A 72,089-nucleotide genomic window follows, 5' to 3' on the forward strand; every position below is an offset into this window, starting at 1 on the left:
TGTAAGTTCGATAAGGTCTTATAGGTCCTCATAGAACTGTTCAACTTCAATTTCTTCAGCATTATTGGTTGGGACATAGACTTGGGTTACTGTGATATTGAATAATTTGCTTTGGAAATGAACAGAGATCATTCTGTCATTTTTGAGAGTGCACCTAAGTACTGCATTTCAGACTCTTGTGCACTATCAGGGTTACTCTATTTCTTCCAAGGGATTCTTGCCCACAGTCGTAGATATAACGGTCATCTGAGTTAAATTTGCCCATTTCCATTCACTGATTCCTAAAATGTTGATTTTCATACTTGCCATCTCCTGTTTGACCATTTCCAATTTACCTTGATTCATGGACCTAATATTCCAGGTTTCTATGCAACATTATTCTTTACAATATTGAATTTTACTTCCATCACCAGTCACATATATAACTGGGCATTGTTTTCACTGTGGCTCAGCCTCTTCATTCTTTCTGGTACTGTTTCTCCACTTTTCTCCAGTAGCATATTGGGCACCAACCTGGGAGTTCACCTTTCAGTGGCATATGTTTTTGCCTTTTCATGCTGTTCACGGGGTTCTCAAGCCAAGAATACTGAAGTGGTTTGCCATTCCCTTCTCCAGTGGACTACGTTGTGTTAGAACTCTCCCCCATGATCCGTCCGTCTTAGGTGGCCCTGCACGGCCTGGCTCATAGCTTCGTTGAGTTGGACAAGGCTGTAATCCAAGTGATCATTTTGGTTAGTTTTTCTGTGATTGTGGTTTCCATTCTGTCTGTCCTCTGAGGAAGCCTCTTGATGGCAGGGACGGCTGTGGGGGAATCTGGGTCTTGCTCTGATGGGCAGGGCCATACTCAGTAAATCTTTAATCCAATTTTCTAGTGGTGGGTGGGGCTGTGTTCTCTGCCTATATTTTGGCCTCAGGTAGGCGTAATGGCAGTCCTTCAAAAGGACTTGTGCCAGGACTGTTGTATTCAGTGCCCCGACCCCAAGGCTGGCCACTGTTGAGCCAGGCCTCTGCTGGAGACTCCTGGACCCTCACAGACACGTCTGGCTCAGTCTCTTGTCTTTTCACTGCTCCTTTTTCCTGCGTTCTGTTGAACACAAGGTTTTGTTTGTTCCCTCTAAGAGTCTGTTTACCCAATAGTGTGGAAGTTCTGTAATCACATCCCACTGGTCTTTAAAGTCAAATTCCCTGGGGGTGCTCAGTCCCTTTGTGGGATCCCCAGGTTGGGAAATCTGTTGTGGGCCCTAGAACTTGTGCAGCAGTGTGAGAACTTCTCAGTACAATTGCTCTCCAGTTTGTGGGTTGTCTGTTCAGTGACTCTATGGTGGGGTTTACACGCTGCAGCTCCCAGTTTGGCTGCAGCCAGAATCCCTGCTCCTGTGGCATGCCACTGTTGACCCATGCCTCTGCAGGAGACACTCAGGTGCTCAAAGGCAGCTCTGCCTCTGTCTCTTGTGGAGTCCCTCATTTCTGGTGCACACATGGGTTTTGTCGGAGCCCTCTGAGTGTCTCTGGCAGGGATAGGGTTTTATTCTAAACATGATTTTGCCCCTCCAACCATCTTGTTGGGGCTTCTCCTTTTCCCTTGGATGTGGGGAATCTTTTTCTGGTGGGATCCACCATTCTCCTGTGGATGGTTGTTTAGTGGTTAGTTGCAGTTTTTTTGGAATTCTCACAGGAGAAGATGAGTGCGTGCCCTTCTACTCTGCCATCTTGGAAAGCCATGAATAAGTGTTTTCTAAGGGCAATTGAATTTACCCAGTGTATAGAAGTTGGGATTAAATTCAACAGACTGGTAAATTCTTTTGATCCCAGCCTTAGGGAGTAAATGTCTCAAGATCGGAGAGAAGAGTAGGGCTTAGGTAGCACAGAGGAGTCGGTGTGCTGCCCCAGCACTTTTTTCTGGAGGCATTTACCCAGTTAAGGATATGGATAAAGGAATGAAGTTAATTTGAGCTCATCTTATGTATATTATCTGTAGCAAAATGTCACACACATGGCAGGCACCTGCATGGTGCTTCCATGGCTTTTAGTAGGAGCCTTAGGTGAATGTAGTTAATGGGGAGGTTTGGTATTAATGAAAACAACTTTTAGATTCATTTAAATATTTTCTGCTGTAATTTATTTATAATACCACATCTCTAGATTAGCAGCTAGAGATTGGTATTAACTTACTAGTATTTTTTGTAGGGTAACAGAGAAGGGCAACAAGAGCAGCTATGTTTACATTTTCCTTTTTGTAAAAATACTTCAATGATGAAATGATCAGATCTCAGTAAGTTCTCTTCCTATACTTGGTTACCAACAAAAATTAATTCTTCATATGTGAAATATGAGCAATGATGTAGCCTCATAGGGTCTTGAGGGAATTAAACAAGACAGTATCTAATATTAGCATAGTTCCTGGCTCAAAGTTGCAGATTAATTAATGATTCATTATGGTTGCAATATATATGTCTTGTTAAGAATAAACAATAGCAAAAGCAATAGTGAGTACTCACATTCCTGTGATGCTTTATTGAGTTCTTTAGATAATGAAGGAAACATGCCTAGGATTCTCTATATGATCAACATTCTTAGGATTTTCAAATATGTGGGTAATTGAAATGTTTGTATTTGAACCAAACAAAGAATAGAACAAACAAATATTGTGTATTTTAATAAATTGATTCCATACCAAAAAAGTTGAAGACTAGATAATGAATTCAAATAGCCTATTCATATGATCATCTTGATAAATGCAGAAAGAGAAGTTGATAAAATTCAATGTCCATTTATGAAAACAAAGTGGATATAGGGGGAACATGTGTATGTGTGCTCAGTTGCTCAATCTTGTCCAACTCTGCAACCCCATGGACTATAGCTTGCCAGGCTCCTCTGTCCATGGAATTTTTTCAGGCAAGAATACTAGAGTGGCTTGCCGTTTCCTCCTCCAAGGGACCTTTCTGACCCAGGGATCAAACCTGTATCTCCTGCATTGGCAAGTGGATTATTTACCACTGTGCCACCTGGGAAGTCCACGGCAGTGGGGGGAGTATACCTCACTATAATAAAGGCCACATTTGATAAACTCACACCTAACATATTCAACCATGAAAAGCTGAAAACTTTTCCTCTAAGATAAGGAACAAGGCAAGTATACCTATCCTTGCTATTTTCATTCAACATATTATTTGGAGTCCTAGCCACAGAAATCAGACAAGAAAAAGTGATAACAGACAGCCAAATAGGGAAAGAAGTAACACTGTTGTCATTTATAGATGACATTATACTATACATATAAAACCTTAAAGACTCCACAAAAGAACTATTAGAACTAATAAATGAGTTCAGTAAGTTGTAGGATATAAAATCAATAAATAGAAATCTGTTGCATTTATATACATGAACATAGTGGGATATTACTCACAACGAAAAAGAAGGAAATCTTGTCATTTGTGACAGTGGGTAGACCAAGAGGGTATTATGCTAAGTGAACTAAGTCAGAAAGTCAAATACAGTATAATTTCACTTATAGGTAGAATCTAAAAAACAAAGTAATGAACAAATAAAACAGAAAGAGACTCAAGTACAGAAAACAAGCTAGTGGTCACCAGACGGGTGAGAGTTGGTGGGTCTGGCAAATTGGTGAACGGGATTCAGAGGTACTCCAGTTACAAATAAGTCATAGGAATGTAATGTGCAGCATAGGAAATGTAAACAATAATATTGTAACAAACTTGCATGGTTACTGGACTTATTATAGCAATCAATTCTTAATCTACATAAAAATTAAACCACTGTGTTGTACACTTGAAACTAACAATATTGTATGTCAACTATAACACAATAAATTATTTTAAGAAAAAGAATTCAAAATGACTTTAAAGTGGAATTACATCTTTTTTTTTACACTTTGGAATTAAAAAAAATTATTGAAATATAGTTGATTTGCAATGTTATGTTAGTTTCAGGTATATAGCAAAGTGATTGTTTTATATAAATATATGTGTCTTCTTTTTTTTACATTCTCTTCCATCATAAGTTATTAGAAGATATTGAGTATAGTTCCCTGTTCTATACAGTGGATGCTTGTTGGTTATCTTAGTTATCTATTTTATTTTTAGTAGTCTGTATGTTTTAGTTTCAAATTCTTAGTTTATCCCTTCTCCCATCTTTGGTAACCATAAGTTTGTTTTCTGTGTCTGTGGATCAATTTCTGTTTTGCAAATAAGTTTATTTGTATCATTTTTATTAGATTCCACTTGTAGTCAATATCATATGTTTGTCTTTGCCTGGCTTCACGTAGTATGATGATCTCTAAGGTCCATCCATGTTGCTGAAAATGGCATTATTTCATTCTTTTCTATGGCTGAGTAGTATTATATGTATGTACCATGTCTTCTTTATCCATCTGTTGATGGACATTTAGGTTGTTTCCATATCTTGGCTTTGTAAATAATGCTGCTGTGGACATTGAGGTGCATGTATCTTTATCGGTTATGTTTTCCTCCAGATAAATGCCTAGGAGTGGGATTGTAGGATCATAAGGTAGCCCTATTTTTAACTTTTTTAAGGAAACTTCATACAGTGTTCTATAGTGGCAACATCGATTTACATTCCTCCCAACAGTGTACAGGAGTTCCCTTAAAGTCACTGGTCATTAGCTGAACCTGAAGTTCTTTAAAACATTTTCTATTTATCTTTAGAACTTGTAATATATAAATGATAATATATAAACTAGACATTTGAAAGAAAAACTTAAGTACACTTAGTCTTTACTATGAACACGTACACGGAAGATCATTGCTGTGTAGTTTCTGAAGCTAGGAAATTTTTGTATTTGCATTTGCTATAGTGAGAAGGGCTCAGGTCAGCATCACAAGGCCTGTGTTGTCATGATCATTCTACATCTAATACTCTTACCAAACCTGGTTCATTTGTCCCAAGCACAGCAAGGCAAATGTGGAGGTTTATAGCAGATTAAGGAGTCATTCACAAGGCAGCTAAGCTAGGAGACCAAAAAACATCTTACATCTACCTCTCCGAAGGCCAGGGACTCAGGATGCTTATGGGATAAAGCTGAGATGTGGGGAGCAAGACTGACAAAAGGTAACTGGAGACAAGAAAAAAGGTGGGTAAGGGGACTTCTGTGTAGACCCACAACTGAGCTCTGGCTCCTTCAAGGTATGCTTGTTTGGTGTGCTCTGAGGGTGGGGTTTTGGCCCTCTGAGGTCAGAAGTTCACCAAGTGAACAATTGCACATGGACAGATGGAGGGCTCATGGGCTTACCCAGTCTTAAACAGCTGGAGCTCCAGCAGGATGCTGCCAGCTCCAAGTTCCTAAAAAACAAGTTGGGCAAACGGCGTGGCACTTGGATAGTATGCTTGGAGAGCAAGCTTTTTATAAAAACAACCAAAGTTGAGTGAGTGAAGGCAGGTTATAGGTGTAATGGATTTAACTGATGATTAACCTGGGCTTCAATACCAGGTAAGTTTCTTACTCTGAGACTCAATATTCTTATGTTTAAAATGAAATCTGGTTCCTTTGTACTTTGCAGAATTAAATAAGTTCATAGATGTGGAATGCTCTGAAAAAGGTGTCAAGTGTGGTAAAAAGGGATTTACAAGAGTGTTGCTATGCTCTTGTTCAGCTCTTGCTATGCTAACTACTGTTGCAATGAAACCTAACTAGGCAGTGTTATGGTTACCTAATTTTCAGGCACTGACTTCCCCAAACCTAACATACGTGACGTGAAACACAGTGCATGTTGAGACCCTTTTGCTTTGCACCTCACTGAGAAGAGCATGGTTTGGTCCACACACTAATTACTATCTTCCTCTTTACATATCAAAATTTGGCCCAGCCTGTGAAGCCTGAGTGTTCCAACTGAAATTACCTCATTTTTCTCTGTTCTTTGCACACAGGTATTAGTGCAACTTAAGGACTAAATTGTTTATCCTTTGCTTTGTATCCAAGCAAACTTTGTATCCTTAAGGGTTGTGTGTATTCAATGTATGGTTTTACACCCAACAGAGTCTAGCAGAGTGCTTGGCCCCAAATAGGCAGTGATGAGCAGGTATTTCTTTAATGGTGAGGATATGTTACAGGATTTGAAATCTCATCCAGCATACAACTTTTTCTAGGAGAGAGAGAAGCAGGGGAATGTTGGGGCAATTAGAAGATAGGAGATGAGCAAAAGGTAAATTGAAAAAAAATGGGTTTAACCAGTTTAAACAAGGACAGGGAACAATATTTTGTAATACCTATAAGGGAAAATAATCTGAAAAAATATATGTATGTGTAATTGAATCACTTTGCCGCACATCCAAAACAGAGCATTGTAAATGAGGTATATATGTCAAATTTAAAAAAAAAGAGAGAGAGAAAAAGCAAAACTAAGTTTGAACATGATGAACATGAGAGAACTGAAATGAAAGATTAATTCAAACCTGCAGGTCAAATTCAAAGATCTGTAACAGGAGATTTTTTTAAAACCAGGAAGGAACATATACTTTTATTAAACTACGATTTAAGTCTGTCGTACAGCAATCAAGTATCAAAGATGCAGTAAAATATGTGAAAAGAATGAAGAGAAGGGAACTATTATTTCACGTGCATATTATGTGTCAGCGTCTGGAAAAATGCTTTATATATATAAACTCCAGTTTAAGAGAAAAGATGTGGTTTTCTGTTAAGCTATGGACAATGCAAGGGTGAAAGCAACTCTAGGGATGATACTTGGATTAAGGAAGATGGTGCATTTCTGGGATTTAAGTTTTCTGGTGTTTTTCCTCCCTCAATATTAGGAGTTACAATGCAGGACAAAATATCTGCCATTGCTTATTAAAAGAAAGCCTGAGAGTGCTGAAAAGAATAGCTAGTGACAGATACCAGGAAATATTTTCTATATTATTGTAAGATTTGCAAGGCATGTACATGATCTCTGCAATTCATAAGCAAACAGAGAAATCATGCTGGGTTCTTTGACTTCTATCAGGCTCGTCAAAGAAAGCAGAACAAAATGAATTGCAAAGACATATTTTTGAGGAGAGATGTTTGAACAATATATGAGATAACAAAATGAAAGGGAAGTTGATAGCCATGATTTTTTTTTTCCCCCTAGGAGGGGGAAGTCAAATAAATAGTCTTTTGTTTTTTTCTAAGAGAAATGTGAATTCTAATGAATCTTAAACTACATATCACCTTTGGGGAGCTATTAGTTTTTGTATGGAGTGGTTGATAGAATGACATTTTCCTATTGAATCTAGATAAGAATAGGCCAACACTGTAATTGTTTTCAGAAGTTTGAAGTCACCAAAAACATATTTCAGTAGAGAATGTAAAAGAAAAATTATGTTTAAACCGTGGGAAAAAATACAGAAGTGACATTTTGAAAGGGAATGGGTGTCATTTAAACTTATTTCAATGATAGAGGAAAATTCTACTGGCTTTGATTCTCATAGCAGATTCTCTTTTCTCCCCTAGTCTGTGTTATCATGGGTTGGATAGTATGCAGGTAAATTCTTGCTGTTTTCATCCTTGAATTCCAATCAGTCTCAGGATTTGTTTTCACATGTACTATCAATCAATAGAGTAAAAGGCACACATGAATATATAACTTGAGCTTTCTTCTCCTCCTGGAGATTTAAGAAGTGAACTAGCTTAAAAAAATGCATAAGCCAGTCCAAACTTGATCGATATCTCTTTTATTTCCTTAAGTCAATTTTGTCAACTGCCAAACAAAAAAAAAAATTACAAATTTATTAACACTTGAATGCATAATTTACTCTCAGACGTGGAATGATCCAAAACAAACAAGCCAGTTTGTGTTCATTTAACTAAAGTTATATGAATTTTTGAATATACTACCTCATAAATCTAATACATTGCTGAACTTAAGAAAAAATAGCGTTGACATTTAAGGGGCCCACCATTAATTATCTCTCACTGCAGACATCATGACCTCCCTTTATTCTATAGGATTGTTTTCCTCCCTATTGCGCTGTAAATATTTCATATATTTTTTTCCCCTATTAGGTTTGTGGTGCTCCTCACTGGGTATGGTCTCAGTAAATTTTCTAGGATATTCTGCCATGTCTATAAAGATGCTTGCTGTGACTTATTTTCTAACATAAATCTGTCGTTGGTTTTAGTATATTCAACTCTGCTAATGAGGAGCCAGAGCTTTAGGCAGGTTGATTTCTGGACATGGTCGTCTCAGCTCGCAGTGATGCCCTTGTTTTGGGGGATTGGCTAGAAACCACGTTCTTGGCCTCTGCTCGTTCCTTTGCTGCAGGCTCATCTAGCAGGAAGGATGTCATTTTCTGTGACTTCTGCCTTCATGATGCCTTGCCTGACTCTCCAGTCTAAACTGGGACCTCTAAACTCTCTTCTTCACCTTATATGTTCTCCTCAGCATTTAATAATTTGGAGTTTTACATTTGTGTGACTACTGATGTATGTGTCACAAACTCTCCTATAATCCACGAGGGAAGGAATTGTGTTTCCAGTACCTACTACAGAAACAGATGCAGAGAGGGTGCTCAGTAAATATTCTTGAAAGTATGAGTTAAGGTGAGATTCAAACCCAAGTCTGCACTACTGTAGAGTCATGGATTTACCCATTAAGGAGTGGTGGCAGGGTTTTCATGGCCAATCCTTGCATGTGGAGTGTTGAGGGCTGGTGGCTACCCTGTAGGCTGTATCCTGAGTTGTCGTATTGAGACTAGATTGGAAGCTCATTGAGCGCATGCCCCATAGTTTACTTTTATTGTAAGTAAAGCATACAGTTGGTTGGTCTTCAGTAAATACTGAATGTCAAGAGCTGATCTTAAAGTGTACTCTATCACAGAGCATTCTCTCATTAACGGCGTATTCCTACCACTGTTCCTTGGCATTCTCTGTTCTTCTGTTTAAATAACTGATGATCATATTCATGATTGTGTCACCAGGCTGTGCATGGTGTTAATGTTTCCTTCTTTCTCCTTTATTTTAAGACATTTGGAGTGATCAAGCTTTCAAATCCTTGAAAAGGTGAATTTCACTGTCTATGGCAAGCTGCATATTTTTATAATGTACCACACAACTTTGAAAGCAACACAGAAACTCAGAGTACTCAGATTGAGAAATGAACACTTTCTATGTTTAAAAGTGAATGAGTTTTACATATTTTTGGAGTTACATACATTTTTCTTCCCATTTATAAGAACTGGGCACAAAGCAGGAGATTTAATACTATCCTGCTTTGGGTCTCTGTTGATTTTTCTTCCCACCCCCACTCCATCCCATCCACTCCATTCCTTTTGTTCTTCATAGTTTCGTGCTAACTTTGGAGCTGCAGACATGTCATAGATCACAGGATTTTATATATGACCTAAGAGCAAGAATGCTAAAATAATTTCTTTCTCAGGCCTTAAAGATAGATGGCAGGTCAAGACACTTGAGTTCATAGCCAAACATACTGAGGCATAGAGCAACATGGCAGTAATTTGAGTTGCAAGTGCCAAAAGTGCTTGTTCAGCACTAACAAGAAATAGGAGAACAGGATCAGTATAATCTCATATTCTTATTAAATTAAAAAAAAAAGCAGAGTAATGCCAAGGTTATGACATGAACTGACAAGACCAAAAAAATAAATAAATAAATAAAAGAAACTCAGAAAACAAAACACACACAACTCAGAGATTTTCAGATGCTTCATCTTCTATTTGCAGGCATGTGAAAGAATAAAAATAAGCCCCATGGCATGAGTTATAGATGAAGTATCTGCCTTTAGCTTGGAATTTCCTGGCATTTTTCAGCTTGTGACACAGACTTGATGTGATTAAACAAGGGCTTTTCTCCAAATGTAAAGTTTTTTTTTGTTGTTGTTTCAAAGCTGAATCTAATATGCTCTAACATTTTTAAATGGGAGCAGATGCCTCTGTTCTGTGAGCTGGCTACCAGACTCTCAGAAATAAGTGGCAAGTGGAGGCCTGTTCTGGTAGAGGTTAAGGAAACAGTCCTCCATATTTGTCTTTTAGAACTACACATTACCCCTGCGCTCCCAAGCAACAGGGCCCATGTCCCTCCACAGGATGAGGCTGGGCAGGGAGTGGCTTCCCTTGGATTGGATTTTGTTTGGACTCCCTTGGAGAAGTCTCTGAAGAAGCACAGTCTTGGGGCCAAGCTCACCAGTGAGCGACAGCATCGCTGTCCCCAAGAGATGATAAGAAAGAGGGTCAGGGGGCACCTCTAGTAGGGGAGTACAAGATTGTCGAAATTACTATTGTCATTTTCTTTCTCAGCATATTAAAAAGCAAGGACATTACTTTACCAACAAAGATTGATCTAGCCAAAGCTATGGTTTTTCCAGTAGTCATGTATGGGTGTGAGAGTTGGACTATAAAGAAAGCTGAGCATCGAAGAATTGATGCTTTTGAACTGTGGTGTTGGAGAAGACTCTTGAGAGTCTCTTGGACTGAAAGGAGATCCAACCAGTCTATCCTAAAGAAAATCAGTCCTGAATATTCATTGGAAGGACTGATGCTGAAACTCCCAATACTTTGGCCACCTCATGCGAAGAACTGATTCATTGGAAAAGACTCTGATGCTGGGAAAGATTGAAGGTGGGAGGAGAAAGAGACAACGGAGGATGAGATGGTTGGAGGGTATCACCGATGCGATGGACATGAGGTTGAGTAGGCTCGGGGAGTTGGTGATGGACAGGGAAGCCTGGCGTGCTGTAGTCCATGAGATCGCAAGGAGTTGGACACGACTGAGCAACTGAACTGAACTGAAAGCTGAAGGGGTGCTAGAGAAATGGGGAGAGGTAGGCTGAGTGAAGTGGTGACCAGTCTGGCAATCTCCTGGGGCAGGGGCAGCTAGGATTCTCTGCATCCTTGGTATTTTGTGGGATGGGTCATGTAGGGATGGGAAATAGGGCCAGGCCCTGGTAAGTTCAGCCCCACCCCTGAGGTAGTGGCTGTCATCATCACTGAGGAGCACAGACTGGACTAGGAAACTCCGTCCTGAGCAGTCCACAACAAATTATGCGGGGATGCAGAACAGGACCAGAGACAAACCTTAGGCGAGTCCTTCCTTCTGCAGGGGGAGTGAAGGGAGGTAAGGAATACTCCTTGCTTTCTTTTCAACTGCTGTGATCTTGAACATATGAAGTGAACATAAATACGTGCTTGAAACCATCTGGAAAAGGTCCCCTGCCCCTAAACTGTTCCAATGTCAAATGTTACCACTTAGTGATATATTTGCATTAATAATGCTTTCATAATATTAATAATAATTAAGTATTATACTTGAGTTCTCTTGGTTTTGGTTTTTGTGAATCTGTTGTGTTTTTGATCTGTGGTTTCCCTGATTTTTTAGTATGTTAACCCATTACTATATCTACTTGCTTTTGACTGGGAGTTATACAGACTCAAATACCATTCTTCTTTTTACCATCTTGATCTCTTTCTCCAATAATAATCAAGCAATAATTCAATAAATCTGGTGAGGGTTGGAGGGAAGGAATCTATATCTCAGGTTAGCTATAGATTGTTGTTTAATAAAATTTTCTCTACCTGTAGATCAGCTCTACGAAGGAAAGCAAGCTATTGATTAATGGAAGGATTGCAGATTTATTGAGTGGTCTATGACTAGGATCTTGAAGAATTCTTGTCCCACTGATGTGACCATGCACACATCACCAAGCTTCTTGGGGCTCAGATTTGTTGTCTGTGTAAAAGAAGTGTGGACATGGTGGCCAACTTGGATGATTTCTAAGGTTCTTTATGGGTCTGGGTCTGATACTCTATGGGGAAATGATTCTGAGGAGGCAGGGGGCTTGAGAAGCACAGGATCTGGGGGCTGGCAAGGAGATTCAAAGTGGTGCAGTGTTTCAGATAAGTGGATCACATTTCTCTAAAAGATCTGACTGGAATCTATACTTCTTTGTTTTTGAGCCACATTCTTTTGGGCTTATTCTTTACAAAGAAACACCATCCACAGTCCTGGATGGTGTGTGTGTGAGACAGAATAGTTTAAGTGTCATGCAGAAATGTGCTAAAATTGATTTAAGGCCATGCTTGAGTATATGACCTGTAAAAACATTTGAAACCCCTAAAATATGAAACCTGAAAGTCCACAGAAGCAGCTCAATCTAACAACACCTTCACAGACAATATTTATCTTGGTAAAATGTTGATAACATTAAGGAATTAGTCATGAAAATATCATTGCACTTTCCCTTAGAAGCTTTAAAAAATGATGGACCTAGAAGAGTTACAGACTCTGACCCACAGGGGTTGAGTGGGAAGGTAGAGAAATTTTCCAGAAGAGCAGAGTCACTTAGCAGTAGGCTATCAAAGGTGACATACAGCAGAATTAGTCGCTGCCTTTTAATGCTCCTAAAATGTTTTCCTGGGGCCTGTTACAGCCGTTACCAAATATCTCACCTGTACTACATTCAGCTGTGAACATGACTGTCTGTCCTCTCCTCTGATGACTCCTCAAGGAAGGGAACCTGGTCATTTATTTCTCTCCCCTGTAGAACTGCTGTTCCAAAGACTAAAACTCAGACCACTGAAGCCACTCATGCCTGTTAGTCTCTGAACTAGCTTGCCCAACTACCTGAAATTTTCACTCAGAAGTATAATTATCATCTCAGACTTGATGCTGTAAACAGAGCTCTTGCTTTCTACCTCAACTCCTTCCAAATTGGCTGTGTCTCCATTTCAGTAGTTGGCACAACTCTCCACCTCGTCATTCAACCCAAACTCCCAAAACTATCCTTGATTCTTTTTGCCATTTACAGCCTGACCTCTGATTCTTCAGCACCATCAGCAAAACTTATCCTGAAACCACCCGCTCTTCTTCCCATCTTATGACCACTTTAATTCAAGCCAAATTGAAGACTACTATGATAGCATGCTTCAGTTTCTATGCTCAGCCCAAACCATTCTCCACGTAGCAGCCAGAGTGATCTTTTGAAAAGTTAGACCTGAGTAGGTCACTTTGGTGTGCCCTGGATTCCTGCTGCATTTAGAGTAAAATACGAAATTTATTCCAGAGGTGTGCTCTGGCATGTCTTGCTGTGTGCCCTGGCATGTCTTAGTTCTTTGACTTCCTCTTGAACTAGTCTACCTATCACTCACTGTCCTTTAGTCACACAGGCCATCTCTGGTTGTGAACACAGGACTCCATCATTCACTTGTTTTCTTTAGCAGCAGATTCTTTGTTTCATGAACCTCAGGGGGCTGGCTCCTTCATATCAGTCTGCTGTCAGCCCAAATGTCTATTTTTTAGTGAGTTCTTAACTGACCATCCTGCCTAAATTAGCATCCACCCCTGATACCTCTTATCTCTATTACATCATCCTGTTTTGTTTTACTTGGAGCATTTATCACTAGTAAACATTATTATTTGTTCATTTTTTATGTGCTTACTAATTATTTTTAGCTGTGTCCCTCACGTGGAAGGCCTGTATGAGCAGGAAGCTTGCCTGTTTTGTTCTTCATTGAAGTCAGGCCTAGAACAGCACCTAGGTCATAGTTGTTCAGTTGCCAAGTTGTGTCCAACTCTTTGTGACTCCAAAGACTGTAGACCGCCAGGCTTCCCTGTCCTTCACGATCTCCCAGGATTTGCTCAAATTCATGTGCATTGAGTCAATGATGCTGTCTACTGGAGTGGGGTGCCATGCCCTCCTCCAGGGGAACTTCCTGACCCAGGGATCAAATCAGCATCTCTTATGTTTCCTGCATTGGCAGGCAGATTCTTTATCACTAGAGTCATCTATGAAGACCTTAGGGCATAGTAGTGCTCCATAAATAAATGATGACTGAATAAATGAATCCATCCATTCCAGCTCCATTTCTGAGCTCTGCCTTTAGTGAGAAGTATATGATGACCCTTTTGGTATGGAAATCAGTGAGGATGGTGAGAGAAGACAAGAAAGGCATAAAATGTGGCCTTGTTTCCCTTACCTGTCTTACCCCTCCTCAAGACACCAGAGTGTGTGGGAGGTGAGCTACGTGATGTTTCTGGGAGGTCTGAGCAGCCCCTTCTCATCCCACTTTTGTTAGTATCACAGTTTGATCAATGAAATCAGAAGTGACACGTTAGGAGTAGAAAAGGAAACAGGAAGTTTAAAGTTCATGTTCTGAGCTTCTCAGGAGTTATTTTACTGGGCTCACCATTCTTATTGGTTTAGATGAAACTGAGGGTGTCTTGGAAGGCTGATCTTGTTCCTGGGCCTCTGGATAAAGGGAAATGGCTTTGGTGCATTTAGATGAGTTTCTCTGATCTACACACACACGCACATGCATACATGCACGTGCACATGAGCGTGCACACACACACGCACACACACACACACACACAATATGAGGCTTTGATCTTCAGAGGGCACTTATATCTATGTAATTTGGGACATACCAGGACTCTCTCTCTCATATCTAAAAGCTTAAAAGCTTGAAATATATTTGGGAAGGTGACATATGCACAAGGAATATGAGATACTTATTTAAGGAAAAGACTTAAATACTACAAATTGTTACAATATATGTGAACAGTGATGACTCAAAAAGCAAAGAGAAATAACTATGAGTAAAAATTATTAGGTCTTCATCCACATTTTCCCAAGCTATGTAAAACCATAGGGGATTTAGTGAGGCTCCAGAAAATAGTTTTCTCAATACACTGGAATTAAATATTCACCAGTTTTTTTTGTTTTTTTTTTTTGCAACTTGTTGCAAGATCTGGAGTTGAATCACATTCAATTAGTAACAGTTAACATAACCAATATGTCAATTAAATTTTAAAATAATGAACTAATGGATAGAATGTTTTTACATTCTTAAATATTAAGATTTTTAGAAGAGAAAATGAGTATTTGTCTTTCTGCAGACATATTTATCTCTTCACTTTTTAGAACTTATTTTCCAAATAGAGATCATATAATTCCTTTATTATTTTTCACATACTTTGCCCTTCTTTACCTTTTAGCAACTCAGAAAGAAAGAGAAATCAATATACATTTATTTTCTTTTAAGTTCAGTGGCTCTAATGAAAATCTTGGAAAGAGAAAAATTTGAAACCAATTGTTTCATGGTAATTGTGGGTTTATCTGGTAACTTTCAGGGCTCTCCAGGTGGCTCAGTGGTAAAGAATCCATCTGCCAATGCAGGAGGCACATGAGACACAGTTTTGATCCCTGGGTCACAAAGATCTCCTAGAGGAGGAAATGTCAGCCCGCTCTGGTATTCTTGCCAGGAAAATTCCATGGAGAGAGGAGCCTGATGAGCTACAGTCCGTGGGGTTGCAAAGAGTCAGACCAGGCAGGCACACTGGTAACTCTGTGCTCTTGGTAACACCCAAGATCACTCCGCACACAATGTACACAACTGTGGGTACATAATTGTGGATGAGATCCTGACTTGCCCTGGTTTATCAAACAAACTTTTGCAATGTGGTATGCGCTGCTCTCCACAGCTCTTCTGTAAGCTGACTGGCCCTCCTTAAGAGCTTCCTTTCCAAGTTGCACAGGCTCTTTCAAATCATTACAGAACATTGTTAGTCTTGTATGGACTTTGCCTTCATGCTCTTCAGGACTCTATTGCTCTAGTATGATCTAATTTTTAAAAGGAAAATCCCTGTGACTTGAGAAAATACAAAGTAAATGCAGGACAAAGTAACTTGGTTAATATAAGCTCTTCTCTGAAAAAGATAATGAAAACCTGCTATTTGATTATTTAGGCGAATTTGACATATTTCAGCCTTCATTCATTTGCACTTCTTCAATAGGTAATTTTTTATCAAAGACTACTAGGTCAAGAATTTCTAGGGTCATCCCTGCATAAGACATTTGTGGGTTGAGTAGCTTTTATAACTGACTTCTTTATCAGAAAGACTTCATAGGCAGCTGCATATTTTATTGCCTTTCCCCATTCTAGTTAACAAGGAAGAATAATCCATTGAGAAATGCATAAATACATATTCAGCTTATACTGTGGCAATTTAAAAAGTGTTTCTGGAAATGCCATGAGCATTTTATGGATTGTGAACTCTTTCAATTTTCAAATTTATAACATAACCGTAAAAGTTTTGAAGACCTTTAGGGGGGAAAAAAAAGCTCACTTCTTCCTTAAAACTTATGTCTGAAACTGATTAGTCTCATGAAATGCTCCTTTATGTAGGAGAAAACTTTAGAAAACCTAGGACTTACCATTGAGTCAAGACCATTTATATCTTAAGTCATGTTTGTTTATACCTGGCGTAGTCACCCTGGCTTAGACATCTCTTTTATGATCCCTGGTTTTAAGTGGTTAGTGTACAGAGCTGCATGTATAGGAGAGCATTCAGCATTTATGTTTGTCCTGGCATGTCACTTCAGTGAATTCTCCCAGGGAAAGTGGGGAGAAGTACCTGAGGCTTTTACTGGATGTGTAACTAACCTGTTCCCAGAGCAGACAGGGCACCTTTTAAGGCAACTGCTGAGATGTATCCTGTCAACTCTTACTACAGCTCAGTACTGTTTGTTAGTTTCCAGTATTATTCATTTGATATAATTAATTTTATTTATATATAATGCAATGACATTCCTATTTTTACTGCTTCCTGGAGCTATTCCAAGCAAAAGCTTAATTTGCATAACAAGTACACTGTTTCATCTTTATGTGACTTTCTTTCCCTTTGTGAGGTCCTTCATATGCATAGTGTGCTTGCAGATTAAAAAAGTCTTGGCACAGCAAAACCATTGCTATTTATTTACTTTAAACAGAAGGTCAAGAAAAATATTGATTAACTACAGTGGGACTGTCTTCCTCTTTTAGCATGACTACTAGTACTACTAATATGACTATTAATGCTAATAGAGAGTTCCAGAAAAAACATCTACTTCTGTTTTACTGACTACTCCAAAGCCTTTGACTGTGTGGATCACAACAAACTGTGGGAAATTCTTAAAGAGATGGGAATACCAGACCACCTTATCTACCTCCTGAGAAATCTGTATGCAGGTAAAGAAGCAACAGTTAGAACTGGACATGGAACAACAGACTGGTTCCAAATCAGGAAAGGAGTATGTCAAGGCTGTATATTGTCACCCTCCTTATTTAACTTATATGCAGAGTACATCATGTAAAATGCCAGGCTGGATGAAGCACAACCTGGAATCAAGATTGCTGGGAGAAATATCAATAACCTCAGATATGCAGATGACACCACCCTTATGGCAGAAAGCATAGAAGAGCTAAAGAGCCTCTTGATGAAAGTGAAAGAGGAGAGTGAAAAAGTTGGCTTAAAATTCAACATTCAGAAAATGAAGATCATGGCATCTGGTCCCATCATTTCATGGGAAATAGATGGGGAAACAATGGAAACACTGACAGACTTTATTTTTGGGGGCTGCAAAATCACTGTAGATGGTGACTGCAGCCATGAAATTAAAAGATGTTTGGTCCTTGGAAGAAAAGTTATGACCAACCTAGATAGCATATTACAACTTTACCAGCAAAGGTCTGTCTAGTCAAAGCTATGTTTTTTTCTAGTAGTCATGTATGGATGGGAGAGTTGGAACATAAAGAAAGCTGAGCTCCAAAGAATTGATTCTTTTGAACTGTGGTGTTGGAGAAGACTCTCAAGAGTTCCTTGGACTGCAAGGAGATCAAACCAGTCAGTCCTAAAGGAAATTAGTCCTGACTATTCATTGGAAGAACTGATGCTGATGCTGAAACTCCAATACTTTGGCACCTGGTATGAAGAACTGATTCACTGGAAAAGACCCTGATGCTGGGAAAGACTGAAGGCAGGAGGAGAAGGGGATGACAGGATGAGATGGTTGGATAGCATGACTGACGTGATGGACAGGAGTTTGAGTAGGCTCCGGGAGTTGGTGATGGACAGGAAAGCCTGACGTGTTGCAGGTCATGGGGTCTCAAAGATTCAGACACGACTGAGTAACAACTGAACTGAGTCTGACTACAAATGGATGTGTGTAAGTTTTTCCTTTCTTCTTCTATCCTGTAGTAGTAAAAATAGTGTAGACTTCAGAATATAGAAAGAAGTCCTTGGTATTTTAAATCTTTACTTGCTCATCTTAAATTGACTTTGCTTGCTAGTTTTAAATTGGTATATGTAATTGTTAAAGTGCAGGATCATTATATAACTCCAATCCATGAAAAACATGAGTTCACATCAGAAACAACTGAAAGGTAAAGAGAAGGAACTGTATGATAGAGCACAGCTGATGCGACCAGTCTTAATATTTCTATATTTCAAAATCCTAAGAGATCTTTGGTTCAAGGGTTCCTGCATGGTGGCAGGCTTATGTTTGAGGGAGGTGACACTCTTTGTATTATTTCTATAATGAAAAGTGTTTTAGTTCCCAAATTTCCCTATCCTTTGTGAGTGAAAAGAAATGGGACTTCTATTTTACACATTTATTCATTCCCATTGTGTTTCTAATGTTTTTGTTAACTGTTAGACAATGTAGACAGTCTATAAGGTACACGTAATTTCTATTTCTGAGGTGCAGAAACTGGGGTTCAAAGAAGATAAGCAAATGTTCATGGCCACAGTTATTAAGAAAAAACTGGAATTTACATGTAGGTCTCTGATTATAAAATCCAGATTCTTTCTTTTTACAACTGAAAGGTAAAGTGAACCCAGGGCCTTTTGCCTTCTTTCATTGTTCTTCATGCTTTGAATATTTAATCGTCCTTTAACATTTTTCTGAATGTACCCCCAAGTTTTCTAAGTCCCATTAAGGGTGAGACCCAGGTCTGCCAGAACCTTCTAATAAAGGAAAAATTCTTCTCTGAAAGAAGGTCCTACCTGGGGCAGAGAACGCTGTATAACATAGTTCTCCAAACATTTTCAGTGAAGCAGAGTTAATATAAGTGTCAAGGTCAGGCTTAAAGTGGAGCAGCAAGGGAATGAATGCCCCCATTGGCCATCTGAGGCCCAAGGAAAGTGGGCAGTTTGGCTTTAGCCATTGTGTTTTAACTGTATATGGAGTCAGAGGGTCTGGCCTGAGGAAACGCAAGGAAACTGAGACTTAACTGGATTTAAACTGAATTTATCTGATGAGTTTGGGGAAATCCATGTGCCCAGTTTGATTTGCCTGTGGGTTTGTTTAGCTTCAGGGGTAGGTGAAGGTGTTAGTGCTAGAGCCTTTGCTGGTGGAAATTTCGCTGAACTTACCTGTTGTACAGGCTGCACAGACTGAGGGGCTGTGGCAAAACTGAAGAAGCTGGAAGGTCTCCATGAGCTCATGAGAGGGAGGGGTAACAGGGTTTGCAGTGACTCCGTGTGGCATGGTGTGCGGGTAGAATGGTCTCCCATGTCTGTGGGGAGTGTAGCATGCTCTGGCATATGCAGCTGGCAGTGCCAGGAGCATCAGGGCCTCTTTTCAGGAGCATTGAAGGTGCTGTCAGCAATGGTGGAGGCCTGGCATGTTGGTGACAGATAGAGGAGCATTAGGCAGGAATGCCCTGGGGCCTATGGTCCATTTGAGTGGCATATCTGAGATGGCTTCTCAGACCCCCAGAAACATTTGGAGGAGACATTGCAGGGACATCATCACCCTGTGTGTGGAGGTGGGTCAGGTTTGGCTTATTACTTTTATCTCCTAACCTGACCACAGCTGCACCCATGATACAGTAAGCCAGAGGAACAGTTGGGTCATATAATGGAGAGTGTTAAGAATTCTAGGAAACCAGAGGGTAATGGGTCTCCACAGTGCAAGGGCAGGACCCGCTGTTTTCTGACCAGGGTTTGCTGCTGGTGATACAGCACAGTGGCGTGCCACATGGCTTCTAGGACCCTACCCTGAACGCCTTAGTCAGCTCCAGGTTCCTTCAGGAGGGACAGAGTTTGCATTGTTTCTTTTGTATTTTTAAGACACTCAAACCAAAGTCTTTTCTGTTTTCTGTCTTGTGCTTTATGTAACCAGAAGTTACTACTGTGTCAGAATACATTCATGAAGAGAGTACCTTTAAGTCTACAGTTTGCTGTTGATTGATTTTGTGCATGTGTGCCTCAATTCAAAATTCCTCCTGTGCAGTTTCTGTGTAGAAGAGTTTGTGTGTGTGTGTGTGTGTTTTAATCATCTGTTTTGTACCTTAAATGCTGAATACAGTGTAGCTTCAATCATCTCATCAGAAATTCTGTTGATTGTTGGGGAAGAGTTAGTCCAGCTTATATCTTGTTGACCTACGATCAGGACATCAACGACCTCTGCAAAAGGTCCAGGATAATTACAGATTCAATAGAAAACCTAAAATAAAGAAGAGGGAAAGTTGGAACAGGGCAGAATGTGTATATGTGGAGACCCAAGTTGTATATCTCCCTTCTCAGTTCCAGATGGAGACTAGAATCCTCAGTCACATTTTTTAACATGCATCCCTCCAAAATGGAGTAAAAAAAATGATGTATAGTTAGAGTATCTAAGACCAGAGCTTTAGAAATATGAGTGAGAAACCTGTGGTTAGACAATGGCAAATGACTCTAGGATGAAAATATGACTGTTTATTTCAGTTATACTTCATGTAGGAAGAAAACAAAACAAAACTGTCTCTCTTATTTTCTTAAGGCAAAATATTTAACCCAGCACTTTCCAAAATGTGTTCTGAGAAGTATCAGTCTGGCCAGATGCCAACCAGAAACTGGTTTTTCAGAATTTCATGGCTTCATAAGTTTGGGAGGTACTGTTACAAAAAGCAAATCACATTTAAACACTCCTAGAATTTGCAACGGAGAAGGCAATGGCACCCCACTCCAGTACTCTTGCCTGGAAACTCCCATGGACAGAGGAGCCTGGTGGGCTGCAGTCCATGGGGTCACTGAGAGTTGGACATGACTGAGTGACTTCACTTTGACTTTTCACTTTCATGCATTGGAGAAGGAAATGGCAACCCACTCCAGTGTTCTTGCCTGGAGAATCCCAGGCATGGGGGAGCCTGGTGGGCTGCCATCTATGGGGTCACACAGAGTTGGACACAACTGAAGCGACTTAAGCAGCAACAGCAGAATTTGCAAGACTTTAAGAAACCAATATATTCTATAACCTCCAGTCAGGGGAAATAGCTCACACACACTCTGCTTTTCTCTGAGGTCATTTTTTTAGGGGAGTGAAACCACTTTGAGAAATGTGGGTTTCCTCACTGAGAAGGAGTAACCAGGCAAATTAAGGATCAAGACAACTAACAGAAAAACTACCTTTCCCATTGAAATCATTAGCAAATTAAACAGTGATAAGATTCTTCATGGCTACATATTTTCGTCTGAGTTAGTTTCCAAAAAGTTACCCAGAACAAGTGCCTCTTAAATGTAAGATACTGGTTTTGGTGCTCATAAAAACTTCCTAGAAAATCAAGCTTTTACACTAAAATTATACAATTGACCTGAAGAAGTTACTGTTCCCTCCTTAAAATGAAAGTTAGTCACTTAGTCATGTCCTACTCTTTGTGATCCCATGGACTGTAGCCTGTCTAGCTCCTCTGTCCACGAAAATCTCCAGGCAAGAGTACTGGAGTCAATTGACATTTCCTTCTCCAGGGAATCTTCCCGATGCAGGCATAGAACCCTGGTCTCCTGTATTGCAGGGAGATTCTTTACCAACTGAACCTCCTTAGGAGATCTAAGAAACATAGAAAATGGCTGAGGATATTTCTAGTTGATAAGAGAAGAATTAGCAGGTGTTGTGTGAGAGCTGACATTATCTCTTGATTGCTGAGATGTCTATTTCAGAGACAAATAAACATATTCCATCTCAAATCAGCATATTGCCAGATATATGGCACAGTGACTGATAAAACAACTAGGAAGAAACCAGGTTGCCCCACTCATTAAGTTCCCCTTTTAGAAAGCCCTGTATAACTTAGCTATCTGCTTGAGTGATCCTGCTTATCCCTTCTTGCATTCTAAGTCCCCCCTTTTTCTTAAAAAAATCTGCTGATAAAGAATGAACCTATGTCACCCTGAAAGAAAATGAAAGTTGTTCATTTGTGTCTGACTCTTTGTGACCCCATGGACTATACAGTCCATGGAATTCTCCAGGCCAGAATACCAGAGTAGGTAGCTGTTCCCGTCTCCAGGGGATCTTCCCAACCCAGGGAGCGAACCCAGGTCTCCCATATTGCAGGTAGATTCTTTACCAGCTGAGTCACCAGGGAAGCCCGAGAATTCTGGAGTGGGTAGCCTATCCCTTCCCCAGGGGATCTTCCCAACCCAGGAATCGAACCAGGGTCCACCTGCATTGCAGGTACATTCTTTACCAGCTGAGCTCCCTGGGAAGCCCTTGTGAAACCCTAGGTGCCCCATTCTCCAACCCCAGTAAAGGCAGAGACTTAAGTCTCCACTGCCTCAGTTTCTCTCTGTGACCTCACTGGCTCGTGGATGTTCTGGGTACTCCTCTGAATGAATCTTGTTCTTCAGTTTCCTTATGATATTTTGCTATGGGTGTGTCCTGTAGTCATAATGATCTCAGGGACTGGCCCTGCCACAACATTGGGAAAAACGGGGGGAAATGTCTGTTGGAGGCTCACCCCAGCATGTATGGTCCAGGGGGTACCCCAGCATTTCTAGTTGATAGCATTACTATCAATAGGCTGAAACTTCCCCCAGTGGCTCAGCAGTAAAGAATCCACCTGCAGTGCAGGAGACGCGGGTTCAGTCCCTGTGTTGGGAAGATCCCCTGGAGGAGGACATAGCAACCCACTCCAGTATTCTTGCCTAGAGAATCTCATGGACTGAGGAAGTTGGTGGTTTATGGTCCGTAGGGTTGCAAAGATTTGGACACAACAGAAGTGATTAAGCATGCACAATAATGGTAAGTAACATGACTTAGGAATTCTCTCTCTACATAAGAGTCAGTCTCTCCCAACATTTTCAACCCCCCATATTGGGGCATAACCTTCAGGGCTAAGAACATGGAATTTCCAGGTTCTGCTTGGTGCTTGTCTAGACAGACTGCCACAGGTGCTGAACGCCAGGCTGGGTTAAAGATTTGTCTTCTGGGGAATCTGTAAACATTGCTTTATGTACCAAAGGAACAGAACTTGATAATGTCCAAAGACAGCTGAAGTAGAAGTTTATTTTAAAAATCCATTATGCAAGAAATTCTAACTCAAAAGCAATAATTAAGAAACATTTAGAAAATCAGACAAATGTTCTCTATAAGACAATGCAATACTAGAGGCATCTTCATCCCCTGGTTATGGGGATAAGACTTTGAGAGGTGTGAATATTGCCTAATTTGGAGAAAGTGTGGCAGTCCAAGCTAGGAGCACAAATAGAGGCTATAGAACCCTCCCCTGGGCCTTTAAGCAGGAGGCAGTGGAGACAGACCATGTTCTCTATCATTTTAAAGGCCCTGAGTTCACCATCAGAAACTCACTGGAGGAAAAGCCAGGAAAATGCCCACATCTTCACCCTCTCTAATTTCTCATTATAGTTTTCTATTTTTTCCTCTCTCAGGTCATAAAATATAATGTAAAACCAAGATGGATTTTAACAGAGGATGATCCAGATATGTAACTAATTCCTGCAGCTTAAGATCTTTAGACTTCCTAGAAATAAGTTTTTCACTTTATTATATGAAAATTTAAGGTAATGTAAAATTTAGATTTTACAGACAATTCATAATTAGCTGAAATTGTGACCTTTTCCAATACTCACATCTGAATGACATTATTCTTAAAACTGCTTAGGGTTTGTTTTAATGTTTTTCCGGAGGTTAGTGCTATAAAGCATTGTAGGTCATGTGGAATTTTAATTTTGAATCATGAGAAAAAATATTTTGCTTATAATAGGATCATTACTTTTTTTCTTTCCTTTGAATATGAGCTACAAGGAGAATAAGAGAAGATAAACATGTTCAATATTTTGTTAGTGAAAATAATTTTGATAAATGTTATAGCTAAAGATTAGAATTCTGTTTAATACCTTTAATACAAATTGAGGGTGCTTTAATACTTTTGCATATCATTATTCACTGATATTTCTAAATGTAATGATGTGAAAGCTTGTTGCCATCTAAGAATAAATAATGCAAGTATGCTTGAATTTCTGTACATTTCACACTTTAGCAAGTGAGTATGTTTCATATGATAACAACTCTGTCCTAGAATAAGGAATACTCAAATTGATGGAAGTTTGATTTTAAATGTAAGCATAACATCAAGGAATATGGACACATTTTGTAATTGTTTTTATATCACTCAAGAAGTCCTGAATGAGTCTCTGGGAAAATGTGCAAGAGACAAAGGAAGACAAGATTAATAGTGTTTTTCAAGAATCTTATGGCTCAGTTGGAAGAAGAAAATAAGTGTGTGGAAAGCTAAATGATTAACAAGAAGAGTAAAAGTTAAAGGTAAGATGAATAATAAAGACATGACTTATTAATGGAGTTCAGAGGAGAGAGAAAGAGGATCACGTAAGAGTGGTAGAGATTGAAGCTGACATAAAAGGATAGGGAAGATTGTATTAGAGAGGACCACTTCCACTCTTTGCATGTGTGAGAGAGTGAGAATATGGAAAGACTGTAGCAGCAAAAGGACACTATGGTTCTAATGCAGGGGCTAGTGAATAATACCGTTTATTTGGAGTCAAGAATCCTTAGAGGTGGAGAGCTATATTTCTGAAAAGGAAAATGAGACTGGATTATGGAGACTCTTGAGTGCCAGACCAAATTTAAACTTTGTAATATAATGTGAGAGCATGGGAATACAATGACATCAGTTGATTTTAGGAAGAGTGACTAATGTGTGGGAGAAGAAGGGAAACCTGGAGGCGAGGGATATAGCTATTTGTCTGCTGGTGTTGGCCGACCAATTTTTTGGACCACTGAGTTAGATGGTGGTCATGGAAGAATGGGAGAGAAGCCGGGACTGCATGACTGTGGCTGGAAGTGGGAAAGAGGAATCAGTGATCACTGTTTCTAAGGACACCATGAACTGGCTCTCTTTAAGTATCATAGAAATGAAAGTTGCAGTGCATTTTAACCATGAGCTGACACATCCACTGGCTCTTAGGAGTAAAAGTGAGATCAGGTAACTTTGGTCAAGTTTTCTGTTTTTAGTGAAGTTTGCGTATCATTATTTTATAGACATGGTCATTCAAACTAGCTGTCTGGGCTCTGAAAGCATGGCCCTGGGCCCAGCCATATTGCCTTTCCCCAGAAGAGGTGTTATTATAGGTGCGAACAAAGATCTTAGGATGATATTTTAAGTGTGTGAATATCAGTATCTGGAATTTTATTGCAATAACTTAAAATATAAAATGAAAATTGCAGCATGCTCAGCTGTATATTTCTATGCAATGCTTTTGCATACCCAAAGGATTTGAGGACAGTTTTCTATTTCAAAAAAATATTTTCTTAGCAATTTCATGAAAACTTAGTATAGCAATGTCTGTCTGTCTATCTCTCTCCCTAAAAAATATCCTGATCGTTTCTGAGTGAATTGTTTCTGAGACGTGTAAAGCAGCTCAATCTTGTTTATGAAAAGAATGTGAGAGAAGTTCTGAATTTCTCCAAGGGTTCTGCACAACACTGTCGTATTATTACAACCTCAATATCCTGTGTTAGCAACACTTATTGAACTCGTCACATTTTAGTTTTATGGGAGAGCAATGAATGTAAAAGGCACATAAAACCCACAGCCAAATGGTTGACATCTGACCTTTAATCATCTCCTAGACTCTCCCTTAGTAACATACCGCCTCCTCTTCTCTCCATACACAGTGGGTATATTAACTGCTTCTTAAATTACTAAGCATCACGGTGTTGTTTAAAAAAAGAAATCACTGGCTTTCTTGATCCTGGGGGCCTTCTGCATCCTCACCCCTCTGTTTTGTTTTCTACCGCTTATTTTCTGATGTTTGGCCCTTCAAATTGCCACTTCCTTTGTGATTAAAATTAAGATTTGGAACCTCAAGCAAAGGTGTTAAAAATAACATATTGAACACTCACAAGATCAAGAAGAAACTAAGTAGTTTGTTTTGAATTTTGAAACTCTGTCACCAATTATATAGTTCCTAATTTTTACTAACATATCAATAACTATATAACTTGAAATTAAAAAGTATATATATATATATATATATATATATGGCAGAAAATTAAAGAATTCAAGACGGAATTTGTAGAAAGGGACCTCAGAAGAGGCCTGTCCATCCATCACTTGACAGGGATGAAGGTTGAGAAGTTTGGAGGTTGTCACTAATGTCACATGGCTACTTATGGTTGAACTGGGACAGAACCCTCTTAAGCCCCAAACTGCTCCCATACAGCTTTGCCCTCAGACATGACATCTCTGTCAGATAGACAATGCTGTGCCTTAAGTAGACAAAGATTGAGCAGGAGCGCCACACTCTGCAGAGTAAATCTGGAACTAGATCCCATCTATGAAGCAAATCTCTTGTTTGCTGTCTCAGTTTCATGAACGTGCATGAAGTATGGATCGCAGACACTCCCACCTGCCTTAGTTTTGCCTTCATGGGATGAGAAGGGGTATAAAAAGTCTGGAAACCTGACCCACCTCAGTCCATAAAAAGACTTTTGTCTGGGAACCTAACCATAAGTGATTCATTAATAGGCAATTGAAAGATTTTTTTTTTTTTTTTTTGGTCAGGAACTCTCCTTTTCCCTCCTTTTATAGAAATGAACAATTTGAAACACAACTAAAGTATAAGATGGTATCAATCCCCACTTCAAAATAGTTCTATCTGCTATACATAAAGATACTTATTTCTTACGATAAAATATTTGTTAGCTCTTCCATAAGTATCCCCTTAATTAAATATACCATTTGTTTTGTCAAAAGTGCAGTACAAAAAGTTCTTTACAGAATATTTTTTTGCATCCAAAAATAGTAGTTCAGTTAGTTAAAAATATTTTTTTAACTCTAATGTTGTATTTTTAGTAGATGAATAATTATATGCTTCAGGTCAGACAGTGTTGTGATTTCATTTATTGATGTTCAGAAGAAATTAGTAACTCAACTTGGGATTTTTATCATTTATTCTTTAATGCTTACTAAAGATAAGTACTAGCATTTTTTAAAAAGTTCTTACTTATGTGTGGATTACATTTCACTTCTATAGTATTCTTCCCAAGGATCATATGTTATGTTTGACCTTTTAATAACTGACTTCAATTCAAATAAGAAAAAGTAATGGCATTAAACTACATTCAACATTTATTAATATAGCATTTAAACTCAAGGAAAATGCCAGACTCCAACATTCTGACAATGAAAATTCATCCTAATCAACCTTTGTCTCTACCCTTTGTAAGAAAAGCAAGAAACTGGGACACCTTCTGTGTTAATCTGAATCACAGCAAGTACCACCCACTTGTGAAGTTAAAAATCTTTTCATCATATTTACTTTGTATTTAAAAAAATAGGTATAGGTTCTCTCCAATTGCTTCTCCAAGTTGTGGTGTGAAAGAATCAATAGACAAAACATGAATCATCGCTAAGGGCTTGAAATCCTAGGGACGATCCCATTCAGAGGGAAATATAAGATAGATTATATTTAGTGGTGGTGGTGATATTTATAACTGCCTCAAAGTCACTCAGGTAGAATCCCCACAAACATTTTAATATTAATTTTCAATTCTCTTTATAATTGCTTATATGCCTTTAAGACTCTACCTCACTTGGTAAAAACAAGACGTAAGCCCTCAACCTTCTAAAAGTAGCCTGGGCAAGCGATTCAGATGAGGGTCTTGATTAACACTCTCTCTCTCCAGGTCTGCTCTAACAAATCAAGCATTTCCTGGAAACCCGCCCACAGATTGTGGAACTATTTTTAGTAGCTCACCTCCCAGTAAAGGCAGCTATTAGATATCCTGCCCCTTTCAGGTGCAGTAAAATAGAACATAAAAGAGTGTAATTGAATGATTACAGCTAAGGACTGTAACCAGGAGCCCAGGGTCTCTCTCCTGCTGGGCACTCTGGGACATGCCTCTGAGAGCCTTCCTCCGCCCACTGCCAGGTGAAACCTACACAAGGCACCACCTGTGCCCTGCAGAAGTGATGCCACCTCAAAAAAGGCACTGCTGGGCTTGTTCTCTGTTCACACACATAGCGTGGAAAAGAAAGGAAGGGAAATTCGTTTCTTTAGAGAGATCCTGTGCATTCCTGTAGTTATCTTAACAGTCTCAGGAGGTAGCTGGGTAGCATCATTTTCTCTGTATCATGCACAGAGCTTATCCATCAGTGGTTTGTGTACCGCTGAAGGACACGTGGCTAACACGCAGCAAAGCTGGGTTTAAGCCCAATCCATGCTATTCCTCTCTACGTTTGCAGAGGAAACTGACAAACAAGCCCTAGAACAAGGTGGTTGAATCATTTATTGTCCAAAGCAGAACGGGAGGCGACATAAGAAACATTTTCCCATGAAAAGACTCATCGTCTAGGAGGAAATGGAAGGTGGGACTTTCAGGGAAATATGTAGCTGCGTAGGAGGTAGAGAGTGTCCAAACATTTTCACAGAGCTGATGCTGATCACTTCTGTCTCACCCGACTGTGGACTAGTTTGGAGTTTAGTCCCTGCAGCAGAGAGCTGTGATGGAAAATGAACTTTCAAGGGCTGTTTATCTCATTAAGCAGTGTTTCTTCTGCCTCTCCTCATACTCTAAATGTTTTGTTTATTTTAGGGGAGAATTTTTTTTAAAAAATTCAAGCTGAAAAAATTTGGCTTGCAAACATTTGCATGTTTATGAAGGGCAAAGACTATATGCATTTTGAAACCCTGTAGCCTCTATGACATAAAAATAGTTAACCAAGTATGAGATGATCTCCCCAGTCACAGTGCAGGGAAAGCATTGTGGATACCTAGTAACTAGCCAACATTAGCAGTTAGTCAGAGAAGGCAATGGCAACCCGCTCCAGTACTCTTGCCTGGAAAATCTCATGGATGGAGGACCCTGGTGGGCTGCAGTCCATGGGGTCGCTGAGAGTCGGACACGACTGAGCGACTTCACTTTGACTTTTCATTTTCATGCATTGGAGAAGGAAATGGCAACCCACTCCACTGTTCTTGCCTGGAGAATCCCAGGGACTGGGGAGCCTGGTGGGCTGCCGTCTATGGGGTCGCACAGAGTTGGACACAATTTAAGCAACTTAGCAGCAGCAATTAGTAGCAATTAAAGTATGGTGGCATGAAGTTAAGGTTTTAAGCATTTGGAGTCAGTCTGGTGGTGGTACTCATAGGCCCTCAGATCTCTGAAGAGAAGGAACAGCTACTTTGTGGTTACTTCCTGGAATGGAATCATTTTAGAACCAAAGATTTGTTGAACATTTTGCACATAGTGTTTTGTTTGTTTGCTTTTATACCAGTTTGTGTGTTGTTGCAATTGCTTCACCCATGCAGAAGACACTCTTTAATTTAAACCATGAAATCTGACTGTAGTTCTGAAAGTGAGTGAAAATAATCTGCTAGCAGAAAAGAATTCTCAACAAAATCAATGCTTGTTTTTGTTTTGGCCAGAGCCCTTTTCAGGATGCACTGTGTATGATAAGGCAGCGGTTAATGGAAGCCTGTGCTTTAAAAGGAGACATTTAGAGATAACAGATAGAGAAGGCAATGGCACCCTACTCCAGTACTCTTGCCTGGAAAATCCCATGGATGGAGGAGCCTGGTGGGCTGCAGTCCATGGGATCGCTAAGAGTCGGACACGACTGAGCAACTTCACTTTCCCTTTTCACTTTCATGCATTGGAGAAGGAAATGGCAACCCACTCCAGTGTTCTTGCCTGGAGAATCCCAGGGAGAGGGCAGCCTAGTGGGCTGCTGTCTCTGGAGTCGCACAGAGTCGGACACGACTGAAGTGACTTAGCTGCAGCAGCAGCAGAGATAACAGAACTGGAAGGAATCAAGAAAATGTACCACTCTAGGACCAAAAAAAAAAAAAAGGAAATCCAGTTGTTAATGACTGTTGAGGGCATCAGTGTGGTTGGAGTCTAGATTAGTTAACATGGGCTACTTTATGCCATGGTGCCCAAATATTCGAGAACCTCAGTGCCTTTAACAGGAAAACTTGACTGATCAGTCGTATTGCCCGTGATGATTGACTGGGCTTTACTCTGCAGAATCCTAGTCATTCCAGGCAGAGCAGCCTCTACCTGGAAACACGCTAGTGACCACACCAGAGGGGAAAAGTGTGGCTCTGCGTGGGAGTGACCACGTTGCTTCTGGTTGCTATTGACTTTTGTAGATCATACGTCAAGCCTCATTTCCAAGGAGCAGGGAAGCATAACCCTTTCCCAGGGAGGGAAAGCAAGCCTCAGTAACTGGTGATACAATCTATCACAGAGTCCAGTAAATAATTGATGCTTACAGAGTTAAGCAGTCTGAGTAATGAAGAAGTTAAATGAGTCCCTATACACTTCATTCAGCAAATATTTATTAGATTTATTAGGCAGTGTACTGAATACTATTTTATAAGGCAGGTAGATGATAATATGTGTTCATCAAGCATTTGCACTTAAAGGAATACATTTTCTATCTGAGAAGAAAGTTTGTGTGGATTAGCTCATTTCCCTGAGACAAAGCAAAGGCACAACATGAACTGTTTTAGTTCTGTAGTGAGGCATTGCAGATTTGCAGATTATAGGTCATAAAAACTCAAGGTGCTTCTAAAAACTCTAGGTTATTATGCCACAGTTTCTGTAGGTCAGTGTCTTAACACGGTGTGACTGGCTTCTCCACTCAGGGCCCCATCAGGCTGAAACAAGGTGTCAGCTGAGGTTCCCATCTGGCGCTTGGGGTCCTCACTGTGGTTTGCAGAAGCCATTTCCTGTGGTTGTAGAATATTCAGGTTCTGGTGTTCCTGCTGGTCGTTGGCTGGGAGCCCCTTTCAGTCCTAGGGGCCACCCTGGGCTCCCTGCCCTGTGGCCTCCACAGGGCACTCACACATGTTTACTTTCTGCCAGGCCAGCTGAAGTGTGTATCCCTGACTTCTTCTGGTTTGACCAACTGGAGAAAAGGTTCTGCTTTTAAAGTGCTTGTGTGATTCGTTCAGATCCACCTAGGTAACCTCTCTATTTTAAGGAGAGCTGATTTGGGATCTTAATTACATCTGCAGAAACCCTTCATGGATTAACCCTTCACTAGATGAGTATTTGATTGAATTATTGGGATCTATGTTATGTGAACACTAGACTCTGGGCAGCAGGGCACCTCCCAGAGTTCTGCCTAATACATGGTCCCACTGCAGGGACGTGGGAGTTACTATGACTTGCATGGGGCAGGACCGATGAGAGGCCTGTTCTAGTATCATGTGGTTCTCCTGAGTAAGAACTAGATTTTGGTATTTAATTGAGAGCATTTTGTGATTAGTAAAAGCCTGGCTCTGTGCTTCTGATGTGGTTTCTCTGAGTTGCACTGAACATAATCCCTTAAATGCTAAGGGGGTTAGCATCTGAAGAGGGTAGCAACTGAAGTAGTCAAGAGTTCTGGCAGGAAGCAGACAGTGTTCTCAAACTTGGTAATTGGGGAAAGTTTAATAAAAAAGGCTTCCCCCCACCCCTGTTCTTCCTTCCTTCCCTCTCTCAGCTGTAGGCAGAGTTTAGGAATCAACAAGCTAGAGTACAGTACCTCTCCTGGGCCAGAAGGGAGAAGGTGGAGGTGTGGGGCCAGGAAGCTGGAGTGGTGAGACAGGTGGAGAGGGACACCTGACTGGAACTGTGGCCTTTCATGGAAAGATCCAACCATTCTATGGAAATTGAGCAGGGTCTTCATAGAGAGTAAGTAGCTTGACTGCATTCTCCTCCCACCTTCTTATATTTAGCCAAGAGGGCAAAAGAGGCTGTTGGTTCAGTCCTCAGAGGCCAGCCTCCTGGGGCAAGAAGAGCAGATCTAGAAGGATGAACAAGAAATATGCGGCCCAGTTACCAAAGAATGTTTCTTGGCTGTGATCAGGGTCATGGGCTCTGTTGCGACTTGCAGCTGTAGTGTTTCTTCATCTGTGTTTCATAGAATGCTTTGGTGACCTTGATTATAAACCACATCCCATTAAACTCACTCATTCGTATGTATGGCTGTCTTTCTGCTATCTTGAACTTACTGAGTGCAAGGGTCCTATCAGATTCATCTTTATACCTACAGTACCTGTGTGCTTGGCTCAGAGAAGGTGATTAACAAATGCTTGTGGAATTATAATTATATGAAACCAACGGTAAATTATCAAAGACCTATAAATCGATTTGGTATTAGAGGTCTAAACAAATATACACTGTTCCAATTGCTGAGATGTTCTAGTCCATGTGAGCTGAGACAGAAGGTGCACTTAACCATTGTTGCAACGTCTTACCCTATGGCGAGTTGATGCTCCACTTCATTCTCTACTTAAAGGTCAGCAGTTCCAGGTTATCCTACATACTCCATTCAATCAGTATTGAAATCGATCAACACAGAAGGACAATAAAAGGTAGGGAAATGAGATCGCTTGGAGCTACTTGTAATCAAGCAGCAGCTGGCTGGCTGTCTCTTGGTGGCCTCAGAATGAGAGGGTTGGATGTCCTGTCTTCCTGCCATTGTCACATGTGATTCTGGCTGCCAGCAGGGAGGGGCGTATGCTTAGTCTATGGAAAAACTGTTTTCTCCTGCTTTACTTGTTAACACTTTTTTCAAAGCTAGGTAAAGATAAACATGGTCAGCTTGATTTATGATCATTGTTTTGATTCCTATAGAATCACATGCTGAAGAATCTCAGGGACTGACAGTCTGGAGAAAAATGTAAATGTCATAATTTTGTTAATTGTTTTAGCATGTGTTTCTTCCACGTCTAAAAAGCAACTGTAATTGAAGATTGTGGTTTCTGGGCCACAGCCAAAATTACAATGTGACTAACAACTGAGGAAAATATCGTGGGATGCCATGTGCTATTGGATCTTTTATCTTTTTTTTTAATTAACCTCTGCCAAAGTGAGTATTTTCCAGTATTTAAGTATGTTACTGGAGTATGAAAATAAGAATTGTATGTAATTCTTCTTTTGTATGAAAATACAGATTGAATTCTTGGATTGGTGTTTTTCATCAGATAAAAAATAACATATAAAACTCACTTTTAAATTCTGTGACTATCTATTCCATCCTGGAGTTTCCTATTTCAAAAATTGGATTTGTGGAAAAAAACCCAGCTCTCATTAAACATTTCAATGATAAGAGTCTTTCTCAAGGAAACAAATATCAGGAAATTCAAATACAGGTAAGAAACCATAATCTGCCCTCACCTCCTTGCTCCAAAGCATAATAACTCTATTGAGAATGCCTGAAACCAGTGGGTGATCTGACCCTGAGACTTCATATACAATTTCTTATTTTTATGACAGGAATTTCACAACTTCAAGGCAAAGTTGAAAAACAGTCTATTTCTCCACTTAAGCAAGTGATCAGGTTGCTGCAAGAACAAAGCAAAGGGCTGAGCTCACATGCTCAGCCAGGAGCTCTCTTGCAAGCTTCCTGGTTTGGGATAGACTGCAAATGCTATTAGTATATTTCCTGGTATTTCAGCCTTCTGTGAATTGCACAGTAACTAGATCTTTGAACAACGAGCATTTGGTAGCCAGAATCCCACAAAATCTTTCCCATATTTTTCAGAACTGTCTGCTTGTTTGGGGGCTGTTCTCTCATTGTTTTATACTATTCCTTCCGTTTCTCTCCCCACATGTCTGTAATTCACAAATATTTTTGTCACATTTAAAACTGACTCTACATATGTGACTAAGCTGATTGTTGGTGCGTCCAGCAGGTCATAGGAAGCTGTTGCTGACATAGTCTCTTCATTTTCCTGACACACTCACACCCCCTCCTTTATCCAGGCTGACTGGCCCCACAGCTGCTGTGAGCTGCAGAAGCAAATGGAAAGTCTGTCCTGCCAGTGGCTGGAGAAAAGTTTCCACAGTATCATTTGGAGTAAAATCAGATAGAAAATCCAAGTGCAGAGAGCAGAGGAAGAAAGGACAGCTAAGATAAGCGTTCTAGCTTCTTCATGGAACTGTGTAAGGGCTTTGAAGAGCCTGAATTGTTATGTAAAAATCTGCCAAATGATCATGTACAATTTTTTTTTTCTAAAAAGAGTTTACATTACATGCTCAAGGGGTTTGGTTAATATTAAATTTTATAATCAAGAGAGAAGGAAGATTAAAGGTCAGTAAGGAATAATAAAATTAGGATACAAAGAAGGAAATAAGGACAATAGAATAGCCCTTTACTCTTCTCATCAGTTACTTTAGACTTGACCTTGTGAGCTGGCATGTAAGGATACCATTTATACAGCAAACACACATCTAATTTAGAGATGAGAAAATGAAGATATAGAGAGGTTAGCAATGTGTGTGCAAGCTCAATCACTTAGCCAAGTATCAACCATAGCCTCTGGGGGCTGCTCTTAATCACTAGTTTAAACCAAGAGGCTTTCTCTTTTTTCTCTTGTTATGTGTTATAGCATTGTTTTTTTAAATAATCTGGAGGATAAAGTTATACACCAAACTATTATTCTGCGTATCACAATTATGGGTGATTTAAAATTTTATCCTTACCTGTATTTTATATAAAATTATTTTCTTATCTCTAAGAAATTAAAGTTCAAGATTGTTAATCCCTCATCAACAAAGGGCACCAAGACTATGAACAAGAAAGAAGAGTTTGGTATTAATCTATAATGACTACCATATTTATAGTGAAATGCGACTTGTTCATAGTAATTAGTAAGATGCTTAATGAAATCAGTGAATTAAAAACAGCCCAACAAGGAGTAATTTTAATGTAAATTTACAATACTGGACTAAATAAATACCTTTTATTTCTGTAACATGTACACTGATGCCCCATGACCATGTGTCTTGGTTGTGTCTTCATAGGCACAAAGAAATGGGGACCTGGGCTGGTTATGTAGTAATTTCTGCTTTGAAAAATTTCCAGGTAAAACCCATCTTGGTGGAGATCTTAAGGAGCTGATTCACCCATTACTTATTTGCTACAACAGACTAAACACAGGGACTTCTCTGATGGTACAGTGTTTACAACTTCATCTCCAGTGCAAAGGGTGTGGGTTTGATTCCTGGTTCGAGAGGTGAGATCCCACATGCCTCATGGCCAAAAATCCAAAACATAAGACAGAAGCAGTGTTGTAAAAAATTCATTAAAGACTTTAAAAATGGTCCACATCAAAAAATCTTAAAAAAAAGAAAAAAAGACTTAGGACAGTTGCTTGAGGAAAATCCACACTTTTCTATCTATTATCTTTTCAGTGGGGGCAGTTGAACAGTTCTTCTTTGAGGCAGGGTTCCGGTTAGGCTTATTTCCACAATAGGATCTAAAACTAAATAATTGCCCCTTCCCAAATCCTGACGTGTAGGCTGCTGCTTCAACCAATCCACTCAGGATGTGGACCTTCTACTCTCCATTCAGACTTTGACTCTTCACAGAGAATGAAATTGGGTGGCCTCCAGCCCCTTTCTCCAAAGCCCTGCTGAGGAAGTGACCCTTTGGAGGGTGGCTTGAAGGTGATTCCCTGGGCCCTCAATTTCTCTGCATGCATCAGACCAGACCACTGAAAAGCAGTACCACTCAGACCACATTGTCTTACCCCATTCAGAATTATTATTCCCTAAGCTTTCGTGGCATGTCCTCAGTTCTTATCCATGTATACTATGAAACTATCAGCCACCTGACTATGTTTCCAGATGTCATCTACTACTTAGGCAAGAGTACACTTCTAAAATATTACTTGAAAAATTGCTCAGATTTAGCACTAGGGATTTTTTTTTCTTTGATGAAGTGATTTGTTTTTTTCTAACAATAAGAATATTTGTGGAGGGGGAAGCCTGGAGAATCCCAGGGACAGCGGAGCCTGGTGGGCTGCCATCTATGGGGTCGCACAGAGTCAGACACAACTGAAGCGACTTAGCAGCAGCAGCAGCAGCAGGATGAGTGTCTCTGGGAGAAGCCAAGATGACCTTCTACTGAAATTCTCACTGAGTTGTCAGTGTTCCAGGTTTGATCAGACTCAGTGAAGCCAATTCACTCTGCTCAAACTTCTAAAAGTCAGAATCCTAATGTGGAATGCCATTGTCCTTCATCTGAGGTTTTTTCCTGCCATCTTTAAGTTTGCTAAAAAACCACAAGAAGCAGAACCACAAGAGATGGACAGTTTTAAGAGAAATTCTTTCAGGGCTTAGGGTCTAGTGCATTGTCCTGGCCAATAAAACATTCATTTCTCAGTAATTCAAGGCCAAATTTTTTCTCCTTTCAGGGTGATGCTGGATAATCCTGTACCATCTTCTGTGTCTTTAGCTTTCTCTTGAGTTGGTACAGGAGGAACATCCCCTTTCTAGTCATATAGTGGTTTTCCCAGGTGAACAAAATATATTGTTAGGACTCTGCTTAATATAGCCTATAACATCATAGATTTGCCTTGTTATGTTAAATTTCAGTTTAACCTTAGTTTAGATATTTCAAAGTCTTGTGTGTGTGTATTTATATCTATGTAAATGTAAAATTTATATAAATGTATATCTCACAGCTGACAGATCACACTGATTGTTGTGAATTTTACTGAGCACACTCAGAGGGCAAACTTCTTTCAAAACTGGGGTGTTGAAGAGTGCACATCACTATTTTCTTCATTACTACCAAAACTATTATGTAACTCATTTTATCTCCTGTTGTTTCTATTCAAAACAACAACAACAACTTACAAGGAATTAAGGTTAGATCATGTAGAAATGTATAAGCCCTTAGAACCCCTGTGATATTTATCGAAGTTTGGCCTTAAATAATCTATTCTCAGTTATATTTACTTTCATCTTTTTATTGTTTTTATTTTTGTAAGTCTATTCACAGTCGTCTGTAAACAGAAGTGAGGCACAGAACGTAACAGACAAACAAATGAACAAATCGCTTGTTTACTCAGCCCCTCTGTTTAGGATGTAGCAGTTTTCTATGTTCTGTCGGGTAAAATCAGAAATCCTCACTAATATACACATTTTCCACTGGTGAAATGAGAAATACTATAAACTTTTATAGTAAAATATAATTTAAATACAAATAAAAATATTAGAAGTCAAATTCTGCTCTTTAAAATGATCAGTTTATGGCGTATTCTAGTAATTAAATATGTTATCTGAGAGTTATCTTTAATTTTATGCATAAGTTATACATATATACATATATATAAAGAGAGAGAGAGCAAGAGAGAGGGGGGTATATATATATATAATGTCAGTAGTATGGGTGTGTATTCATATATAACATAAGTAGATTGTATACTAAGATCTGTTCAGACTTTATACAGTCACTCTAAGCAATCAAATATCATTGGTGAGAACTGGGAGGGAACTAATCCTCTGAACTTTTATATTCTTGTTTCAATGCTAGATAATGAGAGGTTGAAAACTTCAAGAACAGATGCATACAAGATGCTATGTTTTGTGCAAAAGTAGTACTCTTGCCTGGAAAATCCCATGGGCGGAAGAGCCTGGTGGGCTGCACTCCGTGGGGTCGCTAAGAGTCAGGCACGACTGAGCAACTTCACTTTTGCTTTTCACTTTCATTCATTGGAGAAGGAAATGGCAACCCACTCCAGTGTTCTTGCCTGGAGAATCCCAGGGACAGGGGAGCCTGGTGGGCTGCCGTCTATGGGGTCGCACAGAGTCAGACACAACTGAAGCCACTTAGCAGCAGCAGCAGCAGACAAATAAAAGAGTTACTTTGTTTATCTACAGAGATAGAAATGGTACACCCCATTTTGTTGCTAATTAGATATGAAAGAAGATGGCTTTCATATAAACATCAAGTTCTTCTTGTTGCTTCCAGCTCCCTCAGTGTCAAGTTTTTGATTATTTCTAACAGCTTCTTGAAGAAGGCATTAGGAATGGACAATTCATCACGTTCCCAGTATTAATTTGTGAAACAGTGATGGGACTGATGATCTAATACAGTTAACAAAAACACCACCATGTATTTTATCTTTATTTTTTCCCCCATCACAGGAAATGGGGAAGGGGCTCTTTTTCCAGTAGTGAAGAACAAAGGCAGTTTGGGGGGAGGGTTGGATTTCATATATTACCCTCTGCAAGGTTTTTTTTTTTTTCCTAGAAGACTGTAATCAACACACAAAAATGCACGATGGTTATAATAGTTGAGCAAATTTGTGTCTTTAATTATATATTTCAATACAGTTTACTTTTAGGAATAGTTTTGTGAATGGTATAAATAAATTATAAATGGAAGAATTATACTGAGAATGAAAAGAACTTTGAAAATAAATATTGGCATAATCCAGCTGTTATGAAAAAGGAATGGATCCAATTAAAAAATGATGGCAGGTCTCATCTTGATATCCTATTCTTTTTAAAATTATATTTAATTCATAATGTGTTAGTTTCAAGTATACAACAAAATAATTGTTATGCATATATGTTTTTCAGGTTCTTTTCCATCATAGATTATTACAAGATATTGAGTATAGTTCCCTGTGCTATAAGTAGGTCCTTGTAGTTTACCTATTTTATATATGTGTGTCTGTTAGTTGCTCAGTTGTGTCTGATTGTTTGTGACCCCATGAACTGTAGCCTGCCAGGCTTCTCTGTCCATGGAATTCTCCAGACAAGAATACTGGAGTGCGTTGCCATTTCTTCTCCAGGGGATCTTCCCAACCCAGAGATTGACCCTGGGTCTCTTGCATTGCAGGCAGATTCTTTACCATCTGAACTTATACAGAGTAGTACATATGTGTTAATCCCAAATTCCTTATTTATCTCTCCTCACACCAATTCCCTTTGGTAACTGAAAGTTTGTTTCTGTCTGTGAGTCTATTTCTGTTCTTAAAATAAGTTCATTTGTATCATTTTTTTATATTCCACATATAAATGATAGATGTGATATTTATCTTTTTCTGGCTGACTTCACTTATTATACTTCACTTAATATAATAATCTCTAGATCCATCCATGTTGCTGCAAATGGCATTATTTCATTCTTATGACTAATATTTTATATATGTATACACACATATGTATATGTATTTATACACCACATCTTCCATTCATCTGTTGATTGACATTTAGGTCCATTTATATCAGTGAGTACCAGAGAACATTGATCCAGTGTCTAGAGATGATGCCTGACCCATTTTCCTGAAAAATTCATCCCATAATTTGACAATTAATAGAGCAATTATATCAATGAAGAACATTGCATTTCTTCCTTTTCTCATAGCTAAGACTAGTGGTTATAGCCGTGTAGAGGATTTTCAGGGCTGATGACTATCTTTAGAAATTTGGGGCCCATTCATGTCCTTTGCACTATCCCCACTGACAAAGTACATACTTTTATATCTGACCAACAAGGGAAGCCTTTTGGAGGAAAAGAATGGCAGAGTATGAGGACACTGGGAAAAGAGTGTTATGTGTGGACAGTGTGACCACAGATAACCATCTCTAAAATCAGATTGGTATTCCAGCTCTGCCAGTCCTAAACTGTGTGATTTCAAAAAAACTTTTTAAAGTGATGTTTTTTTTCCCCTAACTAAACTTCAGACATTTTGAAAATCAGAAAGAAGTATTTCTTTCTTCTGAGTCATTGACCAACTATTCCCAACTGATTCAGCATGCAGAATGTGCTTGCTGTTTACTTGATCTGCTGCAGAAAAGCTCCCCTGGAAGGCCAGCCCCTTAACTGAAACTGGTCAGGAAACTATCACTAATCAAAGGAACTCAAGAAGTTATTACCATACTGTCATCATCCAGGCATTAAGGAGTCTATTAGCAATTGCTAAGGCATCTGTCTTTCCAGATTCAACACAAGCCACTCTGGCACTGGAAGAAATAGAAAACACCTGGATAACCAAGAGGGCATGGAGCAGTGCAAGTACCTATCTCCCTGAGACAGCACCATTTGTATATTACTTTAGATAACTTTAGATAGCCGCAATAACATAACCAATAGCTTGTGGTCATCACCGCTTATGAGAAAGCAACAGTTCATTAAGGACTCGAGCAAACTGCCATATTGACCCAGGGATCAAGATGTGACAAAAAGTATACTTTCCTTCCGAGAAAAGCAATGAAGGATAATTTCTTTCTGTTGAAAAAACTAAGTATTTATTATGTTCAAAATACTATGTTAGATCATCGGGGCTTACAGAATTCTGCAAGACAATTCTTTTTTTCACAACTTAACTGGTAGTTGTGAGAGCCCTAAATAATTTTAATTCCAAGTAAAGTGAAAGTAAGCATTACTGACTGGTTAGATGTTCAAAGGGAAGGCTGATCTCTTAGATTATGCTCATGAGTGTGGGGAACCTTGAAGAAGTGATGTTTGAACCAGGCCTTGAAAGACAAAATTTGGGAGGAGGAATGGAAGAGAGAATAAAAGAGTGAACTTGTTCTCAGATGGAGGGACCAGTGTAAACAAAGGCAGAGGGGCAAGGAAATTTAAGAAATGATGAGGTTAGTTTTCTGAAACAGGAGGGTTATAAGATGGGACTGAAAAAGAAAGCTAAAGAAGTGGATTGTTTTGAGAGCATAGGGGGCCTTGGATATTACACTAATGAGTTTGTTATTTAATAAGGAATTGTCTGTAATAGGGAAATGTTGAGGGGTTTTACACTGTGGAAAGATGTGATAGCAACCTGTGCTGTCGTATTTGCAGTTTGAGAGAGGCGTATGTCAGTGTTCATCAGCTTTTTCTCCATTATCGCCCTATAAGGAGCATTTGTAGACATCAGCCTGATATTTCACAGGTTTCCCATACAGTCATGTTCAGTGAGAGCAGTACGTCTTGTTTCCATCAATGGCCAAGATATTCTTTTTTCTTATCTTTTTAAATTTCCTTTAGTGTGTTTGAGCCTTGAGTAGCTGTTGAGATAGAGCAATCTAACATCATTAGGTACTTGGTGAGTGTCATAGGAGTAAAATTGCAAAAATGAGACTTCCCTAGTTTTGAACCCAATGAAGAGCTGTGTAATGTTTGAATCAGATTTTTTAAAAGAAGTTACCATTGTTATAAAAACATCATAACAAACAGCAGTTTGCAAGCATATTTAGATCATTCTTACTGAAGAAAATAAACATTTATTGCCAACTGTGTAAGGGCAGATTTGATGACTGATGGAAAAATCACACTGCTTTGTCAGTTCACATAAATAATAATTCATCAAAGGAACATGTGTTGATGAGTGCAGTCTGGTTTGAATTGAAACCGTAGTGCATTCTTGAGCAACAGCTAAAGTACCTGAGCCTCATTAAAAAATCTCCAGCATATTATCTAAGCATATAAACAATTCTTCCTAAGCTATGTAATGAATCTCATCAGAAATGCTCAGGGATGACTAAGGTGGCCTCTATTTACCTTGAGAAAAACATATCTGGGTGCCCAAGAAAGTCTGATGAGTACTTAAGAAATATGATCTGAGTTCACTTTTACAATAGATGCTCAACAAATTGATCTGGGACCAAATGAGTGTTTACCAGACACTAAGGAAAATAACAAGCATTGGCTGCTCAGCTTTCTCTGATAATCATTGTTCAGTGAAAAAGGATAGAATGTGATATTTTCTCTGGTGAGCATTCCACTCTTGGGCCGCCCCAATCTAAAGGCCCTCTGTGCTGTCAATGAACTGATGAGATTTGGCAAGCTGGTGTGTGAATCTGGTGGCCAGGTGTCTTGGTGTGGTTGAGACAGGAGCTAACAGATTCGACATGTAGGAATATTGCTCCCAGATGCTCCCCCAAGGGAAAGAACAACTTTCTTTCAGTGACCTGTCCTTTCAAGATGAGTCCTATGGTGCAGGCACTGCAATTAATTAGCTCTGTGAGAGGAAGCAATGCATCATGGGTGCCTTTCTGCCAGAAAAAATAAGCAGTTCCAGAGGGTGCTGCCGATTTCTTAGTAAAATCCAGTGGTCTGTGTCTGGAGGTTGTCCAAGGCAAGTCAAATAAAGAAATCTTCAGATATTGAGATGATAAGGGAGAAGGAACACAATAATGATGAGTGGTGCTGATTTTGAGCTGAAGAGAAACGTAACAGGCAAAGCCACGTCACAGATAGTCGTGGCCCTTGCTGCCGAAGTCTAAGGAAAAATACAACCAGAATTCGATGCCCCTGATGTCAGTGCTGTGATGTCCAGAGCCCCACCGCCTGCCAGTTCTCAAATACTATTGTATCACTTGGAAACAAATATCTGTCTGACAGTATTTTGACATTTGTATGTTTAAGAGACTTTGTTACTCAATATGAATTGCATTAGCAAAGCTTTTTCAGCTTGTCATTTCAGCAGAGTTCTCAGCGTTCTTGCTGTCTTCCAAACTCTAGAATGAAATGCCTATCTTGTCAACCGCTTTCATGATTCCAGATTACACATCCTGAAAAATGAAACCATCTCTATGCAGAACTGGATTGACAACATCTGAATCTATGTCGCTAATGAGACAGTTTAGGCAAAGTAACACAGATACTGGGCAGGCATGGGTTATGTTGCCCAGGTTTCAGGGAAACTAGCCCAAGTCATGGCTCTCTCATCCTCTAAGGGTCTCTGTCCTATACCCAGTGTCTAAGAGGGAAGTTTGACTGGTCCCTTCTTGGAATATAAATGTATTTTATTCATTCATTCTATTACATGAAATTATTATTGTTTACTTCCCCCAAATTAAATAGATTTCTGTATTTCTATTTCCCATTGTTCATTTTTAGCCTTCTGTATCATCTCTTGGGGCTTCCCAGGCGGCTCAGTGGTAAAGACTCACCTGCCAAAGCAAGGGACAGGGGTTCAAGCCTTGGGTTGGGAACATGCCCTGGAGGAGAAAATGGCAACCCAGTGTTCTTGCCTGGAGAATTCCATGGACAGAGGAGCCTGGTGGGCCACAGTCCATGGGGCTGCAAAAGAGTTGGAAATGACTGAGCGACTGAGCCTGCTCACATGGATCATCTCTTTATTACTCTGAAGAGCAGTAAAGAAGTCACTCTGTTGTGTGAAAAATATGTCCTATTGCAGGTTCTGGTTAGGGTCATCTGGGACAATTCTGATAATGTTTCAGATATTCCATACTCCTCACTTCAGGTTACATAAACCTTCCTTTTTATTAGATTTCAAAGAGAAAAAAGAAAAAGTAATGTGTTTAACTCCTGGGATTTAAAAACCTGTAATTAATTTGAACCAAGCTGTATTACTTTTTGTAAGGCTCTCTTTTAAAATTTTTGTTGGTTTATTAGAAAAAAATCAAAAAGACTTTTACAGTTTTCTTTTAGAAATAGGATGGATTAACTGGCCTTAGTACTTCTGTGGGGCTTTCTGGTGGCTCAGATGGTAAAGAATTTGCTCGCAGTGTGACACACCGGGGTTCAGTGCCTGGGTTGGGAAGATACCCTGTAGAAGAGACTGGCAGTCCATTTCAGTATTCTTGCCTGGAGAATCCCCATGGATAGAGGAGCCTGGTGGGCTACAGTCCATAGGGTCGCAAAGAGTCAGACATGACTGAGTGACTAAGCACAGTACTTCTGTATTATATTAACTTTATATTATACTGTATATGAATTTCCATTCTTTAATTTTTATTTGAAGCGTGTGTCAGTGATCATTTTATTGTCTTTCAGCTCTGAATCCACCCTTCTCTGCCCTGCTTTGGGAAAATGAACTGGACCCTGTAAACATTTTCCCTTTGCTGCTGGTGTGATGCTCAACTTTGCCAATAGAGGGCACTAGAGGGATACTACAAGTTGATGGTGCCAGGTTGGTACTTCCCTCCCGGTTCCAGGCTTCCATTTGTTATTCAGCGTGGAAGTCTGGAAGTTCCGGCTACATTCTCAGGGTACACTTTCATCAACCAGGGCCTGCTTCTGAGTACCTCTTATGGACCATATCTGTGGTAGCTTTGGTTGAACTCTCAGACCACACCCTCTTTGAAGAAATCTGAATCTCAGTTTGGGGTCCCTTTCTCTCAGCTAAGAGGTAGTAGCTGCCTTTTTGCACATCGAAACTCCAGACTGCTTAGAGTTCTCTTTTAGTCCTTTTAGTAGTTCACCTCGTTTTATGAATTAATAATTACTTACATTACTTTATTTTCTACTCAAACTACTGATCTGATTTCCATCTCCTGACAGGACCCTTACTGATGCAAGTTGTTTACAGGTGTTCTTAATGTATACATATCTAATCCATTTAATATTTTTTAAATTTTCCAAGAGAGGGGGAGGCCCTTGCTTCTGTATTTGTAATTTTTTTATTCCCTTCAAAACTTTGTATATTATTCCATATTAATTGGGCTTCCCTGGTAGGTCAGTTGGTAAAGAATCCACCTGCAATGCAGGAGAGCCCAGTTCGATTCCTGGATCAGGAAGATCTGCTGGAGAAGAGATAAGACTACCCACTCCAGTATTCTGGTCTGGAGAATCCCCATGGACAGAGGAGCCTGCTGGGCTACAGTCCACAGGGTTGCAAAGAGTTGGACCTGACTGAGTGTCTTTCAATTTTACACACTGACTTTCACTTTTGCCACATTAATTAAACACTTCTGACCAACAATGATGAATAAGACAAGGACGTCAAGAATCTCATTGTCCAGTAGGAGAGAGACACAAACAAACAAGTAACTTTAGAATGTGATAGATACGCCAGAGAATGGGTGTGGTGTGGTGGCCCCACCCTGTGTTGGGTGGAACTGGGGCTGGGGATGGGATGGACCCCACTGAGCAAGTTGCCACTGAACTGAGTTTCTGAGATTGAAAAGAGGGGTGGTCCCATAGATTAGGGAGGAAAGGGCAATGCAGACAGAGGGAAGATGTGAAGTTTCAGGAATCCATGAAGCAAGACAAGGCCAACTTGAGGAATGTCAAGTAGTACACTATTGTAACCTAAGGGAAGTGTGTGAGTGTGTGTTTGCAGGACTATAATGTGAGTAGGGGAGGAGGCAGCATTAAGAGTGGTGGGAAACTGAGGCTGAGAGAGAGGAGTGGGTTAGCTCCAGACCAGACTGGACTTTGCATGTCCTGCTAAAAAGTTTGGATTTTATCATGGACAGCTACAAGTTCAAAGAACTCAAGGAATATAAAGAATGTAGAGACAAAGTTAATTATTAGTTTTTTGCAGTATATTTAATCCTTTACAATGTGAAATACATTTTTGAAGGATTCAAAGAAATTCAAATCCTTAGCCTCGCCTTGGAGTTAAAAGAGGGAGATTTAAGTGTTAGGAAGGAACAAGAAGCACTAAATTGACAGCTAAAGAGCAAAGTGTGCCCTGGGGTTGGAGGCAGGAGAAACTGGGTAATTAAGAAGAAGTAGAACTGTCTGGTAGGGCCCTTGGGCACTTAACTTTCTTCCTCTGTCTGAATTGTCCTTTTCTCTATATCTGTAGGGACTGTTCCTCTCCTCTTTGAAAACTCAGCTCAGTGACAACTGTTCTGTGAAGTGTATTCGATCCCCATACCAGCCCCACCCGACATGGGGCCCAACACAAACATATCAAGTACATTCTTCTACGGTGGTATCTTCATACTGGAATAGTAAAAGTTTGCCTGTTGGTATGCAGACTTACTTGCTTGTAAATATGTAGAGGGACTGCATTGTAGGGAAAGAACAACCTTTTAGTAAAGGGAAGCCTGGTCTCAGAGTGATTTTGGTAGCAGGAGAGAAGCTTCTGAAGCTAAAGCTCCAATCCTTTGGCTGCCTGATGCCGACTTATTGGAAATGATCCTGATGCTGAGAAAGAGTGAGGACTGGAGGAGAAGGTGGCAGCAGAGGATAAGATAGTTAGATAGCATCACTGACTCAATGGACATGAATTTGAGCAAATTCCGGGAGATAGTGAAGGACAGGGAAGCCTGGTGTGCTGCAGTCCATGGGGTTGCACAACTTAGCAACTGAATAACAAGGTGGATTTTTACTGGTAGATTGCTGATTATAAAGATTTTTCTATGTTGTTAGCAATAATGAATGGAAGGGAAGAAACCAAAGATGAAAACCAGATGCTGTTGAAATGTTCTTTTGTATCGATTTGTAAAGTATATTTCAAGTGTTGAGATGCTACATGTTTTGGCTGTTGGTTGGAAAGATGTGAAGAGTGTTTGTGTTTAATTTACATGGGTGCTTTCTCCTTGGTAGCTCAGCTGGTAAAGAATCTGCCTGTAAGGTGGGAGGCCTGGGTTTGATTCCTGGGTTGGGAAGATCCGCTGCAGAAGGGATAGGCTACCCATTCCAGTATTCTTGAGTTTCCCTGATGGCTCAGCTGGGAAACAATCTGCCTGCAGTGCGGGAGACCTGGGTTCGATCCCTGGATTGGGAAGATCCCCTGGAGAAGGGAACAGCTACCCACTCCAGTATTCTGGCCTATAGAATTCCATGGACTCTATAGTCCATGGGGTTGCAAAGAGTTGGACATGACTGAGCAACTTTCACTTCACTATCTCCAAAAGAAACAAGCCACAACACACCAAATGTCATAAATCAGAATGTCATGCTGAAAAGTGTTTCACATTTCCATTTCTCCCTTAGGAAATGGTTGACCTCAGAATAGGAATTCAGAAATCTCCCTGCCTGCTTCTTTGCCTCTAAGAAAACCGACACTGGTTCCCCAAACCCCTGATTAAGAAAGAAGCTGGAAGAACAAGCAGAAGTGTTTTGAGACTGCGAGTACCCCTGCCAAAACCCAGTGGGAGTGTCTCTGGAGAAATGAAGGTCATAGAAGTTTAAAAGTTTGATTATTTTTCAAAGTTTTTGCTACCTTCTCAGTAGATAGTACCTTCCATTCTTCATTCTTACTAGCAAATTGTCATTTATCACCCAATAATTCTCTTATTAAGACCTAGAGGATTATTATTCTCAGGGATGGGTGAATTTAATTGCCTTGCTGTCTCCCACAACTTTGCCAAAGTATCTCAGGGGCCAAAGTTCTTCTCATCTCCCACCTCCCAGAATATATTCTCTTTTATTATGAAGCATGAAACCTGGACTACCTTGAATCAAATGTATGAGAGGAGAAAAATGCATCAGGGCAAAGTGGTCGCTCAGTTCTAGGCTTGTTTCTGTGAAGGCCTCACTAGTTCTGACCATTGGAAAGTTACTTAATCTCTCTGTCTTGTCTTTTTAATTAGTAAATGTGGATATTAACATTTTTCTCTGACTCCTTATAAGATTTTTGTCCAGATGAAATGAAATAATAGACATTGAGAGTCATTTTGAAAAACTATGGTGTTACCAAAATGTAAGAAATCCTTCTGTTATCCCGATTACAGTAACCCGCATGATTAAGAAGTGTAGATGGTAGTGTTTGGAAAGATTTGCTGGGTATAATGAGATGGGGCATCACAACATACACAGTGGCCTGTGTGTTTTACTTCTCTTTGTGCATGTACAGTGACCTACCAGCTAGTGGCCCAATGATCTCATGCATGGCTGCATCTTCATCTTTCCTCATTCATTAACAATTATTTATTAAATGCCTATTGTGTACAAGAAGGACTTCCCTGGTGGCTCAGGTGGCAAAGAATCCACCTGCAATGCTGGAGACCTGAGTTCAGTCCCTGGGTTGGGAAGATCCCCTGGTTGCATGGCAAGCTATTCTAGTATTCTTGCCTGAGAATTCCATGAATGGAGGAGATTGGTGGACTTCTAGTCCTTGGGGTCCGCAAAGAGTCAGATATGACTGAGCAACTAAGCACAGCTCAGCACACGTGTAACAAGAAAGGTTTCTAGATATTGGACATAGTGCTTAAAGGAAAGAGACAATGTAGCTTATACCCTAATTAGAGGAGACATAAAATAAACAAGTAAATACAAAGTATGGCAGATGGCATTATGTGCTATGGAGGTAAATAAAGCAGGAAAGCAGAATGTTAGAGTGTGGGGCATTGTGGCCGACTAGCCAAATCTTGCCCATGGCTTGCTTTTACAAATACTAACCACGACCATTCATTTATATCTTGTCTGCTGCCTTGAGTAAGTAGTTGAGATGGAGAGCAGCTTTTTTTTTTTTTAAACCATGAAGCAAACAATATTTACTCTTGGCATTGTGCAGAAACTGTTTGAAGCTCCTAATACAGGCCTTTGTAGGCCATCTCAAAGACTTGGATTTTTACCCTGAGTGAAATGGGTTACCCATCAAGGGTTTGTGGAGTAACATGATCCAGGTTATGCTTTAGAAAAGTTTATCCTGGTGCCTCTTATGAGACTAGATTCTGGGGGCAGGAATGGAAGCACAGAGACCAGTTAGATGGCAGTTGCAGTGATGTAAGGAGAGTGACTCACTCCAGGGTAGAAAGGATAAGAAGGGGGCATGAGTATTAAGTTGGTTTCCAGATAAAATTTTAAGGTAATACAGTAAGGATTTTGGCCTGGACAACTGGAAGGGTGGAATTGCCATCAGCAGAAATGCAGGAGCTGCCAGAGGAGCAGGTCTCGGGATAGAAGTGAGGGGTTTGGTTTGTACCTAGTGAGTTTGCACTATTGCATAGCCCTTGAAATAGTTGTGCCAGTGAGGCAGGTGACTGAATAATGCTGGAATTCTGAGGAGAGGGCAGCGTTGGGGATAAAAAAAATCTCACAGTTATCAATGTATAGTGGTTGAGCAGTGCCATGGGACAAAACAAAATCACTTCCTTGGCTTTACTGCTCTGCTTTGTTTTGTCCACTAGTGCCCAGACAGACTCTGTTTTTGGTGGAAAGATAAGGGAAAACTGTTTGGGTACAGTGTGATGCCTGTGTATTTCCTGATAGCTCTACAAGTCATTGTCCTCAAGCTACATTTAGCTTAAAGAAAGTAGGAAAGGGAAACATTTGAAATTTAAAAATGATACATTGAGCTTAGTTTTGAAAAGCAAAAGTCCTGCAAGGTGTATGTCTGCTTCCAGCTTGCATCCTGCTTAGTTTCTCGGTTGTGTCCAACTCTGTGACGCCAGGGACTATAGCTCACCAGTCTCCTCTGTCCTTGGGATTTTCTGGGCAAGAACACTGGAGTGGGTTGACATTCCCCTCTCCAAGAGGGTAGGATAATTTGTCCCAGGTGCACTTTTTCTCAGAATAGGTAAACAAGAGTAGGAGAAGTTCCATTTAGTTAAAACCTGCTGGATTCCAGGAGTTTTACAAACAATAGTTCATTCCACAGCTCTCCTGTTCAATTTTGAAAAATTGGGTGGAGTTATTCCAGTATATCTATCATTTGATTCCTCCAGATGGATATTCAGTGAAGATAATTTCTGGCTCTTACCATTTCATTCTCTCTTCTAACAGAGAGAAATTGAAAATAAAGTCCCAAATTAGTGCAAACACATTCCTGACTTTCAAAAAGGTTCACTTTTAGGTCACTTCTAAATTAACTTTCTATTTAATTAGAACAGGTTGGTCCAGCCCACTAACTGCTGTTCTAGTTCCAAGGCTAAATATAGTTCTGTAAAACATCAACTTAAAAAGTATCTGTAGTGTAAATTCCCTGATACTGTAATGATTATTTTTATTTGAAATAGGCACATTTGTAACCATGGTCTGTGTAGGATGAGGGGACAGAGTGTACATTGTTCAGCTTTCCAGGTTAAAGTGCGTAGCATAGATCCTACACATAGCTGAGGAGAGAAGAGAAGCAATCCGCTGACGGAGTCACTGGCCTGGAATTGCTCCCTATTACCTAGAACCGGGTTTCTCAACCATGGCACTATTGACATTTAGGCTAGGTAGTTCTTTGCTTGGATGGTGGGCTGTGCTCCATCGAATACTGAGCAACATCTCTGGCCTCTACCCTCTTGCTACTGATTGCAGCCATTCGTTTTCTAGTTGTGATAACCAAGTGTCTCTAGAGATTGCCAAATGCTTCTGGGGGGCAGTGGGTGTTGAGAACGGCTTACATAGAGGATAATTTCTGTTTCCTTAGTTCGGCATCGGAAATTTTCTGCGATTTACCTTCAAGTGGTTTCAAGCTTTCCCTCCATAAATCTACCCTAAAATGCCTGGTCTACTTAGCATTCTCCTTAAAAGTTTTCTTTTCCTTTTGGAGTTGGTGCCTCTATAAATGCTCACCCACTTCCCACTATGGAATTCTATCCCTTTCTTCTTGCCAAATACTATCAATGCGTATAAACATAATGTAGTCCTTTGTGTTTCATGAAACGATAGCATCAAGTCATAGAAATTGAAGGAGGTTAGCCTAGTTATTTTGCAGGTGAGGGCAATGAAATCAGGGGAGCCACTGTTGACTGAGGTCATGGGGGCTACATGGGGAGCAGGCAGCAGATGCAGAGCCCTTCCTCTAAATCTACCACGCCTGCCATCCCACCTGCTTTCTGGATGTCTCTGGTCCCATTTTACTTTCACCCTGAAACTCTTAGAGATTTTGTTCTTATGATTCACTTTCGTAATCAGAGTCCTTCCACACTGAAACATAAACATGCCATTTAATACGTGAATGAGATACAAGGTTCTTACATAGACATGATCGAGAGAAACAATTTCATAGATTTTATCATAATTCAGTAATAGAAATTATATTTTTGGAGAAGAATTTTTTTTAATAAATAAATTTATTATTATTTTTTAATTGTCCCACAGGACTCTGAGGCTCTATTCATTTCTTTCTTTCTGTAACTTAAACTTTTTATTTTGTATTGGAGTATAGCCAGTTCACAATGTTGTGGTAGTTTCAGGTGAACAGTGAAAGGACTCAACCATGCATATCCATGTATCCATTCTTCCTTCAAACCCCCTGGAGGGGAATTTTTTAAAACTCAATATTTTATTAAAAGTTCCTTACATTAGCATTGTCCAATAAAAATATGAGACAGATATGTAAAGATAATAGTTTCTTGTAGTCACATTAAAAAAAGTAAAAGGAAACAAGAGTATAATTTCATTGAAATATTTTAATTAACCCCATTATGTCCAAAATGGCAAGTAGATGGGGAAACAGTGGAAACAGTGGCTGACTTTATTTTCCTGGGCTCCCAAATCACTGCAGATGGTGATTGCAGCCATGAAATTAAAAGACGCTTAGTCCTTGGAAGGAAAGTTATGACCAACATAGATAGCATATTAAAAAGCAGAGACATTACTTTGTCAACAAAGGTCCATCTAGTCAAGGTTATGGTTTTTCCAGTGGTCATGTATGGATGTGAGAGTTGGACTATAAAGAAAGCTGAGTACCGAAGAATTGATGCTTTTGAACTGTGGTGTTGGAGAAGACTCTTGAGAGTCCCTTGGACTGTAAGGAGATCCAACCAGTCCAACCTAAAGGAGATCAGTCCTAGGTGTTCATTGGAAGGACTGATGTTGAAGCTGAAACTCCAATACGTTGGCTACTTGATGCGAAGAGCTGACTCATTTGAGAAGAGCCTGATGCTGGGAAAAATTGAGGGCAGGAGGAGAAAGGGACGACAGAGGATGAGATGGTTGGATGGCATCACTGACTCAATGGACATGGGTTTGTGTGGACTCTGGGAGTTGGTGATGGACAGGGAGGCCTGGCATGCTGTGGTTCATGGGGTCGCAAAGAGTCGGACATGACTGAGCGACTGAACTGAACTGAACTGAATGCCCAAAATATTATTTCAACATGTAATCATCATAAAAATTGTTAATGAACTCGTTTACATTCTTTTCTCTGTATAAAGTCTTTGAAATCTGGTGTGTATTTTATAGTTACTCATATGTCAGTTGGAGAAAGACATGGCACCCCACTCCAGTACTCTTGCCTGGAAAATCCCATGGACGGAGGGGACTGGTAGGCTACAGTCCACGAGGTCTCAAAGAGTCAGGTACAACTGAGCGACTTCTCTTGCACTTTTCACTTTCAGGCATTGGAGAAGGAAATGGCAACCCACTCCAGTGTTCTTGCCTGGAGAATCCCAGGGACAGGGGAGCCTGGTGGGCTGCCATCTATGGGGTCACACAGAGTCAGACACGACTGAGTCGACTCAGCAGCAGCAGCAGCAGCATACATCAGTGCAGAGTTGATACTTTTAAATGCTCAGTGTGCTAATGGCCTGTAGCATTTCATAGTGCATTATACTCACGTGGATCTCCTCACCTCATGGATACTCTTGTGTATGAACTACTTGATCATCAAACCAAATGCAGTCTTTCCCCCGTGTACCTGCTCCTCGGAACTCTCTATCTGGACTAGTATCAGCCACCTCCATCTGAGCCAGACACCTCTGTACCACTGTGGCTCATGGTCCCCATCTTGAGCCTTTTTTTTTTTTTTTAAACATTGTCATCTGATAGATTTCCAACTGCTGTCAGTGTTGACACAAAAGCTTCTCAACTCACTCTCTCTCTCTCTGGTTTCCACCCTACCTGAGGTTATAAATGGCTTCCTAGTCCATTTCCCTTTGTGTAGCCTCTCACCCGGTCCACCGGTCTCTACACTTATGTGATGTGTAATCATTGATCTGACCATTTCCTTCCCCACGTTTCCCATAGGTTTAAGGATTCAGTCCCAGGATTCAGTGACTCAGTCAAGCACCATGCAGTCAGCCTTCTCCTCCCCAGCTGCCCGTGTGGACCTTGTTCCAGCACCGCAGGCCCCGCTCTGTCCCCTGACAACACTGGGCTCTTGACTCACTTTTGCTTGTGACTTTGTTGCTCTGTCCTAGACACCCTTTACCGTCTTTACCTTGACTTTGATTGTGGAGACCTTAACTTGTGTAACTAAACTCAAATGTACCTTAAATATAAAAAGCTTCCAAACTGCCTGAGAACATGCCATCACAGATCAAAACATGTCCATTTATTTTCTTATAATTACATGTATGTATGTCTGCTTTTGCCAGTAGGTTATAAACACCAGAAGGCTGATTTTGTTTTATTCGTCTATATTACATAAGATGTAGAATCTGAAAGTGGGATTGTCTTATAGTAGGAAGTCCCCCAGTTTCTTTTCAGTTGAGATGACTATTTCTTTCTTGTGAGATTCAAAATGAGTCATGGGTCATGGTCCAAGGGCCTCCTCTTCATCCTTGAGTCTGTAGTATGTTGCCCATCCTACATACCCACTCGCGGCTGCAGAGGGACAGACACCAGGACAAGACACAGGCGCTTTCTCATGTGCGTGGACACAGATGACAGCAACTCGTTAGAAATGAAACCCACCTTAACCAAACCTGTGGAACTCTGGGAAGAAACTACTCAGCTGCCCAGTGCTTGGTTTTAGCTAGTGTTCTAAAATCAAATCTTTTGAACAAAGTTATTGACAATTTGAAATATTGACTCTTTAGGGTCTTACCGTTTCTAAATTGCCAGGCCTAAATTTTGGTGCTAGCCCATGGGCAGCAAAAAAAAAAAAAAAAACAACACAAAAAGTTCTTTGAAAAATAGGGAGAGGGAAGTTGTTGAAAAATATCACACAGAATCATAAATACCTATCTAATATTAAATTTTAGTAACTATATTCCAGTAGAAATGATGATATTTTATTATTAATTAAATGTAATACTATTTTTAGGCATTGGTTTGGGAGCTGGTGTGTCAGGTGGTATATATTTAAGGAGAAATAGGGTTAAGTGGGTTGTGACTTGCTTCCAGGTAATTTGGTGATGGAAGGAGGTATGGATGACATTTAGTTGTTTATGTCAACCAGTGTGAAAACCAAACATAAAGGTAAATTGTTATCTGTAAAAGATATCTTCATTCTTTAGGCATGTTCCTGTGGCTAAGGCTAAAATGAACCCCTTTGAGATCTTCTTTAAATAGAAATTTTTAGTAATTTTAAGTAGCAGGTATAATAGATATTAAAGGATGTCATGACTTCATATTATTTTTAATGGCCGTAAGAAAAGGGTCTAATATTGAATTAATAGCATTCTATACTATGACTTTTCTTTATTTAGAAATATTTTGTATGTTAAATATCAACCCGTCGTGTTATACTTGAAATTAGTAAAAGTCAGAAATGGATTCACAAAAGATGTTCCAGTTTGAATTCTGGATTCTCTTTTGACATGTTAGAATTTTCAAGATTTTTTTTCTAGTACACACCTATGACCCACATACAAGCTTCTACTTGACCCAGATTCAAAACCCAGTCCTTTCAAAAGATTCAGGGAAGTTTGTTTTTTATCTGCATTTGATGTAAGGACTGCTTCACTTAAATAGTAATTGCTCCTGTGAAGCAACCAACTCGAGGTAATTCTAGTTACTGCTCTTGTATGGAGAACAAAGACACAGTCTGGGTGAAGTTACCTGGCTCAAGGGCTTTTCTGTATCACAAGCAAAGGGGTTTTATTGTCTGTTCCCTTGGTTAATTTAGTTTTCCTCTAAACAGTGTAAAGACTAAAAAGGTTTAGGGAGAGGAGGAGGAGGATAGTACTAGCATTACAGAATTCATGTGTTGCGTTAGGCAGTGTTTTAAGTTCTTTACATGAATTACTTCGATTTATAAAAATTTTGAGTTAGGTATCATTTTCTCCCCCAACCCTTAATTTAAAGATGAGGAAAATGAGCTTTGGAAGAGTTAAGACATTTGTCCAAAGTCTCAGAGCTAACAGGCCATGGAGCTGGGATTCAGCCCATTGTCCCTACTGCAGCAGGCGTCCTCCACCATGACAAGACTGAGGCTCCCAGAATGCAACATGCCACTGACGTTTACTAAGGGTGAACTTTAGCAGACTTAAGTAGACATATCCAGTGTATGCTGCAGCTAGCTTGTATCAGCTTACAGGAGCTGGTTGCTGAATTTTCAAGTGATGGTTGTTACATACAGACATGTTGTTGGTTGTCACTAAGTGGTGTCCAACTCTTTTGTGACCCCATGGACTATAGCCCACGAGCCTCTTCTGTCTGTTAATAAGCATTAACACCCATAAACTCAGATTCTAATAAAGTTTTTAAAAGATAGTAAAAACTAATAACATCACTTCTAAATTATTTTCCCGCAGTTTGCCATTGCCTCTGCTTGAGATTACTTGTATCTGTGGCATGTGCGTGGAGGAAGTGTAATAACTATATGATGATGTGCGGCTGCGCGCTTGTCTCAGCTCCACCTCCAAGGACCTCATGTCGACTGCTCGACATTAGCCTTGGGAGGAGCGTTTGCACCATGGAGTTAGGTAAACACTACAGATCTGTGTCTTCCATCCTGGGAAAGCCATTTGTTACTATTTACCAGCACACTACTGCGCACAGCACTTGGAGTTGATCTGCACACCTCAGTTCTTTGATGCTTTTTGTTTCTGTGAATTTGTGAGCGTTCGATGCATATTTACCTAGCATTCACTGTGTGTGCATCAGGTGTTTACAGTATACACTTCTGCCACCCTTATTCAACGTATACCTCTTAAAGTAGCTATAAGGTAGATGTCATCACTCCCATTTTGTAGATAAGAAACTGAGATTTAAAGTAAAATAACATTCCCAAGTTCATACAGTTAGTAAGTAGTGGAACAAAAGCTTGACTCTGTGCTTTGTGAATCCACGTTTCACAATTCTGCAGCTTATTGTGGGGACAGTCCAAGAGGTAGTTGTGGTCAAGGAAAAGCATTTTGTTAAAGCCACACATTTTCTTTCTATTTTACTACTACTGTATTCATTTTAATGAATAATCAGCACATCTGCTGGAATGCAAAATGACAGTTTGTAATGTTGAATAGAAAAGTGAAGGCTAGAATAGAGGATAAGAGGAGCTTTAGAGGAAAAAGCACAAAACACATGGCAATTCAGACTAGCTGTCTCATACAAAGAAAAAAAGTTTATATTGTCCCTGCCCTACAAACTGGGCTACACAACACATCACCCCATTCTGGGGATACAGTGTTCCAACAATAACTTTATTAAGGACAGAAAGAGCTGAAGGCATCTATTCTTGAGTCGATTTTGCTATGAGATGCCCACCTGATACTTTGTAATATAGAGCCATGGCTTCCTTCCAAGAGGACATTTTAGAGGGGCTTAGTGGACAACCTTAGGTTTTATCATTTCAACAGGTAATTTTATAGGTAGCACGAACCCTAAAGTTTCAATGTTTTAATACAAGACCCCTGAGTGAACACAGTTTACTTCTGGCTCCCATCATAATCTGATACAGATCAGGTGTTTGTGGCCTAGTGTCGCTCTAGTTATGGCTCAGGGAGTCAGCTACTTCCATTTGCAATGCCTCTATTTCAGAGCTCTTCACTTCCAGCTGAGGCGTCTATGGAGAATTCACATTTTTCTTAGCTTCATGAAGCTGAGCTTTCACTCACATTCTTCTCACTGTGCCCTCATTCACATGGCCACAACCTATTTATAAGTGAAAGTCACTCAGTAGTGTCTGACCTTTTGCTACCCCATGGACTGTGTCCATGGAATTCTCTGAGGCCAGAATACTGGAGTGGGTAGCCTTTCCCTTCTCCAGGGGATCTTTCCAACCCAGGGATTAAACCCAGGTCTCCCGCATTGCAGGCGGATTCTTTACCAGCTGAGCCACAAGATACAGTTAATTTCAGAGAACGCATTGATGGTTGGTGCTAGGGACCATCTTCTCCATTTTCCCTAGAGCCTAAAAAGCTTTCTTTTATTCCATCCACTCTTATTTTACTCTCGAGTCAAAGTAGATTTCTGTCTGCCAAACACACCAGAAGAAATAAAGCATGACATTAAGACTACTGTATTTCTGTTCCTCTTTATAATGGCAAGATTTTGACAATGTAGTCTGAAGTCAGTGTAGCTATTAAGCAGCTTCACTTGCAGAGCCTTCTCTAACACAAAGGCTAATTAGAGTTCTCATTATATTTGCTCCTTGGCATTTAAGTTCAGGAATTAAAGAAAAATATTGGAGAAATCTATCATACTGTTTTTATAGTTTAGCCAGTGAACCTCTCAGTTGCTCACACTTAACTTTGTTCTTTATGTGGTTTATGTAAATTTTCGTTTCTTTTAATTAGGAATGCTAAATATTTTATTGACATGTTTAACTTTTGCCCATTTTGGTGGGTTCTTGTACTTTGGAACTCCCGAGGCCCTGTATAAAATTTGCCTTTGTAGATTAATGTACAATCGTCAATGGTTACTGCTTCAGAGTAGCCAAATAATCGTTAAGTATTAAGTATTAATGTGAGGTTTATGAAAAACCGTTTCTAATCTCTGCCTCAAATCTCACACAAAATACAATGAAAGGACAAAGAATGGTTTGCTGAGAACTAAGGAAATTCCTGGGACACAGGACTCTTTAAGTTAAAACTGGGAAAGTTCCAGGCAAACCACAACTGGGCAGTCACCTTACGCGGGTTCCTCCTTGAAACACAGATTTGGTTTCTTCTAACTGACTTTGTGTTTTTATCTTGGGCCCCAGCCCCTGTCCTACAAGTGGGAAAGAGACTTTATAAGATAGTGTCCTAGGCATATACAGGAAAAGAAAATCAAGCATTTCATCCAAGTAGATTCATGATGAATTTGTTTGGGTCACTGGAAGTTTCTCCTTGGCAGAAAAGATTCACCATAAATGTTTCAGCAGAGGAAGTTTCCAGTTTTCACAATTGGGTCTTTGTATCTAAAAAGTTTTTCTCTTGATTTGAAATTAAGATAATGTATGAAATTATTCTCCACTAGTTATTCCAACTTGGCTTTCAAAGTAGTAATTTTTTTTTTTTTTCACAGCAAAGAAGGGAAATAAATAACAACACAGAGAGAGGAACTTTTGACCTGACAATCAAAGCTTATGCCATTCAAACCTCTCTTCTCCATCCCTTTTGATGGTAGCTGGCATATTTCAATTTTCTTTTCCAGTGGCCTCAGCAAATGAGAAGAAAGGTTGAAACTGCTCATATGGCATTTAAAAATTATAACTTCAGCAAATTTGCTTAAGAAAAATGGACTTTGCTTTTAAGAATGACCTCTTTTCCCCCTGTTTTAGTAAAAAGTTGTATTACCCTAAAATATTCTGTCCCGTATATGAAACGTAAGGCCTTGTTGTCATTTCATCAGCCCTCTCTGGCCCTGCTCTGCAGAAATTCACTGACAGATTATTTTCTCTCAGCAAACACGTGGCTCCAAGTTATAAAGATAAAATTAAATGTCACGTAAAGTCATAGGAAAGTCTAATTCACCTCCAAACAGTGAACAGAGGAAAGAAAAGTTATATTTATAGAGTGCTTGGTGGTCCCTTAGGTATAGTTAAGTCAGATTGAGAATAAAGGGAACCTGGAAGAAAGCAGAGTTGAGACAGATGGAAACAGAGGGTAGATGAAAATAAAGGGGCTGGGAGAGCCAGAGAGCCTGTTGTGATGACATCATTTGTGAGCATGGATCTCACCATGTCTAATCCACCCCTTGAACTTTTCAGATAATGTCAACTCATATTTCCTTTTGTTCTTACCCAGTTTGCTTCCAAACAAAAGATTTCTGACTGACAAGCTCTCTCAGGAAAGGTTGCATTCTAATTGTTGACTTTTGTGCAGCTCTCCGGGACTAGAAGCATAATTGAGTGACACCCTCTCGATTTTGTTCCCTTGCAATGCAAATTCTTATTTATTCATTTACTCAAACAGCAAATACACATGTTTTCTGAACCCATAGAAGGGGCAAGGATAAGGGGTGATGGGGGAATGAGGAATACAAGCTCTGGGGTGGACTGATTGCCCAAATCTGCACAGTTTTTCCACTTATGTGACTGGCTCGCCCCTCAGCCAACTGACTCATGACAAGATTGTTTTAAGAATTAAAAAGAATACTTGTAAGATATAAGATATTGAAAATAGCAGGTACCTTATAACTGGTCTATCATTGTAATTGGTATTAATAATATTGATATTGTCATTTTGGATATGTACAAAGTATTCAGCTAGTGTCTCCATTATATAAGTAGAAAAGGAAAGGACACAGGTTCACAACAAGAAGTTGTAAGTGCAGGCTATAAAATAAACACACTTAGTGGTTCAGTTCAGTTCAGTTCAGTTCAGTTGCTCAGTCGTGTCCGACTCTTTGTGACCCCATGACCCGCAGCATGCCAGGCCTCCCTGTCCATCACCAACTCCCGGAGTCTACCCAAACTCACGTCTATTGAGTCAGTGATGCCATCCAACCATCTCATCCTCTGTCGTCTCCTTTTCCTCCTGCCCTCAGTCATGATGCAATCATCTGCATATCTGAGGTTATTGCTATTTCTCTCAGAAATCTTGAGTCCAGCTTATGCTTCCTCCAGCCCAGCTGGATCTCCTTGCAGTCCAAGGGACTCTCAAGAGTCTTCTCCAAAACCACAATTCAAAAGCATCAATTCTTTGGTGCTCAGCCTTCTTTATGGTCTGACTCTCACATCCATACATGACTACTGTATGCGAGCTGTATAAATGAAAAAGGAAAACAACACATAATGTTTGCCATGTAAAAATAATCATATGCCCTTATTTTTGTCCTTATTTTATATAAAAGGTAGCAAGTTTTATCCATTGTTCTATAGCTTTTGTTTTTCACTTGATATCTGTGATATGGCAAAAGACGTGCACCTCAATTTGTATTTTACAGTGAATTATATTTGATAAGTTACTTAATTATAACTTGTGTGATTTAGCTAGCCATTGGGATTGTAGCTGAACTTAGGCTCTTACACACTCAGCAGTAAGTCACTTTTGAGGCACCGCATTTTCACTTAAATATAGTTCTTAAAGGTGATATTGCTGTGTCTGCAAGCACACACATTTGTAATATGGATAATGATTGCCCACTTGTCCTTGTAGGGCATGCAGACAGTAATGTTTGAGGTTGGTCGTTCACTGATAGCATCTCCAAAAGTGCTAATCAAAAGTTCAAATACTTCCCATTTTGATGGGTAAGAAAAAAGAGTGATACGATGTAGACTTGATCTTCAGTTTCATTTGTGCAAGTGAAGTTGAGCAACTTTGATGTTTGGGAGCCATTGTCTTTCCTTTACTATGAATTGTATTCTGACCATTTTCCTATTTGGTTATTGGTCTTTTCCTTTATAAATTTTGGAGAATTAACATTTTGTCTATGATAGAATGGCATACTTTCTGTTCATTTGTCTTTTAAATCACTGTTCTTTTTTTTTTGCAAAATAGTCCTTTAACAAATTTCATATCAAATTTATAAAATGTTCCTTCTGTGGCTTAGGTATAATTTCAAGTAAATTAGAAGGTCCTTTTCATCTTTTTTATGAAGGCATTTCCCCACATTTTCTTCTAATATTCTTGTGCTTTAATGTTTTTTACATTCCAATCCTAATGAATTAGGAATTGAACCTAATATGCAGTGAGAAGGACAGATCCATTCCAATATCGTGTACTGATTTGCTACATGTAGTATATAATGAATTATCATTTGTATTTAATCTATTTCAGGACTCTATCTCATAAGTCTTTCCCCACATGTCAGTATGAAGCTGTTTTAAATATTAAATCGTTATAATCTACTTAAATAGTTGGTTTAATCTCTGCTGGTTGTCCTCTTTCAGAGATTTGCTGGCAACTTGTTTGCTTAATTTTCTATGCAAAATTTAAAATCATCTTGTCTATTTATACCCTCCCTGTAAAGCTGATATTTTTATTGTGCATTCTAAGTCACTTCAGTCCTGTTCGACTCCTTGTGACCCTATGAACTGTAACCCACCAGGCTCCTCTGTCCATGGACTTTCCCAGGCAAGAACACTGGTGCTGGTTGCCATTGCCTTCCCAGGGGATCCCCCTTCAGGGGATCTTCCTGACCCAGGGATCAAACCCAGGTCTCTCATGTCTCCTGCACTAGCAGGCAGGTTTTTAACACTAGCCCCACTGACTGTATTAAATTTAGAAATGAAGTTTGAGAGAATTAATATCTTTATTATTGAAAAGGTGGTCTTTCAAGAGCCCACAATGTGTCTTTCTGTTTGCTTAAGTCTACTTTGAAGTCTTCCAGTGTTTTAAAATTTTGCTTCATATAAGTGTTAAGCATTTCTTAAGTTTATTCCTAGGTTTTTTTCCTTCTGTGTAGCTTTTGTAAGACAAAGTAATGTCTTCAGTGTTCTAAGCATATAGCCATATATCTACAAATAGTTGAAACATGAACTCTTTTAAAACATGTATAATTCTAAATTCTGTTTCTGTTTGTATTGCTCAGTGCCTCTATCACAGTGCTAAGTGATAGAGGGGTAAGAGAATCTTTGTCTTGTTTCTAATCATTAAGAGTCTGTATAAGTGAGCTGACTGAACAGTCTCTGTAAGACTAATGCTAAAGTTTGAAATCCACAAATCAGACAGTCAGGTAGGGGAGATGGATGTAAAGAAGGAAGAATGAGGACAAGCTGGAACTCATAGGCACAGTTGGGGACCTATGAAGATGGACTGAAACACATGTCATTTCCAGGAATTGTTGGTATCCTTCACTTCAGAGCTGAACAGATGACTGGCCTTCAGTCCACACTTAAAGAAACACCAGTTGGGAAGCTTACTATATTATATGATCTTATTATTAGTGACCTTATTTAGTGCTGTTTACCTACTTTGCACAACTAGAATGAGAAGGGAACACGTTTATGTATCTTACTCTTACTTGTCATTCAGGATAGATTTGCTATTTTTTTTATTGCCATTATATTCACCATTTCCCTTTGTTAATCTTCCTCTCTGCTTCCATCACTTGGGGAAATCTGGTTTTTCTTCGCTGTTTAGCACTTGTTCTCCCTTCTGCTGATAACTGTACCCTGAATTTCATCTGGGTGCCACCTTTTCTCCCTTCCTTTGTCCCTGGACTTCAGGTCGAGTTGATTCCAGCTCCCCTGATTGAGGGTGGGAACATGGCTCATATCTGGTCAATCACATTCCCATGACTATGGCAATTTACTCAAAGATGAACAACTAACCTAATCAGAACCAATGCAATAGAGCAACATTTGATTGGAATTCTCAAAGAATATACTTACATTGGAAATAAAATGAAGAGAAAATGGAAGCTAACTTGTCTCTTGTGGAGCCTAGAAGCAAGGCCATCCGTTGGAAGACAGCAGAGAGAAGAGATCAGGATCTTTTGATTTTATCTGAGCCCTAAATCCAGCTATGTGTGAAGTAAGCTCCACCCATGAGCTTTTCAGTTATAGAAGCCGATAAATTTTCACTTTCCTCAATCAATTTTGAGTTAAGTTTTCTATCATTTCGGACCCAAACAACCCTAAGGCATTAACCAACAGATGCTCAAGTACACCCATTGATTATAACTGTGATTCTCTTTTCCATGTTCCTAGCTACTCCATATATACTGCCCTCTAGCCTTATTCTATGAGCACCTTTAGAGCAAGGAGTGATTTTTAAATTTCATATCTCCAGGGATGATTATTAATATATTTTGCAAATATCAGGGACACAAATAATGTTTGTTGAGTGAAAGAAAAATAAGTGAAATGTTCTTTTTGCCCAGTGAATTTTTTTGAGCCTAGTAAGTAGCTAAGTTAGACACCTGCCATTTCCACGTCTGGCCAGGGTTCTCATCCTTTCTTCTTTGGGGTGTGTGCTTTTTAGTGTTTGTTTTCATTCACATTGGTGAGAAATTGCCTGATTCTTTACCTTTCTATTTTTACCTTCAGAAGTTTGCCCTTCTCTTTTTGATTTGTGTCACACAGCCACCTGTGTTATTACTTATTCAGTTTTTTAATCTTTGATTACATTATGTATTTTGTTTTCTTTTTTGATAGTAATTCAGTCATTCAAGCTGTTTTCTATGAGCATTTCCACCAACTTACAGGATCTCTTACTGAATTTACTTCCTGACACCTGGGAGTATTATTTACAATCTATCTTTTAATATGCATTTAAGGCTATTTTCTACCAAGCCCAGATGACAACTGAGTAAAACTACACCCTATGAATCTTTCTAAAGATGAGGGAAATAGACAACCCCCTCTTTCTGCAATTAGTTATTCACTGAAAATATGTCAGATGGGCATTGTGTGTCTGATTGTGAGCTAGGTATACTGAGAGATATAAAGATGGAAAACACGGGCCCTGCCCTTTTAGAGCAAAGTAAATATAATATGAGGCAAAGGGAAAAATTGCTGCACAAATGTATGATAATTCAGTGAAGAAGTGAGAGAGAAATGAATACATTTGACTTGGAACTCAAAGATGATCCAATCCAGGCCATGAATTGTGAGTGAGAATTTTAACTGTGGGGCCTGACACCCAGTGGAGGAAATGGTAAGAATAAAGGTATGGAAGTCTCTGTTCTCATCCCAGTGCTTCATTTTTGCCATGGTAGATGCTGGGAAGAAAGTAGTTGATAAAATGGCAGAAATTCCTGCCATCATGGCATTTATATTTCAGTGGGGATGATGGACAATAATTAAGATAACTAAGAGGGCTAGGTAGCATTTTAGACAGTGGTAAGTATTTAGCAACAAATAAAGCATGAAGGGTAATAGAAGATGTTAGGATTTGAAATTTCTGATAAGATTGTCATAGGAAGTGAGAGAGAGCTAAGTACTTTCAATTTTTGCAGTTGGAATCTGTGGCTTCGCAGGCTAACATTGGTACCAGTTTTGGCAGCTGGGCACTTCCTCTTCCTGAGTCTGAGCTGCCAGCCAGTCAGGAAGGGCTGAGGTGGGAGGCGAACATGGATATGGTGCTGCCTCTGCCCTCCAGGACCTTACAGGGAGGGAAGACAGAGCTCATACCATTGTCACCTATGATATAAAGTGATTATGAAAGTGGCAGGAAGGATGGGGAGACCGAGAAGTGCTTCAGTAGGAATTCCATTTAGCACCAAAAGTGGCAAAGAGCCAGAAAAGTATTTAGTCCTATAGAATTCTAAAAACAGTTCACAAGAAGAATAGCTGGTTACGGTGGCTTTTTGAATTTTCTTTCATTATGAATATGAAACAATAACCTAAAACAATTGAGAAAAAAGACAGACTTGCAGGTAGCATCTTGGAATACGTGTTACTTGAAGCATGTGAGTGAAGTGAGGTACAGTCTTTGACTCCCTTGGGTAGTAAGTCAGTGGTCACCCCAACACGCGGCAGGCTTCATGTGGGCACTGGCAGCCAGAAACACAGGGCCCTTGTCTGGCGTCTTATTCCTGATGTCCTTGCCTGTCAGTCAGCCTCCAGCCACCTGGGTTCTTTCCATTATGTTTTTGTTCCTTGTAATAAAATGGATTTTCTTTCTCAGAGAACGAGCATAAAGATACCCGGAAAATAAAGCCAGGTGCCTGTTCGCAAGACTGTAGCAAGCCAGCGTGCAGATGAGGCTTCTCGGCCTGTCCTGCAATTTCCCCCAGAGGAAAATGCTGCCACTGACATGAATAGCAGAGGCCAGACAATGATTCTTAGAGAAGATAAACAGGCCTGTGACTCCCTCCTGACGGCTCCCACTCCTCTCCTCAATGAGCGATCATGGAGCAAAAGGTCAGGGGGATAATTTTGCACCTGCAGCCTGGGACGGCCAGGCTCAGTCCTCACACAGAACTCTCCCATAATTGATGCTAATTATTATTGAACCAAATGCACCCTTTCATAGAGGGGCATATGGGAGGCTCTGTCACTGTTGGAGTGATTTTACCTAGAGCAAGTTTAGAATTCTTTGCACAGATGGACACACACCCAAGGAGACCCAAGTATCGCATAAAAGTTCTTCATAGAGAATATTATCATTAGAAATTCCTGCAGCTTTTCAACGAGAAGTTCGGGACTCAGGTGAATGACAAATGCTACCCAGTACCAGGGCCAGAATACCGAGTGGAGGAGCATGATTTATTCATAGGGGCTTGAACTCCACTGCTGGGCCTCTGGGCTGCTTGTAGGATTTTGCACCCTGCCATCTGGACTCTGAGACAGGTTAACAACAACTTTGGAGACCTTGGAACCCACTGGGGATTTGCTTTCATGGACATCCATCTGCTTTCTGGTGGTTTTAATGAGAGTAGGGGCCCAGTGAGCAGGATGAAGAATGGAAAAGAAATGGAAGAGAATTCACCCAGCTGTGCATAAAGCAGGATTGACTTTAGCAGAATACCAGTGTGGAAGTGAGAACTCGCCCTTCACGTTAACCACTCCCTGTTTTGGAGAACAATTTTAAACAATGTTACATTTTATTTTTTCAACACATCAGTTCTATTTTTTCTCTCTTGTGATGATAAATCAATGGTTTTAAAAGGGTGTCCTTACATATAAAAATAGTATTGCTTGTGAGAGTTTGGACCGTGCCGTCTGGACCCTAAGACAGGTTAACAACAACTTTGGAGACCTTGGAACCCACTTGGCTAATTCTTCAGATATACTTTCACTCCCTACCCAGGACTTCTAATTATACATAAATGTGCATACAAAAGGATAGAGTGTGCTCAAATGTAGTTTTATTATAATAATATCCCTTAAGCCAACTATTGATTGGTGGGAAAAGAGTCACACAGTCACTCATTCATCAGAAAATTATTGCATCCAGACTATATTGTGGGGCTTTTTTCTGGATTCTGACCCAAAGATGAGGAAAACCTTATCCTTCTCATTACTTTTCTTTCAGTATTGGAAAGATGTTCCTCCACTATCGTCTAGCTTGCATTGTTTCCAGCAAAAAACCTACAGTCAGTCTTAGCTTTGCTGCTTTGTAGGTGGTCAATGTGTCATTTAATTTTTTTTCCTGGCTGCTTTTAAGATTTCTTCTTTATTCATTATAAGTAATTTAAATATGTTAAGCCTTGGTGTAATTTTTTTGGGTTTCTTATGCTTGGGTTCATTGAACTTTTCAGATCTATGGTTTTATTGTTTTTTATCAAATGTGATAGATTTTTGTTCATTAATTCTTCAAATATACTTTCACCCCCTACGCAGGAACTCTCAGTTCAGTTCAGTTCAGTCGCTCAGTTGTGTCTGACTCTTTGCGACCCCATGAATCGCAGCACACCAGGCCTCCCTGTCCAACACCAACTCCCGGAGTTTACTCAAACTCATGTCCATCGAGTTGGTGATGCCATCCAGCCATCTCATCCTCTGACGTCCCCTTCTCCTCCTGCCCCCAATCCCTCCCAGCATCAGAGTCTTTTCCAATGAGTCAGCTCTTCTCATGAGGCTGCCAAAGTATTGGAGTTTCAGCCTCAGCATCAGTCCTTCCAATGAACATCCAGGACTGATCTCTTTTAGAATAGACTGGTTGGATCTCCTTGCTGTCCAAGGGACTCTCAAGAGTCTTCTCCAACACCACAGTTCAAAAGCACCAATGCTTCAGCGCTCAGCTTTCTTCATAGTCCAACTCTCACATCCATACATGACCACTGGAGAAACCATAGCCTTGACTAGATGGACCTTTGTTGACAAAGTAATGTCTGCTTTTTAATATGCTATCTAGGTTGGTCATAACTTTCCTTCCAAGGAGTAAGCGTATTTTAATTTCCTGGCTGCAGTCACCATCTGCAGTGATTTTGGAGCCCCAAAAATAAAGTCTGACACTGTTTCCACTGTTTCCCCATCTATTTCCTGTGAAGTGATGGGACCAGATGCCATGATCTTCGTTTTATGAGTGTTGAGCTTTAAGCCAACTTTTTCACTCTCCTCTTTCACTTTCATCAAGAGACTTTTTCGTTCCTCGTCACTCTCTGCCATAAGGGTGGTGTCATCTGCATATCTGAGGTTATTGAGATTTCTCCCAGGAACTCTAATTATACATAAATGCTCAAAGTTAGTCCACAGTTTGCTAATGTGCTGTGCTTAGTAATTCAGTCCTGTCCGACTCTTTGTGACCCCATGGACTATAGCCCGCCAAGCTCCTCTGTCTTTGATTGATTGTCTTTGAGGATTTTCCAGACAAGAACACTGGAATGGATTGCCATGCCCTCCTCCAGGGGACCTTTCCATCCCAGGGATCAAACCGAGGTCTCCAGCATTGCAGGCAGATTCTTTACCATCTGAGCCACCAGTTTACTCATACTGTATTCATTTTTTCAGTCTTCTTTTCCTCCATTTTTAATTTTTTGATAGTTTATATTGCTATATCTTTAAGTTCACTAATTTTTTCCTACACTATTTACTCCATTGTTAATCCTATCCTTCGGATGTATTTTTCATCTCCAGAAGTTCTATTTGTACTTTCTTTGTATCTCCCGTGTCTCTTTTAACATGCCCATGCTTCCCTCTACCTTTTTTGAATATATGGAATATAATTATAATAATATAATAATCCTTATATCCTTTCTACTCATTTTGTCGTCTGAGTAATTTGAGTCTGTTTCCATTAATTTTTCTGCTCTTGAAAGGCCTGATTCTTTGCAAATCTGGTGATTTTTATTTAATGAGTTTACTTTTTTGAGTAAGGAATATTTCTTTAAATGTTCTTGAGTTTTTTGGAGGGGATTCAGCCAAGTTTTTACTTGACTCTTTCAAACCTTTCTTTTTTGTTTTGTTAGATGGAACAAGAATGTCATTTGAGCTAGGAAAAATTTTGCTCCACTATTCAGGCAAAACCCTTCTGAGTACTCTATTTAATGTCCTATGTATTTAAATTTAAATTTATTTTCATTGGAGGCTAATTACTTTACAATATTGTATCGGTTTTATGGGAGTTCTCCACTGTAGCTTGTGGGAACATGAACTGTTCTTGGACTTGTGTAATCTCTAAAAATTGTTCCCCCTGCTTTGGTGAATCTTTCTTCACCAGGGTCAATTTCCTCACAGGCATGTGCCGATTAGTTCTTAGTTAAAGCCTTACGGGTCTTCTGTATATCTCCAGAGCTGGTTTTCTCCATTCTGGGCCTCCGCCCTGGGAATTTTACCTACACTGATCTCTCTATTTCCTTAACTCTGTCCTCTCAATCTTTGAACCTGCTTCTGGATCACATGGGGTGCCTGTTAAAAAATGGAGATTCTGAGGTTATCCACATTATTTGAATTATAATTTCTGGAGATGAGGCCCAGAATATTGTAGGTTGATCACACAATGCTATTGATTTCTGAGAACCACAACCCTGATGAAATCTTTCTCAAGGTTTATCAGTTGCCATCTCCAACAGTCTTCTCTGGATCTTAAGTCTCCTTGACTTTGTCTGATATACAGCCATATTCATTCTCCCCTCTTGGATGTCCTCAGGATTATAGTATATTAAAACAGCTATTTGAGACTTATCCCAGCTCAACAGTCAACCAATTTGGGGCCTAGGAGAGAAAAAACTTGGCCTATAACTTAAGAGACTCAAGTTTTGGACTGAGGGGGTGCCACTGACTTGCCTCAATTACACTGGGTCTTGATTTCCAATTCCCCATCTGAAAAACGAAACATAATAATTACATCTACCATACCAAGTGGCTATAATAATCAAATTAAAATGGAAAGAATGCTAGACATACTATAAATATCTCTCAACTTTTTCTGTATATGTGTTTCAGCTCTTTGGCCTTGTATCTACATTCTGAGTATCCCTTAGGGAGATATTCCAGCATATGTGTTCTGTCTTCTTCTCCATCCAGTATACCACTCAGCAGATTAATTGTTTTTATTTTTTTGAACTTTGTGATCATGGTTTTCTAAGATCTCTATTTTTTTTTTTTCATAGAATGAGTTAAATATCAACTAAAACCTCTCTGAGGATATAAATTATACCTATATATTGCATATAAGCTGTCTTCTGTTTATTTTAACTCAGTTTCCATGAGTGTTCTTTTATTTGGTGAATATGGCACTTTGTGTGTGTGTGTGGTGCTGGTTTTCCTCAAATCTTAGTGAATCTTGATTGTTCATATTTGCAATTGATAATCAATGTTTAATTGTGAACATATCTTCTGATTAGAGTAGCTTTCTCTGAAAATTGTGTGGAAGGATAAGGAAGCTTTCTGCCACAGTGTGCATGTCCTAAGTCATTTCAGTTGTGACTGACTCTTTGCGACCCCATGGACTGTAGCCCACCAGACTCCTCTGTCTATGGGGTTCGGGGTTCTCCAGGCAAGAATACTGGAGTGGGTTGCCATTTCCTCCTCCAGGGGATCTTCCCAACCCAGAGGCTGAACCTGAGTCTCTTATGTCTCCTACATTGGCAGGTGGGTTCTTTACCACTAGCACCACTTACGTCATTAATAGGAAGCTGCTATGGTGTAGAGGCTCCCTATTCATTACACAGTCTTAAATTAGTTGGGGCACTGTTTTATTTCTCTAGGTACAATATTTATTCTGGGAGTCTTTTAAGCCAAAAACACACAGTTTCAGAAAATCTTGTATTTATGCTTTAGCACAGGAAACTAAAGTCTACTATCCTCCTTGTTTGTTTATTTCTCTGGTTTCCTTATGGAAGGTGACATTTCATTAAGCTTTACTCAGTTTTTCTCTGTACATTGATAAGAGTGCTAAAATTGCTAACCTGGAAGATCGTTCACATTTTCAAGATCTAGATTTCCTTTGGAGGGAGTGAAAGAAAGGGTATTTGGAGGAGTCATACCTACTATCTGTTGCTTAGTGTAAGTGGGCTTAAAAGGTTCAGTGGATCTTAGTTAGTCAGAATCTGTTGCTTCAGTTTCTCTGTTTATTTTCTAAGGTCCTGTTGTCTGTTGACTCTGAGCTTTGTTTATATGTGAAATGGCTTAACAGTAATTTTCTCATCTGTGTGTTTGGACTGTTGTTTTCTCCAATTTTGTTTCTCTGACATTCTGACTCCATCTGCTTCCTATCTTTCAGGAATTCCTCAAAATTTCCCAGGAGCTGGTGGCATTCTTTCTGTTTGTGACAATTTTTGTTAATTTGTTTCTTTCAGAACATTTAAAGATGTATGTGCTTGGCCCCCATCCTGAAGTAATCTTTACCATACTATCTCTAGTTTAAATAATCTAGGAGAAAAAGTTCAGTAACTTAAATATGCTTCTAGAGATTTTTTTCTTATATATGTCCCCAGATTTTGAATACACAGCTTTATTTGGAACTTATAATCATCTTTACATGATTGCCTTAAAGAAGATCTTTTATCTGACCTCATAATTGGTTGGGAGAAGGCAATGGCACCCCACTCCAGTACTCTTGTCTGGCAAATCCCATGGACAGAGAAGCCTGGTGGGCTGCAGTCCATGGGGTCACTAAGAGTTGGACACAACTGAGTGACTTCCCTTTCACTTTTCACTTTCATGCATTGGGAAAGGAAATGGCAACCCACTCCAGTACTCTTGCCTGGCAAATCCCAGGGATGGGGGAGCCTGGTGGGCTGCCGTCTATGGGGTCGCACAGAGTCGGACACGACTGAAGTGACTTAGCAGCAGCAGCATAATTGGTTGATGAATTAAAAAGTTGGATGAAACACATAACCATAAAAATGATACATGGACTGATACATTTTGTTTCATGTGGATATACACATGTACATTCTTGTGTCAGTCTTTTGATTACCATCCATGTTCTTTTTGAGTATCAATCAGGCAGTTCAGTCGCTCAGTCATGTCCAACTCTTTGCGGCCCCATGAATTGCAGCATGCCAGGCCTCCCTGTCCATCACCAACTCCCAGAGTTCACTGAAACTCACATCCATCGAGTCAGTGATACCATCCAACCATCTCATCCTCTGTTGTCCCCTTTTCCTCCTGCCCCCAATCCCTTCCAGCATCAGAGTCTTTTCCAATGAGTCAACTTTTCACATGAGGTGGCCAAAGTACTGGAGTTTCAGCTTTAGCATCATTCCTTCCAAAGAACACCCAGGGCTGATCTCCTTTAGAATGGACTGGTTGGATCTCCTTGCAGTCCAAGGGACTCTCAAGAGTCTTCTCCAACACCACATTTCAAAAGCATCTGTTCTTCGGTGCTCAGCCTTCTTCACAGTCCAACCCTCACATCCATACATGACCGCTGGAAAAACCATAGCCTTGATTAGATGGACCTTGTTGGCAAAGTAATGTCTCTGCTTTTTAATATTCTGTCTAGGTTTGTCATACTGTTCATACTGTTCATGGGGTTCTCAAGGCAAAAACTCCCGAGGTCAGTAAGTGCCCAACATGCTACTGGAGATCAGTGGAGAAATAACTCCAGAAAGAATGAAGGGATGGAGCCAAAGCAAAAACAATACCCAGTTGTGGATGTGACTGGTGATAGAAGCAAGGTCCAATGCTGTAAAGAGAAATACTGCATAGGAACCTGGAATGTCAGGTCCATGAATCAAGGCAAATTGGAAGTGGTCAAACAGGAGGTGGCAAGAGTGAACGTCGACATTCTAGGAATCAGCGAACTAAAATGGAGTCTACCACTGCGGTCAGGAATCCCTTAGAAGAAATGGAGTAGCCATCATGGTCAACAAAAGGGTCTGAAATACAGTACTTGGATGCAAACTCAAAAATGACAGAATGATCTCTGTTTGTTTCCAAGGCAAACCATTCAATATCACCGTAATCCAAGTCTACGCCCCAACCAGTAACACTGAAGAAGCTGAAGTTGAACGGTTCTATGAAGACCTACAAGACCTTTTAGAACTAACACCCCAAAAAGATGTCCTTTTCATTATAGGGGACTGGAATGAAAAAGTAGGAAGTCAAGAAACACCTGGAGTAACAGGCAAATTTGGCCTTGGAATGCGGAATGAAGCAGGGCAAAGACTTATAGAATTTTGCCAAGAAAATGCACTGTTCATAGCAAACACCCTCTTCCAACAACACAAGAGAAGACTCTACACATGGACATCACCAGATGCTCAACACCAAAATCAGATTGATTATATTCTTTGCAGCCAAAGATGGAGAAGCTCTATACAGTCAACAAAAACAAGACCAGGAGCTGACTGTGGCTCACATCATGAACTCCTTATTGCCAAATTCAGACTTAAATTGAAGAAAGTAAGGAAACCACTAGAGCATTTAGGTATGACCTAAATCAAATCCCTTATGATTATACAGTGGAAGTGAGAAATAGATTTAAGGGACTAGATCTGATAGATAGAGTGCCTGATGAACTATGGATGGAGGTTCGGGACAGTGTACAGGAGACAGGGATCAAGATCATCCCCATGGGAAAAAAATGCACAAAAGCAAAATGGCTGTCTGAGGAGGCCTTACAAATAGCTGTGAAAAGAAAAGAAGCAAAAAGCAAAGGGGAAAAAGAAAGATACAAGCATCTGAATGCAGAGTTCCAAAGAATAGCAAGAAGAGATAAGAAAGCCTTCTTCAGTGATCAATGCAAAGAAATAGAGGAAAACAACAGAATGGGAAAGACTAGAGATAACTTCAAGAAAATTAGAGACACCAAGGGAACATTTCATGCAAAGATGGGCTCGATAAAGGACAGAAATGGTCTGGACCTAACAGAAGC

This window comes from Oryx dammah, unplaced genomic scaffold, assembly GCF_014754425.2.
Source record: "Oryx dammah isolate SB20612 unplaced genomic scaffold, SCBI_Odam_1.1 HiC_scaffold_4, whole genome shotgun sequence".
NCBI classification, from domain to species: domain Eukaryota; kingdom Metazoa; phylum Chordata; class Mammalia; order Artiodactyla; family Bovidae; genus Oryx; species Oryx dammah.